The sequence below is a fragment of the Chelonia mydas genome, chromosome 13, assembly GCF_015237465.2.
Source record: "Chelonia mydas isolate rCheMyd1 chromosome 13, rCheMyd1.pri.v2, whole genome shotgun sequence".
NCBI lineage: Eukaryota > Metazoa > Chordata > Testudines > Cheloniidae > Chelonia > Chelonia mydas.
Window position 1 is genome coordinate 13,910,916 of NC_051253.2, and position 72,089 is coordinate 13,983,004.

At 40.7% G+C, this 72,089-nt stretch overlaps 1 protein-coding gene and 1 long non-coding RNA gene across 2 annotated transcripts; both read right to left on the minus strand.

Moving 5' to 3' along the window:
• Positions 1 to 16,419: 16,419 nt before the first annotated feature.
• LOC122462620 lies at positions 16,420 to 18,274 on the minus strand. The gene is made up of 3 exons (XR_006285309.1): positions 18,036 to 18,274; positions 16,605 to 16,767; positions 16,420 to 16,483 (listed from the first exon to the last, which is right to left on the minus strand). It is a non-coding gene; the product is annotated as an uncharacterized LOC122462620 (long non-coding RNA).
• A 35,352-nt stretch (positions 18,275 to 53,626) lies between these two features.
• PFDN4 (prefoldin subunit 4) lies at positions 53,627 to 57,945 on the minus strand. Its single transcript, XM_007059757.4, has 4 exons — positions 57,034 to 57,945; positions 55,942 to 56,049; positions 54,676 to 54,819; positions 53,627 to 54,053 (listed from the first exon to the last, which is right to left on the minus strand). The coding sequence occupies exons 1-4, from the start codon at positions 57,055 to 57,057 to the stop codon at positions 53,922 to 53,924; spliced, it is 408 nt and encodes a 135-aa protein (XP_007059819.1). The 5' UTR covers positions 57,058 to 57,945; the 3' UTR covers positions 53,627 to 53,921.
• Between the last annotated feature and the right edge of the window lie 14,144 nt (positions 57,946 to 72,089).

Here is a 72,089-nt window from a genome sequence, read left to right on the forward strand (position 1 = left end):
GAGCATAAAAGGAGTGAAGTTTTGTCCTTTGTCTCTAGGCATTTGACCTGACAAACTGGGGTCTCCAGTAGTTGTGGAAAAGATATCCAGACACAGAGAGAGAGAGCAGGCACGAGAGTCACTGCCATAGCAGCTGATGTGTAATTAATTAAATATTAGAACATAAAAGTTGATTCTTGCCCCCAGAGGTGGAAGGTCTGATCGGCAGTGTAACAAGAGGATAAAGTTCATAGGGTTAAGAAGCATGATATGACTCTGCTACTCCTCCGTTGCCTAAGATGTAGATCTATACCCTTGGGAGATCTCCCCCAGAACAGGACCTGTTCACTCAAGATGGGTGCCGGTTCTTTAATAGTTATGTCCCCATTGCTGTATGAGATAGGCAAGCAACATTTTAGCACTTTTTATACTTGTTTAGACAGCTATGAATTAGTTGCTCGAGATACTATTGACATCTAACATGTATGTTAATTGATGTCACGCTTTCCATAGCCATCTGCCTACTATAGTCAGTGAGTTGTCTAAACAAGCCTTCAGATTAAGGCTTTTCTTGCCGTTTTGGGTCTAATATGGTTAGATTTTCCATTGAAAAAATACACTACGCAAAACAAATTGTTCCACTCTAAATCATTTACAAAAAATACAAATGACATCAGCTTCCAGCAATGCACCCCCATCTCTCTAGGTAAAAGTCTAGAAGAACTGAGCATGGCTTTAGGATTTATAGTAATCCAAATATTTTAGAGATATTTCTAATTTAGAGCCGATGAACATTTATATTTGCATACTGTATCTGATTCTTTTAAAAACTTCCATTTCTGATTATATTAAATCAATAAATGAAGCTATGAAAATGAATAATGTACCTTCTGTGAGACAAATTTTAATGAACCAGGGTATCTGTAATGTACAGGAATCTTTGAGAATCAGACTTCACATAAAAATCACAAAAAGAAAAGGAGTACTAGTGGCACCTTAGAGACTAACCAATTTATTTGAGCACAAGCTTTCGTGAGCTACAGCTCACTTCATCGGATGTATCCGAAAGCTTGTGCTCAAATAAATTGGTTAGTCTCTAAGGTGCCACTAGTACTCCTTTTCTTTTTGCGAATATAGACTAACACGGCTGCTACTCTGAAACCTGCCATAAAAATCATAGTCACTTTAGGATATCAAATAGCCACATGGAAATCCCCTGAAAGGGAATTCAAGGTGGAAAGTTGCCAGTTTATTTCCAGATAAGATGTATAATGATCCCTTAATTTCTTTTTCCTTTAAGGGAATCAGTTATTTAATTGAGCTTAGTTAGCACATCAATTATTTATGTTTTGTGGCTGTTTCTATTAACTTTGTGAACAAGCTTATATACCGTAGGGCTCAAAAGTCAATTAAAATGTTATCTCAGGACAAAAAATGGCACAACACACCATTGTTCATCAACACCTAAATATCACTGCTTAGTTTATGTTGGCCAATATGTTTTTGCCTGAATAAAGAGAGGTCAAAGTTCCTTCAAGGCCCTCTTAAGGAGTACAGTTTTTCAAGCCTTACAACCATGTAATTATAGGCCTAATTAATTTCTGAAGCCAAGTTTGCCTAGGATGCTATACTACAGTGGTGGGCAACCTGCGGCCCATCAGTGTAATGCGCTGGCAGGACACGCGACGGTTTGTTTACATTGACTGTCCGCAGGCACAGCTGCCCGCAGCTACGGTTCGCCGTTCCCGGCAATGAGAGCTGCAGGAAGCAGTGTGGGCTGCAGGGATGTGCTGGCCCCCGCTTCCTAAAGCTCCCATTAGCCGGAAACAGCGAACCGCGGCCACTGAGAACTGCGGGTGGCCGTGCCTCCGGACTGTCAATGTAAACAAACTGTCTCGCGGCCCACCAGCAAATTACCCTGAGGAGCCGCATGCGGCCCACAGGTTGCCCACCACTACTGTACTACTTCCCAAATAATACATTGGTGCAGAAAAAATTAATTACTTGATCTGTATGATGGGGTCCACAGCTTCCTGTAATCATTTCAAAAGGTAGATTTGATACAGGCAATATTTGACCGGGAGCCAGGCCTACTAGTTAGGACAAAATCCTGTTCTTTAAATCAACTAAATCCCCTCATATTCAACTTTACAGACTGTTAATCTCCAAATCACACACAGAGAGATGTAACATTTCTGAGAGTCAGGCATGGAGCAAAGTTTGAGCATATGTGCTGAATACAGTTTGCCCTGGTCTACACTTGCAGTTAAATCATGTTCCGCTACACCCATCCCATAGTCAGCAGTCAGTAATTCTCCTAGTGTAGACAAGGCTCAAATGAACTTGTTCATCCACTCCAATATTAAATAGCAGGGTTGAGCCATTTTGGAGTAAGGCTGCTCATGTCATCTAATGCTTGGAATGTGCTCTGAGTGCCGGCTGCATACTGTAAGACAAAGGGCTGCAGACTCAACTTTCCTGCATCCTTTTGAATCTGCTCACCACTAACCCAGAGCAGGCAAGCATGCCAAGTTGCATTGAAGTAAGTTAGATGGGGGAACCACATTGCCCCTGTTTTTTCCATTTCACATACATAAAGTTGTCACAATAAATCCATTCGTTTTGTTGGAAATTTGGGCCTTTGCAATAGAGGCATCTGGTATTTTGCAGGAACGGAGCAAACACAACTACAGTAGAGGGCAAGACTTTCAGACTTGAAAATCAATATGCTTTTTTTTTTTTTTTTTGGCTCTCTTCGTAGTGGTACAGAAAGTGAAACGGCAAGGGCCATCTCCTTCATTACAACTCCTAGTTGAAAAGTACAACCAGAAAAAAACAAGACATCTCTCAGCTAGGGATCTACCTTACCTACAATTTGCTCGGAATCTGACTTCTAGAAATTATACATATATGGACACAGCTGCAAAATCTTGTTAAAATTCAGCTAGCAAGCAAGCTCTCACCTTTAAAAAAAGAAGAGAAAAAAATTCAGGGACTCTGGACACTAATGAGAATTTAACTCAAGTTGCTTACTGTAAAATTAGCTTTCTCATTCACTTTATTGCTATGACCACATTTTCAGCTTGCATCAAGTGTGTGTCTGTTTCCTCCTGCTCACTATAAGATGCAAAAATAAATTAAAATACAAAGCCAGAGCTGGAATTTTGTCTCTAGAAATTGACAGAATGCAGCCAAACAAAAGAATATCATGCTGATTAATACAAATTTAGACTGTAATCTCCTCCTTACGCTGTACAACACCAATCATGCTTTCAGTGTTCAAAAAATAATAAATATTAACCCTGATTTATTTGAAATGCAAATCAATCCTCTGACTACCCATCCTGCACCATTCTCCCTGAAGTCTAATTAACAAATGGACATAATTTAAAATAATCTTCTCTCCCTTCAAACCACATAATTCCACCTCATCCTGATTTCTAATGTATATACATTACAGTTTGTTGCTGTGCAGATGAAGAACTGCGGTAGCAACAGAGATGATTTTATAGATAATGTTCTCCTTTGCCATTCTAGTTCTTCATCTGTACAGCAACAAACTGTAACATTACAAAATGAGGATAATGACTTTGAAAGGAGGGATGGGGGAAAAATAAGTAACAAAAGCAGATAAACTTTCAGAGAAAAAGATTATGTTTTCATATACACAATCTTAATGCTAGATTATAATAACAGGGGAAGAGACATAGTGACAGTCAGTGTTGCATAAGCACCTAAACCCAAACAATGTTCCCTGAAGCATCATTGGCACTTTATTAATCCTGGTCAAAATGTTTCTACCTTAACCTTTTTTGCTGATGAAAACTGCCTTTTTAAGAAATGAAATTTTTAGTGAAAAATTTTCATTTTCGTTTAAAAACCACCCATTTTTAATGAAAATCAATATTCAATCAAAAATCAGTATTTTGTTATTCTGTTTGGTTGGTCATTTTTCAATGAAAATTTTTCAAATGAAAATTTGATTTCATTTTGTTGGGGAGAAAAAACACTTTCACTTTTTTCTTGTCCCCACTTTTTTTTAAGTCGGAACAAGTAAAAAGGAGAGAGAGAAATGCTTCCCTCAGTGAATGACACTTATTAAAAAAACAAAAACAGGAGTACTTGTGGCACCTTAGAGACTAACAAATTTATTTGAGCATAAGCTTTCGTGAGCTACAGCTCACTTCATCGGCTGCATTCAGTACAGTCAATGGAAATTTTCATATATTGGCTGAATAATGGACAACACAGTACCAATGCAGAGCCCAGCATAAGGACTGAGCAGGGGCAGCTTTCTCCCCCAAGATCCTGGGATGGCCGGGGCTGCTTTAAAACCTGAGGGCTTTCGTAACTTCTTCCCAGCTACCCAAGACAGCTGTGGTACCCCTGGGAATAGTTATGGCATAGATTGTCCCAGCCACACTCTTACCACCCTGGATGCTGGAACGCACCTTGCACTAGCGTTGCACCTAGCAGGGAAGTTCTCTGGCATCAGGGATGTTCCCCAGAGAAACCCTAAAGATTATAATTATGCTTTGACTGTTTTGCTTTAGGAACAATCTCTAGAGAAATTTAAGTCACATTAGACCTCATTAGTTGGGGATTGCTCCTGCTTTGATCAGGGTGTTGGACTAGATGACCTCTTGAGGTCCCTTCCAATCCTTATATTTTATGATGCTATGATTCTAGTTTTACCTGTTCCCTCAGTTTGTGTTGCACTGAAGACTCCAGATTCCATGAAATATGGCGAAACACCCAAAAGTTCAATATGATATCTAAACCTAACTGGAACGATCTGGGTCAGTGGTGGGCAACCTGTGGCCCATCACGGTAAACCAGTGGCGGGCTGCGAGACAGTTTGTTTACATTGACTGTCCACAGGCACAGCTGCCAGCAGCCCCAGTGGCCGCGGTTCGCCGTTCCTGGCCAATGGAAGCTGCGGGAACGGTGAACCACTGCCACTGGGGCTGCTGGCAGCCGTACCTGTGGATGGTCAATGTAAATAAACTGTCTCGCAGCCCGCCGCTGGATTACTGTGATGGGCCGCGGGCGGCCCGCGGGCCGCAGGTTGCCCACCACTGCTCTGGGTGCATCTTACATCTGCAAAGTTCATCTGGAAATCTCAAAGGAAAGGCTCGCTCATCAGTTTTGTATTATTGATGGCTTCCACTCAGGCTGGCAATACTAGGAGGCCAGCCTCTCACCTGGTTCTTTGATGTGTTCGTAGCTGGATCCAGCTAGAACCCAAAGGTGGAGGCAGGCACAAAAACAAAATATAGGCCCTGACCCAAAGCACATTGAAGTAAATAGAAAGATTCCTGTTGGCTTCAGGGAGCTCTGATCAGAACCAAAAAGAGTAGAACATTACTGATACACAGACTCTTAGTTCAGAACCAAACAAAGTTAAATGAACTAAATCTCAAAATATATTTGCAAAAAGAAAAGGAGTACTTGTGGCACCTTAGAGACTAACCAATTTATTTGAGCATGAGCTTTCGTGAGCTACAGCTCACTTCATCGGATGCATACTGTGGAAAATACAGCAGATGTTTTTATACACACAAATCATGAAAAAATGGGTGTTTAACACCACAAAAGGTTTTCTCTCCCCCCACCCCACTCTCCTGCTGGTAATAGCTTATGTAAAGTGTTCTCTCTCCTTACAACGTGTATGATAATCAAGGTGGGCCATTTCCAGCACAAATCCAGGTTTTCTCCACTCCCCCCCACACCCTCCCCCCCAAAAAACCCGCTCTCCTGTTGGTAATAGCTTATCTAAAGTGATCACTCTCCTTACAATGTGTATGATAATCAAGGTGGGCCATTTCCAGCACAAATCCAGGTTTTCTCCATCCGATGAAGTGAGCTGTAGCTCACGAAAGCTTATGCTCAAATAAATTGGTTAGTCTCTAAGGTGCCACAAGTACTCCTTTTCTTTTTGCGAATGCAGACTAACACGGCTGTTCCTCTGAAACCTGTCACTTTAGATAAGCTATTACCAACAGGAGAGTGGGTTTGTTTGTGGGTGGGGGGGAGGGAGAAAACCTGGATTTGTGCTGGAAATGGCCCACCTTGATTATCATACACATTGTAAGGAGAGTGATCACTATACATAAGCTATTACCAGCAGGAGAGTGGGGTGGGGGGAGAGAAAACCTTTTGTAGTGATAAACACCCATTTTTTCATGATTTGTGTGTATAAAAACATCTTCTGTATTTTCCACAGTATGCATCCGATGAAGTGAGCTGTAGCTCACAAAAGCTTGTGCTCAAATAAATTGGTTAGTCTCTAAGGTGCCACAAGTACTCCTTTTCTTTTTGCGAATACAGACTAACACGGCTATTACTCTGAAACCTAAAATATATTTGGTTCAGATTCACGTTGCATTATGGTAGAATGGTTAGATAACTGGTTGTTTTAGCTGTAATTGTTCACCCACATCTACAATTCCTGGCTCCTATAGATCAGACAAATCTAATAAAAGAGGAAAGGACTAAATCTACCATCTCTCCAGTTCTGTATTAATTTTCATTCATCTTTGGCTTCACAATCACTTAGTTCATTTAAAGTCTAATCCCTGCAATATGTCAGTAGTTAGCATAGGTATTATAAACAGTGTTTCCCTTCCCATTGATGGAAAGGGGGGGAATATCATACAGATACTTTAATCAGTTTGCAAAAGCTTGCTGTTCATCCACAGGCTAATGTGATACCTGCTGCTTGCCAATTTAATTGCAATGACTTATTGCTGGGGAATATTACAGTCTGCGACTTTGGTTCCTGTCACATTCATTTCTGCCAGCATCCAAACCTTTGACAACAAATACATTCTCTTGAAATAATCAGAGGAGTGAGGTGTGGGGGACAGAGAATTAGTGTTAGGAACTGTGCTTCTTTTCTGTATGTCAGCATAGTCTGTCTATTAGTAAGGTTCTCCTGTATGCAATGAGGTTGGATCTGTCTGTCTTCAATTATTATCATTATTTTTCTTTGCCAGTGGGGGAAAATTTTAAGACACCCTCCTTAAGATCTTGATACAGGAAAGTACTTAAGAACGTGTTTAATTCTCATTAAAATCAGTGGAACTTAAGCACATGTTCAATTGTTTTCTTGAATAGAGATGCTTTGCTGAATCAATACTTACATTTGCAGCCACATTTCCGTGCACCCAAGCACACAGACCTGCAGCTCTGCAGCCATTAGGGCACAAATAGGATTTGTACATGCAAAGTGGCAATGTATCTGATCTGTGCACTTAATCAAATGCTGTTTGCATACACATGCAAATGAATAATAGCGCATGCAAAATTGCAGAGATAAATGTACAAGGCAGGTTGTAGTTTCTCCAGAAATCTCAGACTCAGACTTTTAAGGTAAGAAGGGACCATCATGATCATTTAATCTGACCTTCTGCACATTGCAGGCCACAAAACTTCACCCATCCACTCCTATAATAGACCTCTAACCTCTGGCTGAGTTACTGAAGTCCTCAGATCACGATTTAGAAACTTCAAGATGCAGAGAATCTACCATTTATACTAGTTTATTAAACCTGCAAGTGACCCATACCTACTGCAGAAGAATGCAAAAAAACACCAGGACCTCTGCCAATCTGACATGGGAGAAAATTCCTCCCTACCCCAAATATGGCAATCAGTTAGACCCTGAGCATGTGGGCAAGACCCACCAGCCAGACACCTGGGAAATAATTCTCTGTAGTAACTCAGAGCCCTCCCTATCTAGTGTCCCATCACCAGCTATTGTAGATATTTGCTGCTAGCAATTGCAGATCGCAAGTCTCATACTTAATGCTTTTTCTTAAATTGAACTCTTCAGAATCATTAAGCCAAATCCTAACATGTAATACTCTTGCCACACATCCTCTCCAAAATTATCCCAGGGAGGGATTATGGTCTAGTGGTTCACATATGGTACTGGGAGCCAGAACCCCTGTACTCTGTTCTTGGCTCTGCCTCTGACTCCTTGTGTGATTTGGAGAAAGTAACTAAACCGCTTTGTTCCTCCTCTATAGAAACAGGTGTAATAAGAGCTGTCCTCACAGGGTGGATGTGAGGCTTAATTATTTAGTGCCTGTAAAGTGATCTGGGATCCTCAAATGAAAGGCACTAAAAAAAAAAAAGAAAAAAAAGGACAAAGCTATTAAGAGTCTGAATTCAGGCAGGCTCCGGCAACGTTAGCTGGGGGTGTGGGAAAGGCTGAGTCATGCTCAGCCTTCCATTATTACTCATATTGCATTAAATTACAAAACAGAGCTGCTCCTTAAATCATAAGGCTTCCCCTTTGCATCCTTTTCTCCCTGTCCTAAATGGCATCTATAAAACTCTAAGCATGGTGCTCGGAAGCTGATAATATAGTTTACCTCTTTAGGGCTGAATGTAGTACCACACTGAGATGACAAACAGATGTTCTTCCTGTCTCAAGGGTTATTACAGATCCCATAATGATACTTTTTGCAAAAATCAAGTTTACCCCTGATGTCCTTGTTGAAATCCCCTCATGCAGTGCATGTTCCTGGTCCTTGTCTGAACTACAAAAATAATATTAAATTGGACATATAACATTTAATGTCTAACCTGAGGCAGCTTATATTTACTATCTGTACTTCGCTTTCAAGCCATGCTGCCCTATGGTTTCTTTCCAGTCTCTAATCTTGGGACTCATGAATGTACATTTTTTTGCTTCTTTATTAAATCCAAGGTTGATTTGAAAGGCAATATGAGAGATACCAATCATCCTAACAAAAAGCCATATGCTAGAGCATCCACACCTTCTTATATCCCATATGTCTTAAATGTAGGGAATTTATGCACTATACATGATTTAAGCATCCACACAATGCAGTTTCCTTTTTAATGATCATAAAATGAGTTCAAATCAACACAGGGGTCTCAGTGAAAGGCAACTGTGTAGTGAGGGGATGAACAAAAAAAGAAAACTTTCCAGGTCTAGAAAAAGAAGAACCCAGGGAGATCATTTTGAATTGTGCAGCATTGCCAGTGGTTTATGTACGAAGGTACAAACGATGCCCTCAGTAAGAAGTGGAGTGGGGAAGGAATATTCTCTTCCCGGGATGCAGAGTGGTGATAGAGGCACTCTGTGACTGCTTCATTGCAACCCCTGGGGAGAATACCTAGTGAAACTATATAATCTATGTGAGATGATTTGGTCTCAGTCAGGCATCTGATGGATATGTGTCCACAGCAAAAAAAAACAAAAACAAAAACCCACAACCACCACTACCTTTGGCACCGAGGAGTTTGAAACTCAAAGGCTCAAATTATTAAACATGTGTGCACTCAGCAATTAGAGCTGGTCAAAACATGGGAAAGTTGGACATTTCAACCAAAAATATCATCAGCGTTCAAAAAATGTGACCGGCCCTGCTAAATAATGTCCAGTGCAATTGCATAAGAAGGGGAATTGCTCACACACAGTCCTTCATGTGCACAAGCCCAGATGGCACATGAATGTTGGGTGTTTGCCATATAAACTTTTAAGACTTGGTCCAAAAATTATCATTCTGAAATTATGCTAGTAAGGTGTGGCCATGTCTTTGGGTATTTGCCTATACTAGCCCTTTTCTTTGACAGTATGTTTTTTCAAACATATTATTAAGTTACTCCATTTGATCACCAGTATGGAGCTTAGTAAAACTTGTTTCTTAAAATGTATTTACCCCACATATATTACAACCCTTCCACACCGCGTTGGGGAATTATCAGCCACACCGAAATCAGTCTTTAGCTCTTGTCTTTGGGCTCCAGGTATTGTCCAAACAACAAATAAACTCATAAAAAGCAAAACAAAACTTCCAGCATGGGCTTTCTACCCAGCCACAGTTCCCAGGGCTTCCCACCTAGAGTGTCCCTTTTCCAAAGGCTACTGAAGAAGCCTGCCCCCTTCCTTCAACTTCTCTCTGCAGTTTCCCCCTCTCCTGCAGCTTGTTATAAGGAACATCTGTCCCTTTCTCCGCCACTTCCAAGTTGTGAACAGGGCTGGCCAGCCTCAGGTCTTTGGCCCTTAATGGGGCAGGCCTCTCTGTTACACCCCAGATACACAAATGCTGGGAGGATCATGTGGCCCCATTTAAATTCTGCATCTCTTAGACCAGCTCCGCAGCTGGTATAAATTGGTGTAGCTGCACTAATTTAATTGGAATTACACAGCTGAGGATCCTGCTCCACAAACATTTGTGTGTTAGTGTTTCTTATGCTTCACTTGCTGAATCACTGAACAAAAATCCCCATGATAAATTAGTCTTCAGAGACTCTTTGAGATCAGTTTTTATAGGAAAACACTTCTCTGATTTATGTCTAATAATTAACACATTTCACAAAGATACAACAATGTTAAGAAGCCCAAGTAACTAAAATCTTTTGGGGAACTCTCTGGCTACTTTATACCCGATGCGATTTAAGCAAGAAAAATGGGGCAGGTTGTAATTATGCAAGCAGGTGGTGCAACTGGGGATGGCCACAGTGCAGCTGGGGAGCCCAGGTCCAGTTCCCTGTTTGTGCTTCTGTGTGCACTAACTGCCAAAGTGGTCTCAGTGTGACCTTGAAGCCATGGTCTTGCTCTCCATACTGATCAGCTCAGCTAGCCAGAGCAGAATGGAGTGTATGCTGTATCCTCACTCAGGATGGCAAGCTACTTCTCCACAGAGCACTCTCCCCTGGGAGCCTGCATGAATAATACTATCTGAGCCAGAACCTCCAGAAGCCCTGATTGTCCAGAAGTCCCCCAATACGTCTAATCACATATCTTTCCTGCTAACTCCTCCCATACTGTGCACATTACAGAGCTAGCCCCCTCGCTTCCCATGGGGCCTGATTTAAAAATAAATATGTTCATAACTGTACTTGCAAATTATGTAGTAGCATGTACAATTAATAGGAAATACTTCATGTGAAATTGCTCAATTTGTGTGCATAATTTAGGCAAGCAAATGCATTCACATTTTTCACACCTAACTTTTTGAAATTCTAGCCTGCATGCTACTTAGGAGGCTACATTTTTCACAGACTATCTCCCTTCTTTCACAAGGCTTGGGAGACACTCTGTTGCTAATGAAAACAATTTATTTGTGGATATCATTAGTGGAGTGAAATCCCCCAAGTAAGTTTCTGGCCTACAGAAATACATCTGAAAATTGAGTTTAGGAGTATTACTTACAACATTTTTCCCGAGTAATATCATATTACTTCTTTCTACAGCTTCTGGACATGGTCATTAGTATTTTTAAATGTCTAAGTAGGTGAAAAATTACTCATCTAGAAAGATCTTTCATTTTTACATCCAAAATTAACTACTTGCGTAAACAGAAATGCAAAAACAAAAACAAAAAAACCACTCAACTCTGCTGGAGATACAGAACAGAAGTAGACACAGCATATATTTACATGTATATAACAACAATGGATAAGCCAAAAGAGCAAAAATAAATCTTCAAGCAGACCAGTCAAAGTTTCCTGGGAAAAACATTGCTTGAGAAGCCAAGAATAAGAATCATAAGAGGAATAATGAACCACGCCTTCGTATGGGTCTGCAGAACTCCCATGCAAGTCAATGAAAATCAGTGGAGAGCTATAGGTTGGAGTTGTCTTCCCTCTGGAGTACAGTGAAAGCACCCATATCTTTGGAAGAAAAGCATCATGGTAGACTGCATAAGACAGGGGGCTGGGAGTCACAAAATTTGAGACCTCTAATCATGTTTCTATCATTGACACATTTTCAAAAGAGCTCAGCTCCAATTTAAGCATCTAAATAAGGGCCAGATTTTCAACAACAAAAAAAGCCCAGTACCCAACACACTGAGCATTTTTGAAAATCTGGCTCCTATTGAAAGTAATAAATTATGAAGAGTGAATATTAGAAGCAATAATCCCTGTGGATTGTTTGTGAGCTGCCCACCCATAGGCTGAAATATGTTTTTGACAGTAATATTAATCAATTATTTTCATATAAACAAATCTGTAAAAATCAAAGTCTGCCCATGGAACATTTGCAAAGTAAAAAAAGAGACTATGTTCTGGAATACATTTCTCAGAGTATCTGCTCTACTCAATTTACCCAACTCTGTTTCCTATCTTCCCTACCACATTCTTTGTCTGTTTGGGTGGTCTCATGGAATACCAAAAGGAGCTCCACAGAGTGGATTGTGAGAGCTACTTACCTAACCTATCACAATAAAATCTGAATGTGCAAAACCATGGAGACCTGATGGCTGCACCAACTGCATTGTAAAACTGGGTCTATGCTTTGGTTTCCTACACCTCTAATTCCCAGTTAGTCAGCCCAACAGGTTAGCACTGGTGAAGGCTATTTTACAGATCAGGATCAGGCATTTTTACCATCATGTGCCACCTCTCCCTGCTCAAAGCAAGGTTAGATTCTATGATGGGTTTTTAAAAAAAAAAAAAAAAAAAAGCTTAATGTCTTTTGAGTCATGTCTACATTACAGCTTCCACTGATATGACCTTTGGTGGAACTGCAACCGTTGAGAATTATACCTCTGACAAATCTCAGCACAGAAAAGACCTAATAGGGTAGCTGGCTTCTTCTTTTAGCAGGTTCTGGAACCTTGCAGGGAGATGTTAACTGAGCCCTGCTAACTCCCTGGCTTGTTCAACCACTCTGGATATAATAGAGATTAGAATGGTCTTTGGCCAGAGGATTTTAACATGTGGTGCTGAACAATCCTAAAAGTGCACCTAGGAACAGCCAAACCTGGAGAGAAGACTTAGGCAGGAGTCTGTTGTTCATGTTAATATAGATGATCCCCAGGAAGATGGTGAATTTTGAGCCTGCACAGGGTGTTAGGTGTGTAAGAGTTGGCTGGGAACACCACCTGCTCACAAGCAGATATTATTTTGAATAGCTCTAGTGAACTGTAACAATAGAATAATATTAGATGTATATATTATCCCCTTGATACTGTTGTGGTTCTATTAGCTCAAAATAATATTTTACTGGCCATCTAACTGTGTGTCTTTTCAAAAAATAAATAAATAATTCACACGTGGAGTTTGTTTCTAAGTTTATCATCTCTTCCCTTTTCACCATTTTTTTCTTCCCAGTCCTCTCTTACTATCAAATACTCACTGAGACCCAGATCCTCAAAAGTACTGAGGCACCTACCGTCCATTGAAATCAATGGATGTTAAGAACTTACATACCTTTGAGGATCTGGGCCTGAGTCCCTATATTTCTGATCATGACTCTCAGGCATTTTGAATGAATCAACTTGCAATCTTGTCACATTGACAAAATGAGTTAGAAGTAATACCAGGTATTACACCTACTTTGAGTTCTTTCCCTACCACAGTTTGTGTTTTTACAGTCACAGTTTCCTACAGCTTTAAATGTTTCTTCCTCTCTTAATGCTGTATAAATCACACAGACAGGGGGAAATGACTAACTGACCACACAGTGAAAATGACTGTTCACCAACTACAGTCAAATGGACCAATGGAAATAAAAAAGAATATATTTTTCACCAATCAGTTTCTGTTAACATCTAAAATGACTGTACTTGTAATAAGAGGAGGTAAAAATGTTCAGACAGAAGTATGATCTTAAAGTTGACAGTGTCCCTATAATTCCACTCAGTTTGTTTCAGGCTTGATATAAATTTTGAACTTGTGTTTCTTAAAACTGGCATGTAGCTTCAAAAGTTCATTGCATGTGGATTTTTTCAACAACAGTTTATTCTTCCAGGTACAAACTCAGCTAATAACTAAGAAAAACATAGTCAAAGTCAAAAGGAAACAAAGGCCTGGAATATCATGAGTGCCATAAGGGGTGTAACCTCATTTGAGTCTATTTTAATTGATCATAAAGGAAAGTTAAATGGCGTGATGGTACCTAGCAGATTTGTTCCCAATTAACACAAGCTGGTCAGAAAACAGACCTCACTTGACCATTAGCTCTTGATAGCCACATAAAATGCTAAACTAGAACTGAGAAAATCCTAAAAGAATAAAAATGTATCATTTAGTCACTGCAGACTTTTTTATTGTTTCATAAAAGAAATAAGAGCATACATTATCTTGATTGCAAGCATATGGTTTAAATTACAACTTTTTAATGTTATATGCCTTCATTCCTCAAATATGAGATGCTAATTCTATTCAATTCAGTAACCTAGGAGACAATTGCTGGCTCTTCATTTTATTCTTCAATCTAGTGTGTGAATTGCCAAGAAAAAAAATAAAAAAGAGGTGAAATTAGTGTTGAGAGCTCAAATTAGTAATGTAATGGTACAAAATCCTTACAAAAACATTGTAAACAGTCAATTTTGTAATATTTGTGGTTCTTATGAATTGCGTCTACTAACCTTAAATCCATGCTAACAGTTTTGTGCTGGAATTTCCCTTATTTTTGAAAAACACATCTTGATTTCTTATTTGCACTTGTGTCTCATGACTCATCTATTACATATGAGAGAGATAATGATTTCTCGAGGTTGTGGAATTTTTATTATGCAGAACTCAAGTGTAAAAGACTGATATAAAATCAGCAGAACATGTCAAGTGCCACTATAACCTACTTCATGAGTGTAGACCCAACATTATGGTAACAGGAGATCTAATGTGAAACTGATGAATATGTGTAGTCCTGGCTTCATGGTACAGGATTAGCTGATATTAGATTGCAAACTCTTTGAGGTGAGGCCTGTCTGTTATTCTATCATTATACCTTGCCAGCATAATGGGATCCCATTATTGATTGGCCCAGAGGCACTGCCAAAATGCATATAATAAATAATGAAACCAATTGCTCATGTGTATTCATATTATGATAAAGGGACCTTTCTGTATAATCCTTGCATTACATTATATAAATGTATATAATAATAAATGTATATAATCCTTGCATTACATTATATAAATGTCTGTGAATGCATAAGCTTATTGGGGAAGAATACATGTCTTCACTTGTTTATGGGGCACACCCAGTGTTTAATTTGTAATGAAAGAGGTCCTGGAGCTCAAGAAATTAGGTGCCAGGTTTCAAGCAATGTGTTTACTTTCCGAACTGACATGGCAAGCCCAGAGATGCTATGAACTGTCAGTCCTTGAGCTCTGAAACAAACTATGCACTGGAAGTACCTCAAACACTTCTGAATTCTTGAAAATAATAATTGTGCATACACCAAAAATAAAGAGTATAACTAACAATGAATGGCTGTCCCTTTTTATGAACAACCAAGAGTATATTGGCTGAAATTTATCAAGCTGTCTAAGGGGTTTAGATGCCCACATCCTAGAAAAATTAATGGGAAGTCAAAGATCCAATGAGATGGCTTTGCAAATTGAAGCCTTATGTATCATGAGAGGAGTTACACTCGTATGTGTTGACTGCACTCTCTTCCTTTGGTACACACCTGTTGTCAGTGATTTTAATCATTCGTAGAAAGGATGTTAATATTTGTACGCATCCAAACTGAATGATGAAATGATATTTAATATGTAAAGCAAATTCACTGGTATCACGAGAGAGTAATTATCAGTTCATCCACAGGTAGTTATGCAGCTAATGACCTGAAGATGGAAGTATAATTAAAGCCTTCATTCATGGGCTTCACTCCCTTTAATATCCTTTCCTGGCTCTTCCTTTATGTTCTAGTCATTAAAATTGTACAGACCATTAACTCATTAATAACTGCAGAATGCAAATGCACGGAGGTAGAGTGGATTTAATATATTCCCTTGGTTGTGAAATATGTTCCAGAACTGCGATGACAAAATGTTTTACAATCATTACTAGAGTGGTCTTGTCAGTGAAAGTAGTTCAACAAAAGCAAAGCATTTCCAAAAATTATCAAAGGTAGTAGAAATGAATGTCATTTCTTAAACACTGAAACCCAGGAATAAGAAAAGTAATAAAGAAAGGACTACAGCTCCAAAGGATACATTTCAACTAAGCCTTTTTATCATCTATTTGGTTGAGATTAATTTAATAGGTTATTTTCTGAAAGTACCAACCTTAGCGTTTCCTCTATTGTATTTTCACTAACGCAACATAAAGAAAGCCAACATCTGTGTCTCACTACTAGCTTTGCTAAGAAAATGTTCAAACAGAAGTTTGACAAAAAATAGGAAAATATGTAGGGCAAAAACTTTTGAGAATCATATTGCATTTTGTGATCAGCTTCACTATATACAATATGCCAACCGTTGTGCACGCTGAGTCTGATAGTTCTACATTCACTCAGTGGTCTACTTCTCTGGCTCAGAGATCTGTTTCTTTCGCTAGTTGACTAATTTCCTAGGAAAATATATCCCATGATACCTGATTCTGCAAGCCCAACATTGTGCCCCTATTGTCCTCAGTGGAAATTCTGTGAGATCAGGACATATAAAAGAGGTCCCCTTATTTCATTTTTTTATTTCAAAGACACTCAGTTCTGCATCACTTTTTTGTCTTGCTGTTAATGTCAGCTGAGAGATTAGAACACTCCCTGGGATGGAAGATACAGAACTGTAAACAAATACAAATGGAATGTGTAAATCGATCGTGTAGTTGCACATGGAACAGCAGGTTGACATTGGTTACCTGGCTGCTACCCCATGAAGTGTTGCAGTGAATGGAAGTCTCTTACTTGGTCACACTCTGTCTTCTTGGGTGCCCCAGTTTCATCCATTGTATCTGGCTGGTCAGTATACACACAGAGATATGATAAAGTGGCACTTCTCTTTCCCTGCTGATGAAGCATCACTAGCTCTCCCCTTGTTTTGGGTCTAGGAATAAGACACTTTTGAAATCTGAGAACACAGCCAAGGCAAATGACAGCCCAGTTAAACACAAGAACCTCACTGAGATATAAACAATATGCTTTGCAGTATGAGAGGAAGGATGGTCTTGCAGTTAAGTTACTAGTCTGGATTCAAAAAATGTGGCTTCAGTTCCTGACTTTACTATGGACTCCCTATGTGGCCTTGGACAAGTCACTGAGGGCCAGATTTTCAAGAGTGCTCAGCCCCCTGCAGCTCCAATTATGACACTCCCGGTCAGACTTTCAAAAAAGCTCAACTCCCAACATGCTCAGCCCTTTTAAAAATTTGGCCATTTATTCTGATGCCTAAACAGGAACAGAGCTTTTTTGAAAATCTGGCCCTTAACTTTCCAAGCCTCTGTTCCCCATCTGCAAAAAAATGAAATGATAAAAATTCCTCTCTCACCCTTTCTCTCTCTTGTCTATTTAGATTGCAAACTCTTCAGGGCAGGGACAGTCTCTCACTGGGGGTCTGGGCAGTGCCTAACACAATGGAGCTTGATCATATCTGAAGCTTCTGGGCACTACTGTAACAAACAATAGATGACAAAATTGATAGCAGTTACCATAGACAGTGTCTTCCCCACAGAGGTGGAAGCAAAAGTAACAGGCAAAGAGTACGCATTTCCTTAATGCTGTTCTAATGATATTGTAGCTTCAGCACTTGTTTTTATGTGTTATGCCAGTTCTGAGGTGGGCTATATGTTGCTGTTATAAGTAATCATTATCTGGCAGCATTCCTGTCATACCAGTCTACCAGCCTTTCTTAGGCAGCACAGACGGCTTTAAAATATGACTGCAGGTTTACAATCATCATGGCAAAAAAAGTTAATTAACAGGGCACTTAATCACATTTTTGAGCACTAATACATCAAGTTTAGATGTCATCTTCATTAATATGCTCCAGTATAAACAGTTCTCAAGACTCTGTAAAAGTGCAGTTAATAGACTTGTGAAGAAGAGATGATTTTCTTGCTGAACAGCCCGTGTGTGATTAAGTGTTCGGTCTCTGGTAACAAATGAATGCAACAACCTTTAAATCCTTTCCATATAGACAAATTAATGTATTTTTCATAATAATATTGCTAGAACTCTACACGGGCCAGTGGATCTTAGTGACTTTCTCTGTGTCAGTCAGATTTACAATGCTACATTGCACAGGGAGAGATGATGACAAGTTGATAAACAAGCTAAAATAATACAATTTACTCCACATCTTTTGAAAGATCTCAACATACAGATCATTCCAAAACTTACCTTGGGAAAATCCATTATAGGGCTCCTAAGTACCAGTATTGGGTACATCGAGTCATGCTGCCTCATCATGCTTCATACTCATGAGCAATATGCACGGCAGTATTTCATCGTTCTTTACTGAATGATAAAAGTCCTACTTCTTATTCCAGCAGCGCTGACATTTAAATTGGATGTCAGTGTTATCATCTCATCCTAATTTCAAAATCTCTTGTGCTTATAATATTGGTGCCTTAATTGCACATTTAGTCATAAGCATTTCAGAATCTCTCTGGCAAATCAGAAAGAAAAATTGTAATGGATGCAGATATTGGAAATCAAATGGGAAATACAGAGAAAATAGTCATGATCTATCTTACTGAAAATTCATAAACATGTAAAGTTGCAACCAATCATCATAATTTAGTGACTCAATATCCCCAAGCAGTACTCTTATGTCACTGAATATTTTGGATTTACTTTATTATCCATACTATCTAAAAAAAAATGTTATCTAGAATCCTAAAGCCACCTTTGCACGAGTGCTTTTCAATGTACCTGCAATTAAATTAAATTCAAATAAAAGCAATTTAAGCATGTGCCCATTTGGTTCCAAAGTTCTCTGCCAAAGAGCAGATATAGCAACATTTTAAAATCAACCCTGAACATGATGCTTAACAAGATAGGAAAGCAATCCTATCTTCCGTCTTCAGAGCCTAACACTCCTAAATCAGCATTGAGCTTACAGTATGTCTACTGGATTAAATACAGGAATGTTATAGCACCTGTAAAATTTGATTGGAAATTAAGCACATCCTGGAAATACAATGTTAATATTGAAATGTCATGCTCAACTCATTCCCCGGTGGCACAGCAGAACTTTAAATATTAGCATATGCATCTCATGCCCTGCAATAACCTTGTCATGACACACCAAGCCAAAAGGAGCCGTTATGGTCTTGGGACCTGATCCAAAGTCCACTGATGTCAATGGAAGTCTTTCATTTCATAATGAAATAGATTATAGAGTCAAAGACTGTAAGCTTTTGGGGGCAGGGATTCTCTTTTTATTAGATGTGTGCAAAAGGCCTAGCACAATGGGGCCCTGTTTGCTAATTATGGCCTTTAAGTGCTACCACCAAAATAATCAATAATCATAATTGGAATTTATCAAAAATTGTGGATAAAATTTTGTCTTTTTATTGAAAAATTGGTTGACATTTCTAATTTTGATTATTTATTTATTTATTTGCTGAAGAAGGTATAAAATAGTGATTTTAGGGTTGACCAAAGATGGGAGAAAAATGGTTTACATCATTTTAAATTCTTGACACAGGGCAAAAGATTTGCTTTATATGACCATTTACAGTTAAACATTATAGCCCAGTCTTAGCAAATAAACGGTGATCCAACTGTTTTTAGTTTAACCACCATCACCACCAAACCATTATACCTGTAAAAAATTTCAGAAAACTAAAATTAACAGCAGTTCCTCAGTTAATTCAAAACAAGGTTTTGACTCAGAAGTATGTAAATTGTCATTCATGCTTGTGGACTGGCAACGGATACCATTGATCTTCTGACATTTAGTATTTCAGCAAGATTACCAATAATTCCATCTTAGACGGCTGCGTGACACCACACCAGTGAAAAGCTATTGTGGAGCTAAAAGTCCTGAGCAATGTGGCATTGCAGTGCACTTTCTTTTAAATGAGATACTTTTAAAGAGTCTCTACTTGTTCTGTCTCCAAACATACTAGTCAATTGAAAGAAACCTTTTCTTATTTCATAAACATTGCATTGTTTCTCTCTTGTTGCAATTTGTCAGGGCCCAATCAACATGACAAATGGACATACAGAACCATCACACAACGCAATGTGTTTGTAGGTCTGCTTAGGAGACACTCCCACAGCAACTAATCTCTTATCATCCTTCAGGTCCCTACTCCTTCTCCCAGACCAATCTCTTTCCTCTTCAGGCTCCCACTTTCTCTTCTACTCCCACTTGGTTTTGTTGCTTGCCTAAATTACCTCTTAGGCCTGGCCTACACCTAAAAATTAGATTAGGTACGTCGCTCAGGGCTGTGAAAAAAATTTCACGCTGTGCAATGTAGTTAGGTCAACCTAATCCCCACAAAAAGAAAAGGAGGACTTGTGGCACCTTAGAGACTAACCAATTTATTTGAGCATAAGCTTTCGTGAGCTACAGCTCACTACATCGGATGCATCTTATGAGCTTTATTTGAGCTTATGCTCAAATAAATTGGTTAGTCTCTAAGGTGCCACAAGTAATCCTTTTCTTTTTGCGAATACAGACTAACACGGCTGTTACTCTGAAACTAATCCCCACAGTAGACACAGCTGGAAGAATTCTTCTGGTCGACCTAGCTACTACCTCTCAGAGAGGTGGATTAATTACATCAATGGGAAAAACCCTGCCCTCAGTGTAAGGAGCATCTCCACTACAGCTGCAGTGCCATAGCTGTGCTATTGTAGCATAAATATACCTTTAGTTTTTCCAGGGCCACCTGAACATACAACTCCTCTGCATACCGTGATGGTTCTCAGGGTATCCAGGATGGTGAGTTATCTTGTTACCCCCTGCTTCCAGCATGAGGGAGTTTTGATTGTGGTAAATGTGTGTTGGCTCCCTAACACCATCAGCCTTTCAGACACCCACTCTCCTCTGGGCTATACTAGCCTTGCCTTTGCCCGACAACTTAACAAGAGTTAGGAGTTAACTCCCTTGAAGAGTTGCCCTGTGATATCCAGCTCCTGACACTGGCTACTCACAAAAATCCCAGTTCCTCTGCCACCAAAAGAGCAGTGTACCTCAGTTTAAAATCACTGCGCCAGTGTAACACACAGCACTTGTAATGAAACAAAAGAAGGTTTATTTAAGACAATCAAAAAATGCAAACTAGGGCCTACACTTATTAATAGTTACCTTTCCTAGCTAATAAAGTAGGTTTCCCCCACAAAGTTCAGACTGTTGCAGAGCTGGCTGGCTTCACAGGAAATAGGATCCAATATTTCTTGAAAAACACCCTTGTTCAACAAGATGTCTCATCAGTGAATGGATCCAGACCCATTCCATGTTATATTGAAACAGTCATTTGTCTTTATTCACAGACAGGGCAATTCCCCATCTGTGGTAACATTCCTTGTTTATCTCCAAGTGGTTTTGATTGTTTGCAGTTGTCTTTGATGGCTTTCCATTCCCTGTTCTATAATGGGACAATTGAACCTTGCAGTACGCCACTGGCTGACCAGGGAGGGATGGCAATTTCATCCTGCATGAACAGGCCATCACCGAATAGCATCACACCTTGGTGATTCCTTTTAACTTTAAGACCATAAGGGCACAAACTTGAATATAGTTACATTATTTCTTAAATATGACCCACACATCATGATTATGAACATCAATAAGTTGAAAGCTTTCAATAGAGACCTTACATGTGACCCTTTATGGACAAATACCCTGTAAGCAAAACATTTGATGTACTGAGTTCATCAGGTCTGGGATGAGAGTTGCTTGCAAAGAACAAGGGACCCTTTGCCAAGGGCCTATGCGTTACATATACCAGTTCCCGTCACTTAGTTCATCTTTTATCAGTTTTCTTATTCCCATCAGCCAGCCAAACTCTGTATAAGAGTGAAAGGCATTCATAGTCTCTCAGAGGAGAGACATGGTGATTTCTTGCTTAAGAATTCACACTGTTGCTGCCAGTGAACTGGGCCAGTTTGTCTGGAAAATATAAATCTGAGACCACATAATGTCATTTTCACAGTGTCACCACCCTGTTTATGGTTTCTCTTCTACATTGATATCTTCCAGACCATTTTCTCCATACTATTCATTGACATGGTGATTGTGGATGATAGTTTTCATCTTGGCATTTGTCTGATTTACTGTTGCATAAAGAGGGCTGATTCTAGATACATCCTTTATTTCCACTCTTTATTGATGACCCTTCATAAATCACTCTGGGCCCGGCTTTGCTCTGACACTCATGAGTTATGAAGTCATCAATAACTTGTGGAAATAAATCAGGTAGCCAGCGTTGGCCCATTGTACGTTCACTATTTATGCAACAGTGGTTGGAGATAAATACCCAGATAAACTGTGTCATGCACACAAAGACAACCAACTGAGTGTTGAGATACCATGCTCTGGATGTGGATATGTTTTAGATAATATCTATTTTTTCCTGCAAATGTGTCTTTTTTAAGGTCAGTGAAGGGGTGAGTCAATAGATCTATAGATTAATTCAATATCAGTAGTGCTCTTAAAGTAAACCCCGGCACTCGGAGTCTGATTCCCAGAGGCGATTAACACCTGCGGCTCTCATAGACATCAATGGGAGTTGAGGATACTCTGCTTCTCTGAAAATCAGGCCCTAAGGCACAATCTTTTTTCCTCTGTGTTTGTACAGCACCGAGCGCAACGGGGTCCTGGGCCACGACTGAAGCTCCTAGGCGCTACCACAATACAGAAAATAAAATAATAAGTAATAAAGGACATTTGCCAAAATATTTCAGCTAATTTGAACACCAGTTCGTCTGCAGCTGCTGAGATGTGCTTTTCCGACGGTTTAATGAAAATTATGTTTCTGGCCAGAGGTTTGTTTATACTGAATCCTCCACCTCCCCAGTTTTACCTCTGTTTCAGTGGAACCAATATTAGATCTGGTGGGAGATGTTTCTTACATTTCCTCACTGTAGACACAATGAAAGTGGAAAGGGAGGTTTACTCCTTGTTTATTTCTGAAGCACGAGGGGTTTCCCCCTTTTTCCCCCCTTGTACCTTTTAAATCATTTATTAATAAAACCAAGGGAAATTCAATGAAAGGAACTGGGTTGGAATGATGGATGGGCAATGGAATGAGAGATACGGTATTGCTTTCAGGGGACCCTTGCTCAGGCATCCAGAGGAAGTTTGTTGCTCCCTTTTATATCTCTTGCTCCCTCCTCATCACCACCTAAGGCTGGGAGGTTCTCCCTCCTGGCTTGACACTTCAACCAGTGGAGAGCAGGGTACAGTCAACTGCAGGCAAGGTGATTAACCTTTTCCTGCCCTAGCCCACGGTAGGCTTTGCCTACCTCATCACAACCAACCAGCAGGTTTTATTTAGACTCGTTTTAATGGTTTGAAGCTTGCCTATATTTATTCTTTTCAGATCTGATCCCCAGAGGTGCTCTGCATGCATAGCTTGCAAGTGCTCAGCACTTCTCACTCCAGAAAGAAATCTGCAGTGGGCCCCCATTCACTACTGAACTGACTTCAAAGTTCTGGTATTCATTTGTAAAGTTCTAAGTAGGATATGACCATACTACCTGAGAGACTACCTCTCCTGAAACCCACCACAGCAGCTGCAATTATCCAGCATACTGCATTTTAAAAAGCCTATATATAGACCTCTGTAGACAAAGGCAGGGGCTTGTTTTGGAGACTTTGGTATCCAAAATAATCAAGAATAGTTCGATCTACCTCAATTCAGTTTGCACTATCTGGCCTGCCTCTTTGCCCCAGAATTCCCCAAAGAACTACGGAAGGAGGAAACCCTATACATTCAAAGATCAAAACCTATGATTAAGTCAAGAGCAGGATGGAGAGCTGGCTGTCCTTCTGGATAGCTCTATTTGTTTGATCCTTGTAGAAATTCCAATGACAGGCTTACTGTAAATGCCTAAAGAGATTGAACATTAGTTCTCACCTTGAAAATAAATATTTTTCATTTGAAAAATGTAATATAAGCAAACAGGATTACATCCTTGTTTTCAGTATTAACAGGAGTATGCTCTGAAAAATACTTCATGCTCTGTACCCATCTCTCGGTATATCATACAATCAAATTTCCCTTTAAATCTCATCAAATGAACTCCCAAAGTCATTGAAGAGATAATAAAATAGGTTACAACACTCGTCTGGTATACAGCTAAATGTCTTTCATATATCTTTAAGTGGTTATTAATCTCTGAATTAGTTTAGAATACATTAACCTTCAAGGTAAATTAGATCAATCAAGAAAATGACTCACAAGACGAGGTCTATCTTTTTTTGCTCAAATTCAGAGTATGTGCCAAGAATGTAGCACCGGGGGATAGAGGGAGGGGAGAGCAAAAAACACTTCAGATGTAGCATTTGTGTGTGTATGTGACATCATTTATCATGGAAAGGCTCTGGAAATTCATCTTTTCATTCCTGTTTCTCTGCACATAAAATTGTTCCTCAGGACAGGAAGAATGAATGATTGGATGAAACAAAATGTTTACCATTCTGCTAAAGTGGGAATTATACTGTGAATGCAGGATGACATGAAGTCCATGAAAATTAGGTATAATCATATTCTAAGGTCAATTTGTTTTCCACTCTGGGATTATTTTTAGCCTTGTTTACTTAAATTGTGTGGATGGCTGAAAGCCTGTTCTGGGCTATTTCGCAAAAAGCACGTACAATACAGTCATTCCTCCCACGTACTGCTGCAACTTCATTTTCAATTTTCTACTTTTTCCTTTCAAAACAATAAGGAGAAAGGTACTAAAGGGCTCCTGGAAGACAAGCATCACAACAGCTTCTGTTCATTGTGCCATGGCAGGTAGCATTCCAAAAATACCCACTGCATTCAAAGTGTTTCGCTACTGATCATTTTCTAAAAACATTCTAAGAAAATTAATGATGCAATCACAGGAACAGTATAATTTCCACATAGAGCACCTGGTGAGGTCAAGTGTTCATACTAAGAATGACTATGTGTAAACTCTTTTGCACAAGGGCTGTCTCACTATATGCTTGTGCAGCTCCTAGCACAGTGGGGGGTCCTGATCTGGGTACACACAGGTGGGCACACACAGTTATCTTTAGCCATGCAAACTGGATAAGTTTCAACATACAAATGGCCTTTTATATGTCTCTGATGAGCATGGTAAAATTGCAGACCCTTTTAACTATAAGCCATTTGACCAGCAAATTCCAACTGTCTTTATGGCTGCCACTTATTAAGCTACAGCTGATGGCTCCTTTTTCCATGCCTACCAGTTAATACAGGCTTTACAGGCTTTCTTGCCTTCCCTCAGTGAAAAAGACTTAACTTGTTCACTGATCAACTAGATTCCAGATACATACACTCAGTCTAAAGCACTCTCCAAGGGCTTGTCTTCATTAGACATTTCTACCTGGAATTAATTATTGTTAATTAAGTGAAGATATTTAACATGTTTTTAAAAGCTAGCATGGATGTTTCCCACATTTGATTCTGGCTATTAATGTTTGTGCTTAAGTCCTTTCCTGGTCATGAATTAAGGGCCTGATTCTGCCATCCTTAGTCTCAAAGGTACCTTGTGCTGCAAGTAGCCTCATCCAATTCAAAGTCACTTAAACCCTCCAGCATACCGTGAAATGTCTACTATGCCAGGAGGGCTGGGAGCAGTGGGTGTAGAGCTGATAATGCCAGCCCTATGTCAGATGAAGACTCCCCTACGCTTAAGGCAGCTTTAAGTCCCCCTTGTACCACTGAAGCAGCACAAAGGAGAATTCAGAGGAACTGGAGATCTGGCCCAAAGCACTGTTATCCTTTCTCAGTCACTGTGGACAACATCACCAACCTGTCTGTCACTCAGGCTTGTAACCTGGGTGCCATCTTTGATTTGGACCTCTCTCTAGCCCCTCACATCCAGGTTATGTCAAAATCTTACCAATTCTTTCTGCATCACATCACTAAGACGTGGTCTTTCTTATTTATCTGCATAAGGAAAACTCTTCTACAAGCTCTCATCATCTCATCTCGATTACTGCAATTTCCTTCTCTCACCTTGACAAATGCAATCTTGTCCTGCTCACATCCATTCAGAATGCTTCTGCAAAGATCATTTCCTTAGCCCATCTCTTTGACCATATCACCCTGTCTTTTCCATCCCTCCACTGGATCCACCTTCCTGTTTCATCAAATTTAACCTGCCTGTATTCCTTTCAAGGCTCTTCCTGGTCAATCCACCAACCTATTATCTCTCATTAGCTATCAAGCTGTCAATGCTCACCTTCAATCGTCCCAGGATATCAACCTCCATTGCCTACCTGTTACATTTTCAAACAGTTATCTTTGTGCTTTCTCCCATGTTGCTCCACATGCTTGGTAGGCACTTCCTGAAATCTCTGCAACCTATCTCCACCTTCAAATCCCACCTCAAAACTCCCCTTTGCTGTGATGCCTACAAAAAAAACTTGACAAGGCTGCTAGTGTGCAGAAAGCACACCTACCATGATGGCCAATACAGTCTCGTTGCTTACTTGTACTCCAGCTTCTGACTGTATCCATCTAGTGTTTCTTGTCTTATACTTAGATTGTAAGCTCCTTGAGGCCAAGATCATCTTTTTATTCTGCAATTGTACAGCATCTGACACAATGGGGTCCTGGTCCAGGCCTCAGGTTCTAGGCACTACAAATAAATAATAATAGTAATAAGTTAGTGTTAACAGCACCGGATCCCAGTGGTGATATCAGTGAGGAAGTCCATTGACTCATGAAAAGTTTTTGCCATGCAAAAGAGGGATCTCTACATCAGAACTAGTTCATTCTTCTCTTTATCCTGGAACTCTGATACCAAATAGACACTCTGATCATATTCCTATTTTTGTGGCATGAGATACACTCTTTAGCATGGCCATAAAACCCACTCAGCTCCTCCCCTTCTAGCTAAGCTGAAGGTGCTGAGCCAAATAGTCTCATTTACTCCAATTACAGAAAATTAGGAGTAAAAGCTTTACCCTCATTAAAGTGCATGTATGACGAAAAGTAATATTTCAGCAATCTTGTTACAATTAAATAGAACTACTGTCTGTGTATGCTGCAATTAAAAATAAAATGGCATTTAAAGAAAACAAATCAGGTTGTAATTGGCATTTTAATTTAAAGTCCATTAAATATAGTGGTAAAATGTTATTTGGGAGAATACTAACAATCTTTACATCTCCAGGCTCTGTGGAAACATTGACTAATTCATGCTCATAACATCCTAAGAGGTGATTAAATATATTTAATTTCGTACCAATGAGGAAAATGAGTAGAGCTGGGTGTAAACTTTTTGTTGCAATTTTTTTTTTATGAAAAATGTCAGTCTAAATCAACAGTTCGAGAAGCAAGTCAGTTTTGACAAAATTTCATCAAAGAAATAAAAAAAAACCCTCATTTTGTTTAATGTTGAAACATTCCATTTTGACATTTTTTGGAATGGAACATTTAAATTTTCCATTTTGAAGTGACTTTTCAAATTGAAATTTGTTCATTTTTATATTAAAGAAAAATCTAAAAAGGTCAAAATAGAACAAAATGTTTTAAATTTAAACAGATGTTTTTCAGAATTTCATGTAATGGGCAATTTAGAACATTTGGGGGAGGGGATGTTATATTTTGGAATGGATTTTTTTTTCTTTCAGAATTTCCCATGAAACAGGCATCTCTAGCCAAGTATTCCACCTCCATTCGAGGCCAGTACCAGATACTACAGAGGAAGATGCAAGAAACTCTGTAGTAGGCATTAGTGGAATAATCTACCCACAGCGAAAATTTGTTCCTAATCTCACTGCTCCAAACCACCACCATGGTTGACTTCAATGGGGCCAGGATTGCACCCTAAATTTATAGCATTCCCAAACTTTGGTGGGTTTTTAATCCTTACTGTTGTAACTGTGGATGTTCTTATAAACCATGTAAATGTCTTTGTTCATGTCCCTTTTGAGTTTGCTTTCTGTGAACATTCTAGTGAATAAGTTTACTTGCAGAAATATTGATTCTTTTTTAAAAAAGCAAATTGAAAGCAAATATTGCAGAACATGCATAGAAAGCAAGTTTCAAATTAGAAAGCAGAAGTACTTGCACTGAAAACCTGATTCTAATCTCGTCCAAGTCGGACAGGATCAGTATCATCCAAATAGGATCATAACATGGGATCTATGTACCCAAACAAACATCTTCCATTTTAAATATCAAATATTCATAATGAAGTGGATGTGAATGAGCTGAAGACCAAGAATTATTTGGTGAATCATTCTGAATAATTAATAAATCTTTGAAAATCACAGTCTGTTCTTGGCTAATTTGTGAACAGAATGGGAAGCAAAATGTGTTCAATAAACTATTCACTATGAATTATTTATTCAACTTTAATAAAACTCTTTGTATGGGGCTGCTTTTCTTCATCTGTGTCAATCAGAAGGAGATACATTATTAAAACTGCACATACTTCCATAGTTAAGTATGAAGGAGGGAAAGGTTATTTGGGAATAAAGTTTTCATTTTAAACTATGGGAACTTTGATCAAACATACTGAATTATTGCCAGACAGGGTGGGATCATGGGTAAGGGGCTACTTTTGGGCACCCCAGCTCCTCACCAAGAGCAAGTAGAGAGTCTGGGGCTCCCTACAGCGGCCTGGGCTCTCTGGGCAGCTCTTCTCACTGTCCAGCTCAACTGTACTCAAAAACAAAACAATGTAAAACTTTTGCGCCTACAAGTCTACTCAGTCCTACTTCTTGTGCAGTCAATTGCTAGGAGAAACAAGTTTGTTTACATTTGCGAGAGATAATGCTGCCCACTTCTTAATTACAATGTCACCTTAAATTGGGAACAGGCTTTTGCATGGCACTTTTGTAGCTGGCATTGCAAGGTATTTTCATGCCAGATATGCCAAACAGTCATATGATCCTTCATGCTTCGGCCACCATTCCAGAGGACATGCTTCCATGCTGATGATGCTCATTAAAAAAAATAATGTGTTCATTAAATTTGTGACTGAACTCCTTGGGGGAGAATTGTATATCCCCTGCTCTGTTTTACCCACATTCTGCCATAGATTTCAAGTTTAGCAGTCTCAGGTGATGACCCAGCACATGTTTGTTTTAAGATCACTGTCACCGCAAATTTGACAAAATTCAAAGAACATACCAATTTGAAATTTCTAAAGATAGCTACAGCACTCAGCCCAAGATTTAAGAATCTGAAGTGCCTTCCAAAATCTGAGAGGGGGATGAGGAGTGGAGCATGCTTTCAGAAGTCTTAAAAGAGCAACACTCTGATGTGGAAACTACAGAACCCCAACCACCAAAAAAATATTTTAAAAAAATCAACCTTCTGGTGGTGGCATCTGACTCACGTGAAGAACATGAACATTCTCTGGAACGGTGGTTGAACCATCAAGGAACATATGAATATTCAGCGCACCTGGCACATAAATATCTTGCGAACCAGCTACAACAGTGCCATGCAAAAGCCTGTTCTCACTTTCAGGTGACATTGTAAACAAGAAGCAGGCAGCATTATCTTCTGCAAATGTAAACAAACGGATTTGTCTGAACGATTGGCTGCACAAGAAGTAGGACTGATTGGCCTTGTAGGCTCTAAAGTTTTACATTGTTTTGTTTTTGAATGCAGGTTTTTTGTACATAATTCTACATTTGTAAGCTTAACTTTCATGATCAAGAGATTGCACTATAGTATTTGTATTAGCTGAACTGAAAAATACTATTTCTTTTGTTTTTTACAGTGCAAATATTTGTAATAAAAAATAAACATAAAGTGAGCACTGTACACTTTGTATTCTGTTTTGTAACTGAAATCAGTATATTTGAAAATGTAGAAAACATCCAAAATATTTAAATTTTTTTTTTAAATTTCTTGACAGCCCTAATAGATACTCTAACCTGGGCTAAGTCCGAACCTTTCTTTTGAAGGCACACATTTTGTCTGCAAGATTAATTGTGGACTCAAATCCAAGTACCAGTACTGCTGACCATCTGATTATAACTGCACAAGTACTCAGCTTGGCTCCCACAACTCAACTGTGCATGCAAATATGCAAGCACAAATTTCATGGTCATAGCTTGTTCCTGCACCAAGGAAGTGGCTCTTCTGAAAATTTACCCCAACACATGTAGTATAAGTTATTCTCTGCTGCCCTTTGTGGATAATTTTTTTAAAGCATCGAGCCAGCAAACACATAGAATATTTGTAACTTTAAGCATATGAATAGGCCCACTGAAGTCAATGTAACTGTTCACATGCTTAAAGTTATGCACATGCCTTAGACATGCACCAAAATTTCTTTAAAGTAAATTGTCATACTGGCATTAGTTTCATCAGATATTTTTCAAGTGTTTTGTCTCAATGGTTCTTTTAATAATCAGCTGTTTGTTGCATTCAAAGTTGCAGAAGTTACACTTTTTTACTTTCTTTTGCAAGTGTTTTGCTAAATATTATTTCTAAACATATTAAGGCACATGGTATAGGTTTCTTTTTTTTAATTTGTAGAGTGATTTCTTCAGTGATGTGATTTTAATTAAAAATCTCTAAACTACAGATATAAAAGGTTTGTGTCCAAAGGAACCAAATACACAGGAGGATTGTCCATTTATTAATTGGCTGTTAGGTTTGTTGCCCTATAATTAAGTCACCTAGAGAGGAGGAGAAGATCATTCCCTTGAACTTGATGTCTTTATTAGAGCATCAAAGGCAGAAATCAGAATAAAAAAACAAAACATTGCTTAATCCTCACATCCCCATTATCTCAGCGGATGAAGGCAAAGGAGGATAAAGTTGAAGGTGTCTGGATATCAGCTTCTCAACTCTCTATGCCAAACTATTAGATTCTGAGACAATAGCTATGAACTCACATCACATTCATTTAACTTCAGCTGTTACAAAAATGGAAGATGAAGACTGTCAGTTGCTCAGTGCTCTTAAATGCCTCTTCTTCCCCAGTGGAAATCAGACTAGTTTGGATTTTCCAGTTCTGTGTTAGTAACATTTGGCTCACCCCTGGAAGTGCACACGCTTTAAATTTTTGACTAAAAGACATGTTCTTGTCACTATAAATGGCTTCTGAGAGAGACCTCTTATGACTATTGACAGAACAAGCTGAAAACAAGCAAGATTTATGTTAATAAACAATTGTTCTTATACAGTGCCCTTTAGGTTCTTATCTGAAGAACAAACACACTTTTGGAACAGTTTGCATGTCATTTGTTTTAAAGAGCTTGTTAATAGCTGGTCTATTTACACTGTCTATATATAGTGACACAGCTACCTCCTAAGCAACCCCTCATGGGCTAGGTGGCTCTGTAGCCCCCTGCCTCAGCTTTCTCTTCTCAGGGCTTTCATTTAAAAAAACAAAAACAAACAAACAAAAAAAACACACATAGCCTGGCTTGGCTGAGCCAGTGGCTTGGCCCTCTGACTAAGTCATTTACTGAAAGTCTAACCCTGCCCGGGTAAACCAGTCTCAAAAAGATGAGCAAAAACGCACCAAGTCTTCACCCCAGTCTCCAGCTGGGATCAGCCCCTCCTCTCTGAGGCTCATGTTCCCTCTTGAAAATTCTTTTCAAAGTTCAAACTGGCTCTTCTGCTCAGTGCCTAGCTGCGTTCAGTTCCTTCTACCTGAGGACCTTTGTTCCAAAGTCTTTTTCTCCTAAGAGAGGCATCTCACAGTTCCTCAGGGGTCACGGGAAGTGTTTACTCGTATAAGCTGATAGCCACCCTCAGTGGCCATTCCTTGTCAATCTTACTCCTCTCTGAAATGGGAGAGATTGGTTGGTAGGCAGGCTGCCTTTCCCCCTGCTGAATCAGGACTCTGCTAGAGCCATTTCATTTCCCCCTAGCATCTGCAGATATTTGCCAACGCCTAGCTTCCTTTTTAAGGCCGCTTCCTTCACTACCTTAGGCCTGATTCAGCCACCTGATCCACCTGTCACATGACTTCATTTATTATTACTCATCCTCCCCTCTGGGGAGATGAGCTAAATTAGTCACAGGTGAGGCTGCGGCCCAACTCCTCTTAACGGGCCCAGCTAACCTGTGACAGCCAATGATAATGAGCTCTCTGGGGCAGAGACAGTTTTTGTGACATTTGTTTGCGTAGTGCTTAGTACAGTGGTGCCTTTATCCCTGATTTGGGTCCTTAAGCAGAAGAAGAAATTTTTGAGTATTATCTCAGCGTAGATGAAATCTTTTGTCTTTGAATTTTTAGCAAGAGACAATAACATACTTGAGCTCAAACTGAGTGTAGGACAAATGTTACTCTCAGATAAGTGTATACAACTTCTATTGACCGAAATAGAATGTTCACCTGGGTGTCTAAGGGCCGTATTTGACCTTTGTAATGGTTGCATGAATTGGTTCAGATAGGTAAGATAGCACCTGAACCTTCACTGAAATGTAAACACATCTTGAAATCAACTTTTTCTGTAGTTAGTAAAAGGTTGCACTTTGTTGTCTCTAATTACTGATAAATGTCCTGTAAACCTGCTGGCCTCTGGCCAGAAACTAGAAGTACTAGAATGCCATAGGAAAAACATTCCCAGGAGATTTCCAGCTCAGATTTGTAGACTTGACAAGTCCACCTAGCCTTCTGAAATTTAATCTCTTCTAGTCCAGATCCTCAGCTAGTGTAAACTGCCCCAACTCCATTGGCTTCAGCTGGTGTAAATTGGACTTCAATGGAGCTATGCCAATTTATAACAGCTGAGGATCTGGAAAAGCCCTGGACCAAAGGTGAACTTTCAAACCTTTTGTGCTTCACCTACTCCTAGACTTTACTCCACTTTCATATACCATGTACAGCAGTTAGCATTCATAACCCATAATTCTCCTATATACCGCGATAGTGGTACCATGGCATCTTCTGACTTTGAATATCATAGTGACTGCAGGCAGCTGGGGTGAGAAGAGTTAATGGCAATTCACTGTACTTACTGCCTTTGAAAAGCTGTGTGGGTAGCTGAACAGCTACTTTGTACAAGATAAAATTCAAGTGCAGTAAGAGTGAATTAAAAAAAAAAACCTAGTACGAAAGAGCAGCTAAAAACTCTTGTTTCACCTCATAAATAATTTGTGGTTTCCTCTGAATCACCTGTGTTCCTCTAACAGGGTTTTATAACTTTAAATGGCATTTTTATGGCAACCAGATTGGCACAGAATTGTGACTTTAATCCCCTCCAAGCTTTTAAGTGCTCTAATAAAGCTCAATATTAATAATCAGGAAAGGAATAGTTGTGGGCTTGACTGTATTTTTCCATCTCATTATGCTTTATAAAATGACTGTGTCTCTTTTCATTTCACAGCCCATGTAGCCTAGCCTGATAATTGTATTCCTTTCTAAGCCAAGAGGAAGAAAAAAACATATGATGGGTAATACATCTGCTCCTGGAGATCTACCATTCGGATAAAATTTTAAAAAAATCAAGATTAAAAAAATAAAATTAAATTAAATCACAGAGAAAACAATTGTTGTGTATGCCAACTATTATTTTTTCACTTTACATCAGTTCCTATTTGCCATTTCCCTTAACTGATAAGATTAATTAATGCTTTTTGTTCTAAATCAGTATTTCTCACAGAAATAAATGTGGCTTTGGTACTGATTCTGAGGTAATTGTATAAAATGGTCAAGGAAAAATTAAGCTGACTACTTAATCCACGGCACATCCAACTTTTGCAAAATGAGTTGAGGATGGCTTCCTTAAGATGAGATTTTTGAATGTCTTTTGCTTTACTTTTGAGGTTTCTCTGTTAAAATCTATGTCCTTTAGCACCTCGGTCAGATTTTCAGGGTTAAATAGCAACATTTCAATACATATGTCTGAAACTTCTGAATTTTCCCCTGACCAATACTGGTGGGGAATTTGATTATAGTCAAGCTGGTACATGTGAAATGACAGAGGTTATTCTTAATTCTGTAATAAGATTGACGGATTTTTACCTTACTGGACATATTTGAACATGGGGAAAAGTGGCATCTTGAGCAGAGTGTTTTGCTCAACACTTGACTCCCTTCCCTATCAGAATTATATAAGGAAAATGTTATAAAGAAGCCTAATTGCTCTCTAAAACCTTTGCTTTGATAAAGGAACTAAAGTTTGATTTGGCAAAGTGCAGAGCCAAAAAACCTGATGACTCTAGTGAGGTTGATGGTGCTTAGACCACATAAGATCGGCTCCCAGAATGCTATTTTCGAAACTAGAAATTAAAATGATTGTTTCTTATAGTGTCTCAGGTGCTAACATCATACATTCAGAATTCACAGCAGGTAACTCCATGGACTTTAGCACATCTATAACCAGTATGCATGAGATCAGAAGCAGACGAATGCTTTTCTAAGGCATTGTTTCTTCTTCCATTTATGTAAAAAATCTCTAGAAATGGCTAGAATGGCAAACCCACACTGCCCATGTCAATGTTTCTTTTGTCTTCAAAATATGATGTGAAGGTTCCAACAAGGCTGAAACAACAAGGAGTCCGGTGGCACCTTAAAGACTAACAGATTTATTTGGGCATAAGCTTTTGTGGGTTTTTTACCCATGAAAGCTTATGCCCAAATAAATCTGTTAGTCTTTAAGGTGCCACCGAACTCCTAGTTGTTTTTGTGGATACAGACTAACATGACTACCCCTGATACTCAACAAGGCTGAGTTCACCTGGTACTGCATACTGGAAGTCAATACTTAGGTCTTCCATATTCAGTTGCTCCCAAAAGGAACCACACTAATAGTGAACTAGGAAGTCATTCTGGTACATGGAGATTTGCAATATCTCAGTGAACGTTTGCTTTGTGTCTTAAACAAAAACTTTCCCCATGTAATTAGGCAAACTATAATAGCTCCTTAATTCAGTTTCATTACACAAGCAAAAGACCAAGATAGTATTTTTAAATCCAAACCAGGACTTTCTTCTCTTACTACATGGATTAATTAAATATATTGTGCCTCAGTTTGGCACATATTCTTCCTCTGGGAGATCAGCTGTAACTGACGTGTTAATACACAACAAGATCAACTTTTTTGGTATGTGTGACTCCCTGGCACCCCCATATTCACCACTGTCATATAATTTTGATATGTTTTGTACAAAGCATGTCTTGTGAGGTATCATTCTAAAAGTCTTGATCTGCTAGACATTAATATCTCATTGGATTGTAAGTGCTATCATTGTATGTGAAGTTGGGCTATGTATGTGCTACTGAAACATGTTGTAAGGTTGAGAACACACAAAAGCAGCCTTTCAGGTACAATAGAAAAGCCAAACAATCATAGAATATCAGGGTTGGAAGGGACCTCATCTAATCCAACCCCCTACTCAAAACAGGACCAATCCCCAATTTTTGCCCCAGATCCCTAAATGGCCCCCTCAAGGATTGAGCTCACAACCCTGGGTTTAGCAGGCCAATGCTCAAACCACTGAGCTATCCCTCCCCTCAATGTTAATGGCTTATTGAGGAAATGTACACAAGCACAAGGATTACCCCAGGAACTGTGCACAATAGAAACCTCTCAGAGACAGCACTACACAATGGGAACTGTTTGACCCAGCTCACAGCAAAAGAGCCTTCCAGCAAGTTGGAAGAAGATAAGAAAGGAGGAAATGACATCATGACAGGACCTCACTCTCCCTACACCAACACACCTGAAAGTATCAGAGGAAAGACTGAACTGAGGGGGAGGAGTGCTGGTCCCAGGCTAAAGGGATTTCTAGCTTGTGTATGGAAAACTGGTGGACTGCTTATATTACAGGTGGGAGGAATAGCTTAGTAGTTTGAGCACTGGCCTGCTAAACCCAGGGTTGTGAGTTCAATCCTTGAGGGGGCCATTTGGGATCTGGGGCAAAAATTGGGGATGGGTCCTGCTTTGAGCAGGGGGTTGGACTAGATGACCTCCTGAGGTCGCTTCCAACCCTGATATTATATTATTATTATATATACGATCAGCCAAGGTGAGGAACTGCTAGTTCTTATCCAGTCTTTCTAGTACCTTAGGCTTAGTTTGCAGTTTTGTTTATTTACTAGGTAATCTACTTTGATCTGTTTGCTATCACTTATAATCAGTTAAAGGCTATCTGTAGTTAATAAATCTATTTTAGATTTTACCTAAAACACTGTGTGTTTGAAGTGCAAAGAGGATAAATCTCAGCTCATGAACAAGAGTCGGTACACGTCCACTTTCCTGTGTAGAAGTGGCAGGCTGGTCAGGTTTTGACCAGGGAAGGACAGTACAGCTCTGGAGTCTTAGGCTGGGAATCTGGGAGTATTTTGGCTGTAGCCTCTCTATTGAGGGTTCATGAGCAGCTGGACAGAGCATTCATGAACACAGCTAGGTGTCTGGTCCCTGCCTGTGGATGTTGATGTGAGTGCAAGGTTGGAGGGCTTTGCAGCTTGTTACAATGTCACAGTGCAAGAAGGAACCCAGCTTGGTGAGAGAGAGGGCTCAGCTGTACCTTGGTTCCAGGTAGCACCCTGGGGGGACCCGTCATGGTATGTACAGGCATTATGCAGGATCATGGGAAAGCACTCAGATGTGTGTATAACTGCAGCTGTAGACTGTGGAAATATCTGTGATTTCCCATAAAAGTTACAAGCATCTACAACAACAGCTCTTGTGACCCTGATCAAAAGTCCAGTAAAGGCAATGAGAGTGAATCAGGCCATTAGTGATCCCAGGTTACTTCAGTTAAGTTAATTTGTTTCCTTTTATTTACCAATTTGTGAATGGTGGCCATCACCTGGGCACCTTTATTAAAACAGTAATAATTCACAAAATATATATCTAGGAAGATTCTGTGTAAAAATTTACATCTCCTGCCCATCACATACCCCAACGGTCAGGGAAAAGCTTGACCAGACAACATACAGTGTGCCATTCAGTTTGCCAAAGCATGCTCTGGAGGCATGTGGAATTGCCAGCAGTGACACTGTATTATTAGTGCCTGATCTCACATCCATTGACTTCAATGAATTTGAATTAGGCTGTCAGAAAGGGGACCCATCATTGGTGCGATCCCTCGTGGCTGGGCATGGTGTAGCAGTTCATCCCTCATCTAGCACCCTCTGCCAGCAACAACTTTGGTCCTGCTGTGGTCTCTTGTGACTCATCTCTCCCTCCAATGTATCATCATCTCAAGTGGACAGTGTCCCACATGACACTGGTTATCCCCCCATCTAGGGATCCTCTTCCATTCTGCTCTTCTGGAAGAGCAGTGGTCCCAGGGCTTCTTCCTGGAGTCTTTTAACCATAGTCAGGAGCAAAACGCAAACGACAACAAAAGCAACTTCTGTCCCCTCCCTCAGACTTAAGCTTTTAATCCATTCAGTACATTACAATGGGCAGATTGAAATGCCAGTTACAGTGAAAGCTCTGAGAAAAATATGGCCTCATTCTAGGATGAATCCTGCACCATGGAAGTCAATGGGAGCATTACCACTGAATTCAGTGGGAGCATGATTGGGTCCCTAAATGGACTTTTTGTGAGCTATCCCATATTTTTATATTAAACCCTGGAAGTTCTTGAGATAATTCCCATGTTAACTGTTACCATGTGCCATCACAGCAATCAACTAAAACTTGTGACAGTGACATGGAATAAATCTTCAATTTGATGCAAAGTGAAATCCAGTTTTTGTTTGTTGATTAGATGTTTGTCACCTCAAACATAATGGCAATAAAATTACATGTCAGCAAGTTTTAGCCAGTGGTGATGACTAAATGCAAGGCTGATGTGAAATCCTTTCATTGGTGTCAACAATAAAAACCAATATTTTAAATATATATGACTACGTTGCCATCTCTTGTCTGAGAAAGGAAAATATATGAAGCTCAAAATAGCTGTCAGAATACTAAGTGTGATTCAAGTGCCATTTAACAGCACATGATGGGCAAGTGATATATATGGGTGCTAAGCATATAACACGTAACAGATGCATAAACTCAATGCATCATTTGAAATGATGGTGGACACCACACTAGCAAGGACCATGTACACCTTATACAAACCATATACAAACCATATACACCATATACAAACAACAGGCTGTTTTTCTGGACCTTATAAGACAGACACCTTCACCCACTAGCCTCTACAACTGCAATGACTTGTGTTAAAACAAAGAAAACCCCTCTATGCAGTTTGTATCAATGAAATTGTGGCTATACTTGTGCATTGTGTAACCCCTTGCTATTTGCTTTTCAAAGCAAATAAAAAATAGGATTTGGTTTTCCATATAACTGTATATGCCCAATGTATCACAAAACACTTTACATTTACAATGTAATACTTTTATTTTATTTATTTATTTATTTATTTATTTTTTGCAGCAGTAACAGCATTCTGGGATGTCTTCGCAGGAGTCTTGTAAGCAAGTAATTCTTCCATTCAGCTCAGCACTGATAAGGCCTTAACTGGAGTTCCGTGTCCAGTTCTGGGCACCACACAGCAGGAAAGATGTGGACTAATTGGAGAAAGTCCAGAGAAGAGCAACAAAAATGATTATAGATCTAGAAAAGATGACCTATGAAGAAAGATTGAAAAAATTGTGTTTCTTTAGTCTGGAGAAGAGAAGACTGCGGGGGGGGGGGGGGGGCACTTGATAACAGTCTTCAAGTATATAAAAGGTTGTTCTAAAGAGGAGAGTGATATTTTGTTCTCCTTGACCACTGAGGACAGGACAAGAAGTAATGGGCTTAAATTGCAGCAAAGGAGATTTAGGTTAGACATTAGAAAAAAGTTGCTAACTGTAAGCGTGGTTAAGCACTGGAACAAATTACCTAGGGAGGTAGTGGAATTTCTGTCATCAAAGGTTTTTAAGAACAGGTTAGACAAACACCTGTCAGGGATAGTCTAGAGATCATATTGAGTCCTGCCTCAGTGCAGGGAACTGGACTAGATACCATAGCTAGGTTTTTCCAGTCTTACATTTCTATGATTTACAATACTGAGCTGGCAAAGCAGTGGCTCTATAGGCAAATGTGGCAGCAAGCATGTTCAGAAGCCATATACTGGGTGTTAATAAAGGATTTTCACTACTTCATTAGCTCAGTAGATGGCATATGATTGAGTTGTGGGGAAGCAAAACTGGGGAAGTTCTAGTAAGAATCAGTGCAGCAGAAAAAATCTGTAATAGCAATGTTACAATAAAAATTACTACTCTACTTTTGTTATCTGCCTTTATTTTGCTAATGCACACAGTCAAACCCACAGCTGGAAATGGGTGGATAGTAGGAGGAAGAAGATCACTGACTTTAGCTACAGTCAACCTTAGTGAATATATAAACCATCTAATTCTTGATACGGGCAGTTTTGCTACCACCTTTCCTGAAGTCGAAGCCCATTACTGTCATAAAATGTTCTATCCAGGTCAAAACTTAAGACTTCTACTGGTAATTTTAGTTCACTCCCACTACGTCTATTGTTTTCTTTTCTAATATGATAGGTCTTGAAGTTCGACCACCCCACACTCTGACCTGCCCCATACACCTCCAAAGGTAGTCTGTAATACATAGGGAGTGGTTGGGGGGAAGAGTGTTGTGTTGGAGGAGCATGTGTGTGTCCATGGAAAGACCCCAGACACAGTTGCGCAATGACCATTTTGTTAACAAATAGGCACGTCCATATATTTTCAGAAGTAATTATAGGTACAGGACAAGGCAGCTGGTAGTGAACAGGGTGTTGCTCCATCTTGCCACTTGATCATGTGTGTATAACCTGTGTCTCCATTTTTCAGTCAGTGAGAGACCTGGACCTCTATTTGTATTTCATAAATGACTGTTCCTTTCTTGTTTATTGTTTGGAAAATGATGGCCATTGCATTGCCAGACTAGACATGGTTCTGACTTAAAGTACAAAGAAGGTTTGAAACACATTCTGCTCAGTGCTAAAAACCTTGAGATGGCTTCTACAGGGAATTTCAACATAACTGTTTACAGGAAGAGCACAGGAAATGCTGAGCTTTTCAGTCAGTGACTGAAATCACCAAAGCTTTCACCAAAAGTATTTAGTATAAAAACTACCCTGAACATCACAAATATACTTACTGCTCTTCCTTCCATCATAAAGTACAATAACTACTCTTTGTCCTGGTTAGCAGTGCCATGCTTGCTCATTCATGAACACTTTAGAAGGACTACAATGGTGTGGATTCCTAAACTGCTGTTTGCTTCACAACATATATGATAAAGAGCAACTTTTTAATCTCCCACTGGATGTTTTTTTCTCTGTAATCTGTTTAAGAGCACAGAAGTGTTTAATATTTGTGCTGGGAGACATTTGCAAAAGATAAATCCAAAGCCTTTGTAGACAAACTTTTAATAATGTTATTAAGCAATACAGAGTAAGGAAACATGGACTCACAACTGAAATGAAACCAAATATTTTATTAGTTTCCCTGAAGTGCTAATAAAGCAGTCTCGTGTATTATCTCCCACTAGCCCACACCAGCACCTTTGCATGCTGAGGTTAATAATCTTTATTCTGGGGTTGACTTATTGGTCCAGTGTTTCCAGAGGCAATCAGCTTTTACAGTTGGATGTGATAAAAAGATCACAGTCAATTATTGGCTTTTACTCCCAAACAACATCTTCATTCATACATCTACCTGTCAATATGTCTAAGAGACAATAGCCATTTCAGATGTAAATGTAATCAATAAAAAAATTAAAAATAGCATTAAAAATAGTCCCTTTATTTATTTATTCTTTATTTGTAAAGCAGCACAGATCCCATATGCACTGTTCTATTAGCTGCAGTTCAGGCCAAGACAATGATCAAACACTAAAGGTGCTGATGGATTTCTGTATTGCACGTAAATGTACTTGGAGGAAAACTACCAAAAACAGAAACATAAAGATCCTTGGAACAGCAGTCAGCTCTTTGGCCCCCTACCCCATGTGCTTCTTTGCACCAATGGTGACCCCGGGGAGGGGGGGCGCAAAGAGTCACATGACCCTCCCCAAAATGCCAGCGGGAAGAAGACAAGGCCGGCAGCTGGGGAGATGAAGGGGTAGGGCCAGAACTCTTGGTGAATACTATCTGGTCCTGGTGACTTATTACTGTTTAGTTTATCAATTTGTCCCAAAACCTCCTCTAATGACACCTCCACTCTGGGACAGTTCCTCAGATCGGTCACCTAAAAAGAATGGCTCAGGTTTGGGAATCTCCCTCACATCCGCAACCGTGAAGACCGATGCAAGGAATTCATTTAGTTTCTCTGCAATGGCCTTATCGTCCTTGAGTGTTCCTTTAGCATCTCAAAGGCCCCCCTGGTTGTTTAGCAGGCTTCCTACTTCTGATGTACTTTAAAAAAATTGCTATTACTTTTTGAGTCTTTGGCTAGCTGTTCTTCAAATTCTTTTTTGGCCTTCCTAATTATATTTTTCACTTCATTTGCCAAAGTTTATGCTCTTTCTATTTTCCTCATTAGGATTTAACTTTCACTTTTTAAGGATGCCTTTTTGCCTCTCACTGCTTCTTTTACTTTGTTGTTCTCTTACTATGTTTTTTAATTTGGGGTATTCATTCAAGTTGAGCCTCTATTATGGTGTCTTTAAAAAGTTTCCATACCGCTTGCAGGGATTTCACTTTTGGCGCTGTGCCTGTTAATTTGTTTAACTAACCTCCTCATTTTTGTGTAGTTCCCCTTTCTGAAATTAAATGCTACAGTGTTGGGCTGCTATGGTGTTTTCCCAGCCAGAGGGATGTTAAATTTAATTATATTGTGGTCACTATTACCAAGCAGTCCAGCTATATTCACCTCTTGGATCACATACTGTGCTCCACTTAGAACTAAATCGAGAATTGCCTCTCCTCTTGTGGGTTCCAAGTCTAGCTGCTTCAAGAAGCAGTAATTTAAGGAGTCAAGAAACTTTATCTCTGCATCCCTACCTGAAGTGATATGTACCCAGTCAGTATGGGGATAGTTGAAATCCCCCATTATTATTGAGTTTTTTTATTTTAATAGCCTCTCTAATCTCCTTGAGCATTTAACAGTCACTATCACCATCCTGGTCAGGTGGTCAGTAATACATCCCTACTGCTATATTCTTATTATTCAAGCATGGAATTACTATCCATAGAGATTCTAATGTACAGTTTGGTTCATTTAAGATTTTTACTTCATTTGATTCTATGCTTTCTTTCATGTATAGTGCCACTCCCCCACCAGCACGACCTGTTCTGTCCTTCTGATATATTTTGTACCCTGGTATTACTGTGTCCCATTGATTATCCTCATTCCACCAAGTTTCATCCACGCATTGAGACCCGGCAGTTCTGCCTGTCTAACTACCTGTGCATGGAACTGGAAGCATTTCAGAGAATTCTACCATGGAGGTCCTAGACTTCAATCTCTTACCTAGCAGCCTAAATTTGTCCTCCAGGACCACTCTCCTATCCTTCCTATGTCATTGGTACCTACATGTACCACGACCATCGGCTCCTCCCCAGCACTACACATAAGTCTATCTAGATGTCTTGACCAATCCGCAACCTTCGCACCAGGCAGGCAAGTCACCATGTGGTTCTCCCAGTCCTTGCAAACCCAGCTATCTATGTTTCTAATGATCAAATCACCCATTACTAATACCTGTCTCTTCCTAATAACTGGAGTTCCCTCCCCCAGAGAGGCATCCTCAGTGTGAGAGGATATCACAACATCATCTGGCAGGAGGGTCCCAACTATGGGTTTGTTTCCCTCTGCTCCAGTTGGATGTTCTCCTTCCCTGAGGCTTTCATCTTCCACAACAACACAGAGGCTGTCAGACAAGGGGTGGGACCATTCTACTGTGTCCCGGAAAGTCTCATCTATGTAGCTCGCTCTCTCCCTTTGCTCCTCCAGCTCAGCCACCCTGGCCTCCAAAGCCCGTACATGGTCTCTGAGGGCCAGGAGCTCCTTGCACTGAATGCACATATACACCACCTGCCCATAGGGCAGGTAATCATACATGCTGCATTGGGTGCAATAAACTGGGTAGCCTCCATTCTGTTGCTGGACTTCTGCCTGCATTCTCTTTTTACTACTGCAGCTAGTTCCTTTGTTGTTGTGTTGTTTTTATCAGGGGGTGTTTTTTAGCTTAAGTTTAAAGAAGTTTAAGGAATGTTAAGTGTATGTAGCCCCCCCTCTGCCACACATACACACACACACCCCTGAAAACTCCCTCGCAAAACTCCCATTAAGCTGCTCCTGTTTGCTAGCTCCTGAAGAGCGCATTCCTGGGGCACTGGAGCAGAGCCGCCCCCCCCCCCGCCCCCGCCCCACCAGGTAACATGGGATGGGATGGGGATAGGGAGAGCATGGGGCCCCCGGGCTGGGGGTAGGGACAAGTCACTTGGGGGGGTCATGTGGGGAGCTGGGCGGGAAGGAGTCACATGAGGGGGTCACGTGGGGAGATCACATGCCCCCCTTTAGCTGGTGCACCCTTTGTGTCTTTCCCACAAGTCGCCTCTGCTTGTGAAGGTATTAGGAAGGAGACAGAAAGTTGACTGCCTAATGGGACAACTGGGGACTCCTTACAGATAAGAAAATCCCAAGACAGTGCAAAACTGGTTTAGCCAATTCTATGCCACCTAATCCCACCACTTCTCCAGGTTGGGGGATTACCAGGGATAGTAAAGGACATCACCAGCGTGATCAGAACACTAGTTATCCCTAGATGGTGGTATGGTTCCTACAGTTTCTTGGGGAGGAAGGATGCAACAGTGACTAGGGCAGTAATTTAGGAGTTGAAGACCTGGCTTCAGTTCCCTCTTCTCCCACAGACTTCCTTCAGTGAGCCTGGGAAAGTTATAGTCTCTCTCTACTTCAGTTCCTCATTTGTAAAATGGGGTAATTAATAGTATTGCCATACCTCACAGGGGAGTTGTGAGGATAAATACATTAAAACAAAAATTGTAAGGGGGTCAGATATCATGGTGAGGGGCATCATATAAATACTTAATTTAGACAGATACGGAACTGTTACTGCAGACATTATTTAGAGTGGCCCTTAAATTGCTCTAAAATATACCAGAGACCAAATCTGCCAGGATTAGGGAAGCAGAAAGAATGGCTTAGAGACGTTTCACCGAGGTCCAAACAAAGGACATCTTGGGCAAACCTAGGAATCAGTCCTATTTTTTCTAATATTTTCAGTATATTAATTTGGCCACTCAGTAAATTTACCAGGGGCTGTAAAGAGGACAGTAGGTAATTTCTGTCTATGTTTTCTGTTGTTCATGAGAGACAAATATATGTAATAGTAAATACCTTAGTTCACTACTCTAATTGCCCACACAAATCTCAAAGGAACCCATAGTGAGTGGGCAATTTTAGTACATGCAAGAATTTCCCTGTGTAAAAGGAATTAGTCCTCAGACCGTCTGAGGTGCAGCATGGGCCACCAGTGAGCTGCTCCTGCCCTACTCAGGAATAATGTCTTTAGTCAGTGCTCCTTATGGGGTGCATCTCCTCCCCAAAACAGTATGACCTTAACTGAGCCTTTAGCTTCTTCATTTGTTGCTGACACTTCCCAATCATTCATGCCTGTATTTTATTTTTGCAGTGCACTGTGTGCAGCCTGAGCAGGTACTAACATTTAATTGCAAAAATCTTGAATTTTTCATTATGACTCATGCAATCAATACAGACTCAGACCTCCCTGTAAAAAAATTCACCCAGGCCCTATGATGTCTATGTAAATCCAAGTGTTTTCTTTCATGAATCCGAATCACATTATCAGAATAACCTCTGAGTCATGCAAACTAAACTACTAAAAAAATCTGTCGATCTTCTAGAAAATGATTCAGTCCTCTTCGTGCTCTTTGAAGAGACAGTTAATACAGCAAAACCATTTACACATTACTTGTGCAGTTTTTACCAATTATCATTAACCATATTTGATGATAGAATATAACAAGTACTTTATTTTGTCATCCAAAAGTTACGGAATGGATGTGCAGCTAGACCTGATGGCATCCCACCCAAGGGGTTCAAAGGTGCCTTAGAACCAGCAAGAATCAGCCTGTATCAACTATTCTTATAAGTTTGGGCATTAGGCAAAGTACCAGCAGAAACAAAAGACAGCATCAGTGTCTCTGAACAAGGTGAAAGGATCTCACATCAAGTGTGGCAAATACAGGATAATCTCATTGTTATAGGTCTCTGGAAATATATCTTTTCTCATGTTAGACTTGGAAGGCTGCAGCAACTCCTTAACAGACATTGTCAACCACAGCAATCATGTTTCACTGTCAGGCAGTCAATAATGGACGCTATCCTTACAATTCTGGCTTCTGTTCTGAGCTGCATCGAGAATTTAACTGCCTGCTTCACGTAGCATATATTGACATCAAAGCAGCTTTTGATTTGGTCAAGAGGTCAATACTCTGGCTCACACTGAAAGCAGTTGGTGTTTCAGATGTACTGCTAAATCTGATGCACAATCTTCATACTGGTACCAGTCCAAGAGTGCGCATTGTTTCACAGCTTTCACCATGTTTCTACACAACCTCAGTCATGCAGCAGGGATGCATTCTCACCCCAGCACCATTCTGTCAAGCTATCAGCTGGATATTAAGACTTGCCGCTTCAGGTTGGTCAAAAAGTGTTTACTGACCAAGACTATGCTGATGCCTTGCTTTTGAAGACGTCAGAAGATTTCAGCCCCTCCAAGGTCTAAGACTCCACTCACACGATGGGGTTGAATGTCTCATAGAAGACCAATGTCCAGAATCTTGGACAAAAACCCCTGGTCAGATGGGATGGAGTACTGTGGAGAGCACTGAAAAGTTCATCTACCTAGGCTGCAAGCAGAGTTCAAATGATCGTATCAGATCAAAAACTTTCTTCAATTAATAGATTCTGCTGCCTCCTGCATGAAGTCCATGTTGGGTTTATGGACCATCCTTGTACTGAGACAAAGTTCAGGATCTATCAAACCTGTGCACTACCTGTATTCCTATACGGGTCAGAAACCTGGACCCTCTTACAGGCTGACTTGGAGCAGTTAGAGGCATTCCATGTGCACTGTCAACACCAAATCTTGAGCATAAAATGGTTTGACTTCATGCAAAATGTCAGCATCTCACAAAGATCTGGCCTTCCTTCAACTGTTAACCAAATTCAAAGGCAGGATTGCAAGCACACCATACTTTCAAACTCTCCAACGACACATGAAGGGAAACATGCACTGACACTGCCTGGTGACACTCACAGGGCTGTCTAAGAGCTTCATGGATTCACAGGATTGAGCCAGATCTGGGAACTTCACTACACGATGCCTGGTGCAATGCCATCAACCATGGTCACTCTGGCTGATGCAAAGGTCCTTAATAGACTATGCATGTTTGAGGATGATTTTTTCCATCAACAAACAGTTGCTCAATTAAGATTAAGAGAATATTCCACCCTAACCCATTTATGATATTCATTTTCTTCTAAAACTTGTAATTATATTTTATTATTACTGGCTATTTTTATGGCCCATATGTTCAAATACACACAAGTGTTATTACATTTCTAAAGTGCATGTTCAATTATCAATTTTCACATACAAATTAAACATGCAATTGCCTCTACGCTATAAAGAGTTATATGGGTGAATGTCTCATAACAAAAGCTGTTAAACTGAAACATGTTCCCATAAAACCCTACAGTGATACCGGGATACAATTGTATACTGTTGCCCATTACCATAGTATTTAAGCTTCTTCCATGTAAAACATATGAACAATAGCAAAGTCTCTTTTGGACTGGGTATTCTGGAGATGATTCAGTGAAAGATCTGAACAGGTTCAACATCTGGCACTATAGCTATGCTAGAAGGTTTACACAGAAGCACAGATCAAGAATTCCAGCTCCTTGCAAATAAAGGATTGCAACCTAGTATATATTTTAGAGATTTATCCAGGTTAGTTTGAAAAGCTGACAAATTATTATCTTTAGAGCCAAAACTTGACAGATGATAGGAGTCTATACTGACCACAAGGAGTTTGGAAATGCTGAGCTAAAGTACTTGAGATACAGTGAAAATGTCAATGGTTACAAGATATCATGAGATTTTTAACCCCCCTTTGCATCATTCATTGAATTGAATTGACCTTTCATTGTCTGCTGCTCAGCTACCTTCCCTAGGGCAACTGCAGAAACAAAAAGAAAAGCAACCTCCATTGACATCATGACTAACACTAAGATTTTGTCATGGATATTTTTGGTAAAAGTCACAGACAGGACACGGGGAATAAAGAAAAATTCACAAAAGCCTGTGACCTGTCCCTGACTTTTACTAAAAATATCCATGACAAAATGAGGAGCTGGGCAGCTGAGGGGTGGGTGGGCGCTCTGGGGGCCCTCACCACCTGTGGGGGTTTGGTGCTCCTGGGTCCCCCTCCACCCACGGCTTGGAGCTGCAGGGGTCTCCCTGCCTCCCCGCAACCGCTACCTCACAGCTCCCTGTTACTGTGGGAAGCAGCAGGGCTGAAGTTATGGGGGTCTTTCGAAGTCATGGATTCCATGACAAAAATCGTAGCCTTAATCATGACATGCAGAACTACACGAATATGGTAAGTACAGGGAAATAGTATTAATACTGAGCCAGAGCTGGACAGCTAGTTCAATCACCCAAGAACTAGAAGTCTACCCCACTAAACATAACATGCACAGAAAGCCCTTAGATTAAAATACTCCTTAGCATTTATACAGTACTTTTTATTGGCAAAACGTTTACAAATGTGATTCACTTGACCACCCAGAGAATGACAGTAAACAATTTGCATTCTGACAAGGATACTGAATAATGAATATTGTCAAGTGTAGCTAAATGATTCATGACATGAGCAAAAGTACACTGAGGAGCTGGGCTTTCTAAGGGAGCATGGTGGTGGTTTATATTCATATTATCTGAACAAGATAACTCTGAGGCAAACATTATTACAGATAAGAGAAATTTCACATCTACATAAAACTTACAAGATGAGGAGTTAGTTAGAATATATGCCAGCTGAAAGCCAATTACATATATACACACGAGAGGAAGAAAGATATTAAACAGACAAATAAGCGTCTAGCAAATGTTTTCAAGAACTCATTAAAACTCTGCCAATATAGAAATGAATACAATTTAAAAAAAAAAAGATCTCCCACATATTTTATTTTATACAAACTTAAATCAAGCTGTAGGCAGGGGAAGTATAAAAAACTCAGCCTGATTTGAAAAAAAAGTTAGATGCATAATTGCCTGACTGATTTGCAAGCACGATTACCCAAACTGCATGAGCAAATTGGGCAATTGTGCGTGCAGATAGATAGTTAGATTTATGGCAGCTCATTTTCAGATTCACAGTGATGCAGAGCATACACTTTACATACAAAATAACATCATACCCAGATTTTCACGCTACATGGAAATCAACTGAACTTCACAAGGCTTGAAGCAGGTTTGCTTTCCCTTTAATTGGCCTCAAATATTCCAACATCATGCTAAACTGGCAAGTAAGTCATCGGTAAAAAATGATGCAGTACACAACATTAATTAAAGCACCACCTAGCACAGAAGTTGAGCTCAATAATCCCTAAAGCATGCAGAAAATAACTTCTGCGCCCACAAGCATGCTGTGATTTTTTTATTCTAAGGGCTCGAGAAACAACACAGCTACAAAGAGAAACTAATTGGGCTACTGCCATTCTGTTAGGACCTTGCAGAATATTAGGAAAATTGTGGCAACACTCATGGGTATACAAAGATGTTTGGGGGCTTCATCTGTTAGAGATGTGGAAGGTTATCACCACCTCCAGACAGTTACTGCATTAGGGTCTCTACAGTTCTTCAAAACTTTCATTGGTATTAAATATTTGACCCTTATTAGTTGCAGTTCTCATTTTTGAATGAGCCATCCCCATAGAAAGGCTACTAACCTGGAAACCACACCATCATAATGACAGGTTTCAGAGTAGCAGCCGTGTTAGTCTGTATTCGCAAAAAGAAAAGGAGTACTTGTGGCACCTTCCAGACTAACAAATTTATTTGAGCATAAAAAGCTTGAAAGCTTATGCTCAAATAAATTTGTTAGTCTGGAAGGTGCCACAAGTACTCCTTTTCTTTTTACTATCATAATGGTTATTGCTTAAATACCCAAAGCCTTCAGGCTTTAGTATGATGAGTACAGTTCTGACTGCAGAGGCTGCACATAGGTCAGGGCTGTGCAAAGGAAAGATCTTCACGCTGGCAAATAGAGCTCATGACAGTGTCAACACCACAGCTAAAGTTTTATTTTAATAAAATTAACCTAAAGGCATTGTTCTGTGTCTTACTGTGAAGAAGGATTTTTGGCACTTCAATGCCATCTGCTGGATAGTTATCATTATGGTCCAAACTCAATGACTAATTAAATCTAGCTCTCATTCTTTCCAGTGGGGAATACCATGTAAATCTTACTTAGCTTTAGAGATGTAAAGACAAATTTATTTGAAACACCTGCTTAAAAAGTCCAGTTGCTTTGTGTCTCTGTTCATAAAAGGAACTCCGTACACCAGCATTTCCTTTATCCGCAATCTTGCTCTGTTCAGCTCAAACTGCAGTATGTGTTGGATAGTAGCTTTGTTTGTATACTGCAGATGCATCTATCTGTCAAATCCTTATTGTGATATACTGCCTTGCTTTACAATTATAAGAACCTTAAACACTACATTACAATCAACTTGAACAAAATTCCAGATTTTAAAGATTAACAACTTAACTCTTTACCGTTTGGATATAATACTCCAATTCTCAGTTAACACTACGCTAGCGAGATACTGCTGAAGTACATTGAACAAGGAGTCCAATATTTATGTTTATGAGTAGTACTTAAGTCTAGGGAAACAGAAGCAATTTTTTTTTTTCACATTCGGGTAGCTAGGAACAGAGCTGTACTATGCAACTGGGATACTCATTTTATAAAAATACACCCATCCAATGCTCCAGCCAACTGAAATCTCTCTGCTTCCCCCGGAAACCTCAGAAACCAGAGCTCTCTTACACTTCCTGCCTGGAATACACAAAGGTTATGCGATGTAACCTGGAGTTCAGTAAATCTAGGACTTTAAAGACTCCTGACTGTAGAGTTCATCCTCTCATTAAAATGCTCATCTTGTAGTACCATCATGGTTTAAACAGTCCACCGGCTTACTTAAGTGCCTTAGAAGAGGCACTGTCAAAGCATTATAGCAAGAAAGAGGTGAGCTGAAATAACAAGGGCCCAACTAACACTTGTGATTTTATTGTAAGTTTTGCATATTTTGGCATGTTTGGCAAGCCCAGCTCCAGGAAGTATGGCCCCAACCCTCAAAAGATATGCAGTCACATTGTATGCCTCTTTAAGTCCCTACGTCTGCCATTTAGGCCTCACTGACACTTTCAAAACCATTGCTCAGCTGTTGCCTATCCCCATAGGTGCCTAGGGATGTAGGCACTTACATTTCCAGTGGCCAGAATTTGTAAAGCCACCCCACAGCTAATGAGCTGCTTTGATCCCTAGCTCAAGCTGAAGCCCCTAAAGTCCTGAAGATTCTCAAACTAGGTGGGAGAACATCTATCTCACAGCAGAACACAATCCTGAAGGTGCATTCTGAGCATGCCGAAGACATGATACCTGTCAGATGCTGCAGGAAGAGGGCTGGATGCAGGCCACCAACAGGTGGGGGAGCAGCACAGCACCACACGAGAGACCGAGGAGTGGAAGGAAACATAGGCTGAGTGTTAGAGATGTCAATTGTGATCAAGAGACAAGCTGTTTCAGTTGCTAGAAAATGGGTTACTGAAGCTGCCTAGGTGCCTACGCCCCTTGACTTGCCATTTCATTTCTGATTAGTTTAGGAGGGTCCGTGCTGAGTTTGCCAGCTTCTAACGATCTCTCAGGAGGCTGGGCTTAAATCAGGGCTGAGGATTCCCCTAGGATGCAGGCCACCAGCTTTGGGGCTGTGGACGGATATGATTAGGTGAGACTCTCAGCTTTCTCTTTGTTTTTTAAAACAAAGTAAGCTTCTAGTCCTCCAGGCTATAGAGAAAAGCTTGAAAACATAGAATCATAGAATATCAGGGTTGGAAGGGACCTCAGGAGGTCATCTAGTCCAACCCCCTGCTCAAAGCAGGACCAATCCCCAATCAAATCATCCCAGCCAGGGCTTTGTCAAGCCTGACCTTAAAAACTTCCAAGGAAGGAGATTCTACCACCTCCCTAGGTAACGCATTCCAGTGTTTCACCATCCTCCTAGTGAAAAAGTTTTTCCTAATATCCAACCTAAACCTTCCCCACTGCAACTTGAGACCATTACTCCTTGTCCTGTCCTCTTCTACCACTGAGAATAGTCTAGAACCATCCTCTCTGGAACCACCTCTCAGGTAGTTGAAAGCAGCTATCAAATCCCACCTCATTCTTCTCTTCTGCAGACTAAACAATCCCAGTTCCCTCAGCCTCTCCTCATAAGTCATGTGTTCCAGACCCCTAATCATTTTTGTTGCCCTTCGCTGGACTCTCTCCAATTTATCCACATCCATCTTGTACTGTGGGGCCCAAAACTGGACACAGTACTCCAGATGAGGCCTCACCAATGTCGAATAGAGGGGAACGATCACGACCCTCGATCTGCTCACTATGCCCCTACTTATACATCCCAAAATGCCATTGGCCTTCTTGGCAACAAGGGCACACTGCTGACTCATATCCAGCTTCTCGTCCACTGTAACCCCTAGGTCCTTTTCCGCAGAACTGCTGCCTAGCCATTCGGTCCCTAGTCTGTAGCTGTGCATTGGATTCTTCCGTCCTAAGTGCAGGACCCTGCACTTATCCTTACTGAACCTCATCAGATTTCTTTTGGCCCAATCCTCCAATTTGTCTAGGTCCCTCTGTATCCTATCCCTGCCCTTCAGCGTATCCACCACTCCTCCCAGTTTAGTATCATCCGCAAATTTGCTGAGAGTGCAATCCACACCATCCTCCAGATCATTTATGAAGATATTGAACAAAACCGGCCCCAGGACCGACCCCTGGGGCACTCCACTTGACACCGGCTGCCAACTAGACATGGAGCCATTGATCACTACCCGTTGAGCCCGACAATCTAGCCAACTTTCTACCCACCTTATAGTGCATTCATCCAGCCCATACTTCTTTAACTTGCTGACAAGAATACTGTGGGAGACCGTGTCAAAAGCTTTGCTAAAGTCAAGAAACAATACATCCACTGCTTTCCCTTCATCCACAGAACCAGTAATCTCATCATAGAAGGCGATTAGATTAGTCAGGCATGACCTACCCTTGGTGAATCCATGCTGACTGTTCCTGATCACTTTCCTCTCATGTAAGTGCTTCAGGATTGATTCTTTGAGGACCTGCTCCATGATTTTTCCGGGGACTGAGGTGAGGCTGACTGGCCTGTAGTTCCCAGGATCCTCCTCCTTCCCTTTTTTAAAGATTGGCACTATATTAGCCTTTTTCCAGTCATCTGAGACTTCCCCCGTTCGCCACGAGTTTTCAAAGATAATGGCCAATTCCTTTAGCACTCTCGGATGCAACTCGTCCGGCCCCATGGACTTGTGCACGTCCAGCTTTTCTAAATAGTCCCTAACCACCTCTTTCTCCACAGAGGGCTGGCCATCTACTCCCCATATTGTGATGCCCAGCGCAGCAGTCTGGGAGCTGTCCTTGTTAGTGAAGACAGAGGCAAAAAAAGCATTGAGCACATTAGCTTTTTCCACATCCTCTGTCACTAGGTTGCCTCCCTCATTCAGTAAGGGGCCCACACTTTCCTTGGCTTCCTTCTTGTTGCCAACATACCTGAAGAAACCCTTCTTGTTACTCTTGACATCTCTTGCTAGCTGCAGCTCCAGGTGCGATTTGGCCCTCCTGATTTCATTCCTACATGCCCGAGCAATATTTTTATACTCTTCCCTGGTCATATATCCAACCTTCCACTTCTTGTAAGCTTCTTTTTTATGTTTAAGATCCGTTAGGATTTCACCATTAAGCCAAGCTGGTCACCTGCCATATTTACTATTCTTTCGACTCATCGGGATGGTTTGTCCCTGTAACCTCAACAGGGATTCCTTGAAATACAGCCAGCTCTCCTGGTCTCCTTTCCCCTTCATGTTAGTCCCCCAGGGGATCCTACCCATCCGTTCCCTGAGGGAGTCGAAGTTTGCTTTCCTGAAGTCCAGGGTCCGTATCCTGCTGCTTACCTTTCTTCCCTGTGTCAGGATCCTGAACTCAACCAACTCATGGTCACTGCCTCCCAGATTCCCGTCCACTTTTGCTTCCCCCACTAATTCTTCCCTGTTTGTGAGCAGCAGGTCAAGAAAAGCTCATGACTCAATGTACCTTAAGGGCTCAAACACCAGAATAAAGTTTTTAAGGTAAACCATTATAATAAAAAACTAAATATTTAGTCTAAACAAAATGAAAATTAGTTTCGAGATAGCGTAAGTCTGAAAGCGTTGGATGGGCTACAGTGATTTTGGCAACTAAAAACTTTCCTTAACCTCAGTTGCCTCATCTGTGAGATGGGAATGATGATGCTTAATTTTTTATGAAGTGCTTTGTGATCCTTGGATGAAAAGCAGCATGTCATGGATTAATAATGATCGTATATTGTGCTTTTCATTAATAGACATCAAAGCAATTTACAAAGCAGGTAAGAGCATCATTAAACATAATCACACTAAAGTATTATAGTACAATTGTTAACTATTATTGTCAGTGAGGACAGATTAATTCAATATATTTGACTGCAGAAATTTCAGATTTTTAGCATTTCACACACTCTGGATAGTAATTTCCAAAACAAAAACAAGGGAAAAGTATGATATTTGCTTGACTTTATTATTATTTTAATAAAGAGAATGTAAAGATCTCAGTCTTGATGTGCATCAGCAATACATGGAAGGCTATTGCTTTTCCTGAAACAAATAAATAATTGTAGGTAAGCAAAATAAGAAAGCTTTCATTATATAGGTAGAACTCATGACTGGAAAGCTATAAAACAATAAAGGAGTAGGATTTTTTAAAAAAACATTATTGGAAAGAAGGGAAATGTCAAGAGTCACATTTAATAAACCAATACAAAAAACTACATCCTGTGTATTTCGAAAAAAAATTAACTGTCATCAGCCTCAAGGTTTATATTGTTTCCAAATTTTGCATAAAGCTGAACCTTCAGGTCAGATAATACCCTCTGAATTGATTCCACTCGAGATTCTAACGCTTCAATTTCTCCTTGTAAGTTTTTCTGGAAGACAAAATATTGGCTAATTAATACCAAAGCACACTGAGCAAAGTTTCTCATTCGTTTACCTATAGATTACATATGTCAAGCAAACTATATTCCAATTATTTAAGAGGATTCCTGGACTGGGAACAGGACAGAATTCAGAGCTTTCAGTTGCAAGTTCAAATCCACGTCAGTAGTGACCAGAAACAATTACTCTCCACTAGCTGTTCTGGGCCACACATTAAGTTTGTTGGTGGCATCTCTTCAGTTACTAATAGAGAGGTAGATCTACATCAGAAAATACGAGTGCATGCTCAGCAAAAGCCAAAGACTGAATCATGGCCCAGCACCCTTGTATATATTCCCATCACTCCTCCAGATCAGCATAATACACACTGATGAGGCAGCAGGGGGAACAATTGCGCTGTTATTGCCCATGCAGCACTTCTTCTGTAGCTAACTTGGAGATTTCAGACTAGAGTCATTATTAATATTTAACCTGGTACTATGTCAAAGATATTCAGAAAGAGAAAGGTTCTAAGTGACAGATGAACAGCTCATGACCATCAGAACACCCATCCTAATGTAGAGCTCTCTGTAGCACTGAATATATCAAAGGGACTCTCCCACCCTCACAAACCTTTGCCTCCTCCAGCATCTCTTGTGTCTCATCTTGGGAATGACTGATAAAGACATCACCAATCTGATAGGGTATCAGTATGGAATCATCATCATCAAGCATCATCATGTCATCACATGCATCCTCCAAATTCTGAAGTTGTTTCTGTGAAGTGAAAACACAGTCAAAAAACTGGTCACCTTATCCAACGTGATTTATGCATTAACATCTACTTTATAGTCAAAGCTATTCTGAGCTGTAGAGGCATAATCTGGAGGAGGATCAGCAGAACTGTCAGGTATACTTGGGAGAGACAAGGTAGGTGAGGTAATATATTTTATTGAACCAACTTCTGTTGGTGGAAGGGACAAGCTCTTGAGAGTCACAGAGCTCTTCTTCAGATCTGGGGCAGGTAAGGAAATATTTCTTTACAAACTGCACAATCAACTTGTGGAACTTGTTGCCATGGGATGTTGTGAAGGCCAAAAGTATAACTGTTCAGAAAAAGAATTAGATGAGTTTATGCAGGACTGGTCAATCAATGGCTATTAGCCAGATAGTCAAGGACATAACCCCATGCTCTGGGTGCCCCTAATCCTCTGACTGTGAGAAGCTGGAACTAGATGACAGGGAGTAGATCACTCATTCTGTTCTGTTCATTCCCTCTGAAGCATTGGGCATTGGCCACTGTCAGAAGACAGGATACTGGGCTACACAGACCTTTGGTCTGACCCAGTTATGGCCCTTCTTATGCCTGAGCTAAATACAAGCTGGGACAGATTGTTAAACATAAGGGGTTCACATATGCTCAGTAAGGCCACTTCAAATGAACTCAGCAATTGAGGATTAGGATTTCAACAGAGTTGCACCATCATAACTCTAGAATAATGCTGTGGGGAGTCTGGCCCAGAAAGTTTAGCAAAAGGTCTGAATAATCCTTGATTAATCCCCACACGCACACCTACAACCACCTTTTTCCCCATAAATGACAATTAAGGGGTTCTAAGCATTGCACAAGTAGAAGATATATTTATCTTGAATGTGTTAGTCATTTGTGCTTCTCGCAGCATTACTTCCTATACCTAATCACTTTTTCCATCTTCATTTACTTTAGCTATTTTCAAACTGACTTTATAGACAGACTAGACTCCAAAAGCAAAGCCAGAACCAAAGTTCTTCTACTTATAGTGCCCTCCAGCCCCTACTACAGATTTGAACCCCAATTCTGAGCTGCATCAAAGATAAGCTCAGTGCCCCTAATGACATGTCAGTAGATAGCAAAGGTACCTTTTTAACTTCTATTTCTTCTTTCAGCTCTGTGATCCTACTGGTATTTCTTGCAAATTTGTTAATTTTCTGTTGATCTTCAAAAGTAACATTGACATCTTCAGCAGCCTGCACAGGGGAAGAGATTACAGAGAAGATTGAATTGTTATATAATGTTTTTAGGGAGAATGAAGATGAAGTAATACCGCCAAGATTGTTAACTTTTAGGTAAAAAATGAGAAACTTTATATTTCTCATAGTTTCTTGCCTAAGGACAGGTCTATACTAGAAAAGATTTGCCAGTACAGTTATACCAGCAGATGCTCTTCCTGTGCATACAGCTTATATCGGCAAAAGAGTGATTCTACCCGTATAGCTTATACTCATTCCCCCAGTAGGATACTGACAAAAGCACTTTTATGCTGATTTAAGTGCATCTACACTGGGGCTTTTGCCTCTTGAGAAACATCATTAAACTAAATTGCTCCCTCCCAATCATTATTAGGCCAAGAGATCTCAGTGCAGACCTGACAGTTAAATAGTCAGTTACCTTTTAAACTGATCAGCACTGTGGAGAAGACATGAACGGGCACACACAGGGACTAGGCCAAGGGACCCCCACCAAGCTGAAAAGCATTGGGAGGGGGAGGGGCCATTCCTGCCTCTCCTGGGGCGGGGAAGCCAACAGGGAGCCCCAGCGCATACCAAGGGGTACCAGGGAGGCGCCCGTGGGAGCACACAACACACAGAGCAGCAGGAGGGGAGCGGGGGGAGGGATCAGTGCCCCCCCCCAATGCCGGGGAGAGGATTGAGGCTCCCCTACAGACCCAGCACTCCCCTAGGACAGGGAGCGCCCAGCCTGAGGACAGGGGGGGGGGCCACAGGGCGAGCCAGTGGTGCCTCCCGGGGCCGCTCAGGCAGCGCCAACCCCGCGGAGGGGGGGAGGGGGAAGCCTGGAGGAAGGAGGCGCAGAGCAGGCCCGGGCCCGTCAGGCGAGGGGGGAGCAGAGCGGCGCCAGGGGGCCCCTCGGACGGGGGCGGGGAGGCGGCGCAGAGCCGGCCCCGCAGCCGGAGGGGGACGCAGAGCGGGAAGATGGGTCCCCCCCCCACTCACCGCTTTCTTCATGGTGGCAGCCATGTTGGACTGAACTACTGGCCCATCTGCGGAGGGGGAGATCCCAGTTACCAGCTCCCTCGCCCCGGCCTAGGTCGGCCCCGGCTCAGCCACGGTGGCGCTCCTCGCTCACTCGGCCGCGCTCGCAGACCCCATCCCGACCGAGTTGGGAAGACCTCGACTCAAATAACGTATGAACAAGAACCCCCGCACTTGGTACTTTCCGCTTAAAGGCGCTGTCAGCGGGATATTTATCCGCCGACAGAATGGGGGCCTTAGATGCCGGCCGTGGAAGTTGCCGCTAGGTGGCGCAACGAGCCAGCACATGGAAAGAGGGAGCCCAGGGTAGCGCAGGAGAGCTTTACAGTAGTGTTCCCCCTCCCCCGCAATGCGCCCATCCACACCTGGGGGAACCAGCCACAATGACTCCCCCATTATTGGGGGGGGGGGGGAGCAGTCACCCAATGCACTCCCTAGGCTTGGGGGAACCAGTGCTTCACCCTTCTCCATGTCCCCACTCAGCAGTCCATTTATTATAATGAATATGGATCAATTACATTAATTACAGTCCCATACATAAAATATTAATAAAGGCTGCTGGTGCCAACTTTGCTGACTGCGGTAGGTGAGCGCCACCTGAATCTTAAGGACATCTACCCTCACATACTCCTCCGGGATCAGGAAGTGTTATCCCCACGTACAGATGGGGGTATGGAGGCACAGAGGAATGAAGCATCTCGGCCGAAATCACACAGGAAGGCTGTGCCCAAGCCAGGAATTGGTCCCCGGTTTCTCTAGTCCTAGGCCGGTGCCTTAACCACAAGACTAGTCCTCTCCCAGGGGCATCTGTCTTGATGTGGAAATAACTGGAGGTGCGGGGAAGAGTTCTTCAACTGCATATTCCTTTCTGGAGGGACCTTGTGAACAAACAATAACCTTTTTGTTAAAACAGAGGGATGTTTTTTCCTAAATAGAAATAAGGGAAGTTGGCATTTGCACTGCATAATTGCCTCCACATGCTTTGCTTTATTTATTTAGCTTATATCACAGCTATGAAAAAAATCAGGTCACCATAACATTTCATAACCACAGCTGCGGGGGTGTGTTTTGGCTGCAGTGGACTCCTGACAACCAGTTGCTGTTAGTGCAATGCCCAACATTCAAGAGCCTGGAGCCTTGGTAGAACAGGGTGTATAGCTGATGCCGTGTTTGGCGAGCTGACAACTAGCCAAGGTTTTGAGAGTAATTTGATTGATGGAAAGTAGCTTTGGTGGGCTACCTCCCTAATATTTGCAAGAGATCTTGTGGATACAGCTGTGAGGTTTCCCTCAAGCCTCAGTTACCTTGACTTCAGAAAAGCATTTTTTTTTAATTGCTACTGACTGACATAAAGTAGCCAGAGCAAGGTTTGAGATCTGGCCCTTGAAATTCTGCTACTGGTTAGTAGTCCCTAAGTGCCTAATCCTGCAGTCTACTGAGCACTGCCTGAGGGTGATGTTGTGTGTCTTCAGTTCCCACTGATGTCAGAAGAGCAAGATAAATACTGTAGCGCTAAAGATAAAAAATGGGGATTTCCAAGAAAAATGTTGCTCATAACAAAAACCTTTGCAAATGTGTCTTTCCTGCAGCTGTTATACATGCTAGCCAAAAAACTTTCAATGTAAGCTATGGCAAGGAGGAAAATACTTATATATTTTGCTATAACATTCTTGTCTTTGACATGCACCTATATCAAAAGGAGTTGAAGGCAGTGGGATTCATGAAGAGATTTGACCTTGCAATGCCTAACACTTTTAGGTGCCTAGAAATTCACAGGAACAACACTGTAATCCACAAAGCTGAGTTAGGCACTTAAGCTCCCTATATAACGAATGGGGAGAAATAAGCATATAAGACTGTGATCCACAAAATCCAGCATGCTGGGTAGGGAGCTGCCTAAGCTAGTCAATGGGAGACACTAACTAGAAGGTGGGTGCTAAGCTTCACTGCTCTCTTGGAGATTGGCAACTAAATACAGGCTGCAGGGAGGAGACACCTGTATCAACTTAGTGATTAATGAACAGGAACCTGCCACCTGGTATCAGATGACTTAACACCTATGGCTCTTCTTGAGCCAATGAGTTAGGCACTTGTCTCAGTCCACACAAAACAGGTGGGGTGCCTCTGCCCACCTTACAACTTTTAGTCCAGTTATTAGATAATGGGATGTGGGAGATCCAGGTTCAGTTCCCCCAGGAGGGTAAGGCTTTAAACAGGTCTCCCACCTCTCAGCAGAACATGCTACCCACTGAGCAATGGAACATTCTGATGGGGGTGGGCGTTTCCTCAGTTTCTCCTGTTGAAGTTGTTGTACTCAGGATAAATAATGGTGTGTTGGAGCAGGGAGACTGGATCAAGGATCATCCCCCTCCCAGGTGGACACCCTAACCCTAAATGGGACTACAGAGTCATGCCCATTTGCTTGCTCTCTTTGGCCCAATGACTATTTTAGTATTTATATACAGTGGATTAGAACATATACAGCACTTTATTTACTGTAAGTAGTCTCAGTGAACTCAACTGGAAAGGACTTCCTATGTACAAAAAGTTAAACATTTGAAAAGGCTTGCAGGATCTGGGTCTCAGATTTCAGGGTGTATTAACTGGCATATGTAACAATTGCAGGAGACTCGGATATGCAAAGGTTATTGGAAGCAACCCTATTTACTGTTTAGTGATGCATTTTCCTGAGCCATCTTTCCTGTACATGTGTCCTCTCTTGGTTATTTTTAATAAAATAAATTAGGAAACCTTCAAAATCAAAAGAAGAAAATAATTATACAGGCACACAAAAAAGTAACAAATAGAAAAGTATCAACGTGCATATGGTTATGTGCCAACCCCAAAATTAGTGTTTTACAGTTCCCTAATACCTGTCATGCAGGGATTTCAAAACTCTCTACAAACATTAATTAATACTCACATCAACACTGTGAGGTATCCAAGTAGGTATTAACTCCATTTCAGAGATGTGGAAACTGAGGCACAGATAATTTAAGACCAACACTGTAGGTGCCCAGATTGAAGCATCTAAGGTATCTCGTGTTGGGCACCCAATAATTGAGTATTTTGGAGCATTTGTGCTTAAGTAATGTGTGTTAGAACAAGCAATAGAATCTAAAGCTACTGACTCCCCGCCCTGTGCTGTTGGATCATATTAAAGAAGTTCTGTATTAAAATCACAAATGAGTTTGATTTCCCATAGTTTAAATTCCAGGGTATTACTAATTAAGAGGTCTCTTGGTTTTTGGAACTGTTTCTCTCCCTTTATGTGTGAAACTTGCAAGCTGCTAATTGTGTTAGTACATTCTAAGACAGCGTCTGTTCTCAAAGCAATTCACAGAGAGAGAGACTCAAAGCAATACTCTAACAACAGAAACAGCACCCAGAGGCTCCCCACCCTTTTGTTGTATTAACAATTGTGATTAAAATAGAGATAGAGGATGTATGTGGATGGATGCTTGGTGTGGATAATAACTGAATGATCAGGGAGGTGCCAGCCTAAGAATCCAGTGTCCATCGGCTGAAGAAGACGTCAAGTGGAAATAACCAGAGGACCCCCGGAGGGCAGACTGGAATCCACCCAACAGCCTCAAGAATGGGAGAACCAAAGAACAAGATAACATCTTGGAGCCGTCAGGAATGTGCTATCTGCTGATTGATTCAGCAACAGCATGATGAAGCAATTCCCATAGACTGTCATAGGAAGAAATTCCTATAAAAATAGACTCTAAAAAGTGAGAACTTTGGGGTCTGATTCTGCAAACCAACTTCCAGGAGCATCAGATGAGCATCTGACAAGGCCCTGCTCCCTCCTCATGTCCAGGCCACCTGGCCAGTGGCTTGGCATGAGCAACTCTAAGGCTGGTAACTATGATAACAACCTTGCAGAACCTCTGTGTGTGTGTTTGTATGAATGAATGTGTGAATAAATATGAGATTGAATGGAATGTTATAGCCATAACTAACTGCTTACTGTGATTCTTTCTGTATTCACAATAAATGTGGTATTTTGCCTTTTTCCCTTTAATAAGATCCTGCTGGATTTTATTTTATTGGTATAACACCAATGGCCACCAGGCCATCCTTCCTCCACAAAAGGTTCATAAAAATGAATCCAGTTAACAAGTGATGCTATCTGTGGAAAGCAACAGATGGGAGTAAAAGTGGATGAAAGTGCCCCAAGAGCTATAGACACAAGGAGCAATGGCTTACAGAAACTGCTCCCTGCTAACACCAAACAGTTGGGGCTCATTAGTTTTGGAAGAGACTTCCTAGCAGCAATGGAGAAGAGTTAATGCTTCTTCCCTCATTAGACAGGGAGATACACAATAGCAATTCAGATGCCAAGTAAAGACAAGGAAGAAGTCTGATTCCTGTCCTGTTATCTGTGGGCTCGGAGCTTACTCCTCACAAATCCTGTGATTTTGAGAAGTTGGGATACTGTCTGCACTGGAGCTGGCCAGGAATTTTTCAACAAAGCTTTTTGTGGAAAATACAGATTCGTCAAAAGAGAAATTGTCCATTTCGATGAATTACCTGTTTCTAAAAATTTTTGAAAAAAGAAAAGTTTCAAAATTGTTCTAAATTAAAAATATTCCATTTGTGGTTCAAAATGACAAAATTGAAGCTAGTTTGTAGTAAAAAGAATGTAAAATATATAAAATAAAATCTTCAAAATGTTTTGGCATTATCAAAATGAAACATTTCAATTGGCCTGATTCTCTCTCCTCAAAAAAAGAAGGGGAATAAAAAAGCACTGTTTGCAAACATTGGTGAGATTTTTAACTTTTTGCCCCAATTAGTAAGAGAAAAGTCTTCAAAATATTGAAGATTTGGGAAAGCAAAACCACTTCCGGCCACCTGTATTCCAGAACCCCTCCGTTCATTGCACTAGTAGTCAGAAACCTACATCTCTGAATTCTCTGCAATGTGAACTTCCCAGAGGTGCCAGAGTTCTCTTTTCCCTTCTTAAGGGTTCCACCATGAAAGGGTATGATTTAGGTCAAAGCTATTCCTGTAGCTGCATTAGATGAATAACACAGGTTATATCTGAGCCAATTTAATTTCCATCAACATAAAAGGACTGGAGTTAATAGCAACTGGATGTTTCCAAAGCTTTGAAACTGTCTCTTCTCCTACATGCTTAGGCAGGATTTGTGGTGAGTTTGTGTTGCCAAGATGAACTCACTGTGGTTCTTTCTTCTTTAAGGAAAGGAAAAATTGTGCACAGATACAAGTTTCTAGGGGGTGGCATAAGATAAACTTACTGAACTCAGTGACCTAATTTCTCTTTCAGTGGCACGAAATGGCTCACTCTTTCTTGCTCGAGTTTTGTTTTTACATGAACTTACTCTCAGTTTGCAGTTTGGTGTGACTCAGTCCATTGATCTGTCCTTTTAGTACTTGTAACCCAACCACCCTTCAACTCATGCCTCTTCCTAGGTTCTTTGGGCATTTTCCCAGCCATTACTTGCCCTAGCTTTTGGGGTACAACTCAGTGGGAAAGGAAAAAAGGGCACAGACAGAGTTGATGGAAGCTGGCTAGGGCCAGGTCTACACTACAGACCAAGATCAGTATAACCATGTCGCTCAGAGGTGTGAAAAATCCACATCCCTGAGCAAAGTCATTATACCAACCTAACCCCCAGTGTAGACAGTGCTATATTGATGGGAAGAAATTCTCCTATCAGCCTAACTACTCAGAGAGGTGGATTAACTATGCAGATAGAAGAAGCTCTCCCATCAGTATAGTAGCATCTTCACCAGAGTACCACAGAGGTACAGCTGCACTAGAGTAGCACTGAATGTGAAGACAAGCCCAAGGTCCCTGTTATAGGTTCCTGCCCCAAAGTGAGCCCCATGTGCACAGAAGTGACTCACCAGCCAAAACGCTCTTGTGGCTGGGTGTTGAGCCTTCCCCTTAGTCTCCCTCCTATTGGTCACTAAGTCTGGGTCTTCCATGACCAGGTCACTTCAAAATTCAACCCTCAAGTCCAGCTGTAATTGATCACTACCCAAGCTGGCTTCTCCAAGCTAACCTCCCTTTATACAGTTTTCACCTGGGCCACCAACACATTCCTTCTACAGCCAACAGCATCACACTCATCTTTAACAGAGCAGTAGGTCCCAGGGCTTCTCAATAGAATACCAAAACTACAAACAAAACTAAACACTACCAACATCTTTCACCCATCTCTGCACTCCCCTTTCCTCTTGTAAAGCTCTGACCCCCAGACTGACTGCCTGCAGCCTAGCCCCTTGTTCCAGGGAATCCACCAGAGGAATTAGCTCTACTCCTATAGTTCCACCCTCCAGCCACACCCCCAGCTCAACTGCTTTACTCCACAGCCACCCCCTAAACTGCTGGGCTTCCTCCTTTTTAAAGTCCTGCATCCAGCACAGGTATGGCAGGACAGGGCTAATTAAACAGTGCTGGTTAACCCCAGGCCACCTGCCCCTTAAAGATGCAGGCCACCGTGTTATAGTCTCATAAACTCTTTATCCTGTCCTTTGAGATTGCAGGATGTTTTTTCTCCTTAGGGATGGACTGCTCGAAACACCCCACAACAGCAGGATTTCTTCAGAAAAAGATTTATTAAAAACATGGAGAAAATGGAATTAAAAGAAATCCTTTGCTTAGCATATCTAGACTTACACCTCTCATAAAATAAACTAGATATAGCATTGTTAGCTTAGGCCTTGTGTGAGGGATTAAGGTTTTATTTCAAGGAGATGGCCAAGAGATTCTCAAGTAACATGGTTAATTGACCTTATTCCTCATAGTCCTGGACCCATGATTCAATTGGAAAGAATAAACCAGTTCTGTGTACTTTTCATGAGTTCTATTAAATAGAATAAGTGAGCAGATATTAAGCAAAAATGTCACTAGGACTAAAACTATTATGACTTCAATAAAACTAATTAAGAATGAAACGATACAATGATCAAATCAAGGGCACAGTTAAGAGTGAATCAATAGATCAATCAGTTAACAATGATGTTGGCTTAGATAATCATCATACCCTGGGAAAGAGCACTATTAATTCCCTAAAATTAACCCTTAAATCCGCCACCTAATCAGTATAATGTCTCCTTGGTTAGAGTGTAATCTGTGAGCTTTGTAACACTACCTCTGTTCTGAAATCACTTGGTAAAACTCACAGATGCCCTGGGGAGTAAGAAGAGAAGAAGAATAGCCACAACGCTTCCTTAGATCTCGTCCCCTAACACCTCTACTCTACTTGTGCTACACTGATGACATCTGCATCATCTGGATCCATGGAAAAGAAGCCCTTGAGCAATTCCACCATGATTTCAACAATTTCCATCCCACCATCAACCTCAGCCTAGACCAATCCACACAAGCGGTCCATTTCCTGGACACTACTGTGTTAATAAGCGATGGTCACATAAACACCACCCTATACTGGAAACCTACTGACCGCTATAATTACCTACATGCCTCCAGCTTCCATCCAGGACACCCCACACGATCCATTGTCTACAGCCAAGCTCTAAATTACAACCGCAATTGCTCCAATCCCTCAGACAGAGACAAAAACCTACAAGATCTCTATCAAGCATTCTAAAAACTACAATACCCACCTGCTGAGGTGAAAAAAGCAGATTGACAGAGCCAGAAGAGTACCCAGAAGTCACCAACTACAGGACAGGCCCAACAAAGAAAATAACAGAACACCACTAGCTGTCACCTTCAGCCCCCAACCAAAACCTCTCCAGCGTGTCATCAAAGATTTACAACCTATCCTGAAAAAAGATCCCTCACTCTCACAGATCTTGGGAGACAGACCAGTCCTCGCTTACAGACAGCCTCCAACCTGAAGCAAATACTGTCCAGCAACCACACACCACGCAACAAAACACCAACCCAGGAACCTATCCTTGCAACAAAGCCTGATGCCAACTCTGTCCACATATTTATTCAAGTGATACCATCACAGGACCTAATCACATTAGCCACGCCATCAGGGGCTTGTTCACCTGCACATCTACCAATGTGATATATGCCATCATGTACCAGCAATGCCCCTCTGCCATGTACATTGGCCAAACCGGACAGTCTCTACGCAAAAGAATAAATGGACACAAATCTGATATCAGGAATCATAACATTCAAAAACCGGTAGGAGAACACTTCAACCTCTCTGGCCACTCAGTAAAAGATTTAAGGGTGGCAATTTTGCAACAGAAAAGCTTCAAAAACAGACTCCAATGAGAAACTGCTGAGCTTGAATTAATATGCAAACTAGATACCATTAACTTGGGTTTGAATAGAGACTGGGAGTGGCTCTGTCATTACACATATTGAATCTATTTCCCTAAGTTAAGTATCCTCAACCTTCTTGTCAACTGTCTAAATGGGCCATCTTGATTATCACTACAAAAGTTTTTTCTCCTGCTGATAATAGCTCATCTTAACTAATTAGCCTCTCAGAGTTTGTATGGCAACTTCCACCTTCTCTGTATGTGTGTGTGTGTATATATATATATATATATCTTCTTACTATATGTTCCATTCTATGCATCCGATGAAGTGGGCTGAAGCCCACGAAAGCTTATGCTCTAATAAATTTGTTAGTCTCTAAGGAGCCACAAGTTCTCCTGTTCTTTTTGTTGTACCAATAAATTAAAAACCAGCAGGATCTTATTAAAGAGAAAAAGGCAAAATACCACATTTATTGTGAATACAGAAAGAATCATAGTAAGCAGTTAGTTATAGTTATAACATTCCATTCAATCTCATATTTATTCACACATTCATTCATACAAACACACACACAGAGGTTCTGCAAGGTTGTTATCATAGTTACCAGCCTTAGAGTTGCTCATGCCAAGCCACTGGCCAGGTGGCCTGGACATGAGGAGGGAGCAGGGCCTTGTCAGATGCTCATCTGATGCTCCTGGAAGTTGGTTTGCAGAATCAGACCCCCGCCCCTCCCCCCATATTCTCACTTTCTAGAGTCCATTTTTATAGGAATTTCTTCCTATGCCAGTCTATGGGAATTGTTTCATCATGCTGTTGCTGAATCAATCAGCAGATGGCACATTCCTGACGGCTCCGTGCTGCTAGATGTTATCTTGTTCTTTGGTTCTCCCATTCTTGAGGCTGTTGGGTGGATTCCAGTCTGCCTTCCGGGGGTCCTCTGGTTATTTCCACTTGACGTCTTACTGTTTACTGTTCCAGGGGATCCCTCTTGGTCAGGATCTAAAACCAAAGTGGACAGTCACATTCTACACCAGATTTCACTGTCAAGACAGGATCTCTTGGTTGAGGGGTTTTAAATTAAAGCAAAACAGCAACTTCCTTCAGGTATGGCCAATGTCATTTCTAAAAAATAGCTAATGGCTTAATCAGCAACATATACTCACTCATACATTAGCCCATTACAGTCTTACATGTTTACAGGACAAGCCCTGTCTCTGACCTTTCTAATGTGAGCTCACAGATTTCCAGAGCATGCTCTGTCCAGAGAAATAATGTTTCTGTCCTCCCACAAAGAATCTAGCCCAATCCTGTTCAGACACAACAATCTGCTCTTGATGTGAAGGCAATGTGTTTTTCAAGCTTCTCTCTCTTCAGTGCTAGAATTCATTGCCATATTATGTGAAGTCCCTTTTCTTCCCCAAATCAGTTTTTTTTTCTAACCACTCTTGAGCCAGATCATCCCCACCGCAATGGGAGGTTCCTTTTTTTCCAAGCATTAAGTGTAGGGCTTCAGGTCATTCTGCAAGTATCAGCCTGACCACTGAGCTCAGGCAACCCAAAGCAGGCAGAAAGCTCCCCTAGGGAAGCAGCTAGAGATTCCCCTTGTGCAGAGGAATTCTTTGGTGGAATAAATCTGTTTTGATGTCTCTACTCGACTCACATAGAAAACATGTTGGGGCAGGAAGTGGTGTGACCAAAGAGCTCTATGCTCCAGTGATTCCGGTCCAGTGGAGTGGCCCTCGTTATAACTTAGTGCAGCCCTGGAGCTGTTCTTCCTCACTCCACTGTGGCAGACAGCACCAGAATGAAAGACGTGCACAGCTGGCAGACAAGCATGTCTGTCTCTCCACTGCCCCATCATCTCAGGACATGCACCAGCCACTATTCAGCCAGACACAAGGCTCTGGGCCTATAACATTAGCTCTGTATCGCTATCTTTTTACCATCAATTTAATAAAGTATCAGCTTACTCTGACAAGTGACTATAAAAACTGCATATCGTCTCTTAGTGACTCCATATCAAATGTGCTCAGTTTACCATTAAAAAATGTTTGTTTTTTTCTTATCTGCAGCCCCACAAGCTCAGCCCAGAGCCTGGGGTCTAAGAGTCAATCTGGCTTCTTGGTTTGCCCATCATCACCAATAATAAAGGCTCAGCAGCTCAAATTAGCCCTCAGTTATATCTGTGCAATCCAACTGATGGTCTCAGTGATACCTACGGAACTCTTTTGTTCCCACTGGGTTGTGCAGGTGTCCCTTAGTAAACAATTCTGGTGCAGGTGTCCCTTCGTAAACAATTCATATAAGAAGGGATAGAATCCATCTCCCTCTCCCTCAGCTATGCTGTCTTTGCAGGGCCAAAAAGAACAAAAAGCATTAAAAACTTATTCATCTCTGGATTTAAATATAGACAGGATCAGAAGGTCTGGTGAGTAAGCTGTCATTTTTGCACAGGCATTTTCAGAGTAAAACCTCACTCTAAAGCCATAATCTCCATTCAATTTGGAAGCGTTCTAAACAATGCTCACTTAAATGATACCCTTTGCAAGCACTGTGTTTGCCTGCCTCCAAGCCACTATGTATCTCAGGTTCTCTAAGACTGGTTCTCAGTACAGTGGATGAGAATTTGTTACTAAAAGCATGAATGGGATGGAAGAGAATACTACCAATATACTTTGGTCCCTTTAGCTAGTTATTACAAATCCACCTCTAAAGCCTCATCTACAGTGAGCTTTCCCAAAAAAACTCCTATCTTTGTTACAGCACCAGAGCAGCTCCTCTGTAATAGCAATGGTGGGAGCTGGTGTTGACTAGGTACAAATGTATTTACCATCTTGTAGTCTAGACTTGCTCTGAGCACTATAGATGACAGAGTAATAAAAATGCCCCATCATGGGTTCTAGCACTACTTCCGCTGTTATAACTGGTCAAATTGTGCCAATGACAGTACAATGACTGGAGAGTTCCCCCAAAATACTAGTGTAATACGTATGGAATCGGCAAAATGAGTTTGACTCACTTTCTAATGCTGGTCCTATCCATTTTCTCCCTTTTTTTCTTATCTTTCTAGTAATTACTAATATACCCTCCCCATATATCCCAAGACATATCATTGGATGAATTATATCTATTAGAGATGGGCTCTAGCTGCAAAAACCAAAACGAGATCCAGATTCCAAACACCCCATACATTTCAATTGTGCTTATTAGGGATGGGAAAATTAATTTTACCAAATTGGACCCTACCATGAGTTCTAGATTTACGTCAAAACTCTCACTCTGCAAGGTGGAGCTCTATATGGCTCGAACAAAATATGAGCTGTGGGTTGCTGTGAGTTCCTTCCCCTAATAGCCATAGAAGCAGGACAAGAATGGTTATTAAAAAAATCTTTAGTTTGTATACCACAGGCTGCTCTTTAATTAGAAATTCATGTCTAGCTAGCTAGTTATCATCAGAATTTCCAATGCGCCTACCCCTGCAGAATCTACATGCTACCTAAGTTTTCAAGCTGTTGTTTTATTTTAAACCCTCCTCCCTCCATTCTAAATTGTAGTGGGAAATGTTTCAAGAAAATGAAAATGTTTGTGGAAACCCATTTTTTTCAAAAAAAGGTATAGAGGTTTCACGCATGCTCTGTTTTCCCCAACCTTAGTGTAAACAATATTCAGCATCTTTTAATCTGCAGAAGTTCTTTCTTACTTTTTTTCCACAGAATCCAGAATCCGGGAGAAAGTCTGTGACTCTTAGTGAGTATCTGACATATGCACTAATTTGATGCTTGACCAAATAAAGAGATAAATATGATAAGTGTTTTCTCCATGGTGATATTTGTATTCAATAGTCATCTGGGTAGGAAACTAAAATCCCATCTAGAGAAATCCATTCATAAGCATTAAATTGAAAGAAACAGCAGGATCCCAGGAGGGTTTATCTGATGAGCTGTTTAGGCATTTGCTCTAATCCCTGATGTACATACACATGAATAGAAATAATCAGGATGTGGCCTGAGGGTATTGAGTTCAGTGTGGCCTCAGTGCCTTTTGGCTGACTAATGGTAAAGGCAGAGATAATTTTTATGTCTTTTTGTAGTTTTAATGGAAAGAATGATGCCAAAATACACTGTGCTCCATACAATTAGCAAATCAAAATTTTAACTCATTTATATGTGATCATGGAGATGTACTGCTGCAATAATAGTATCTTTTACATGTTTATAGAACCTTTAATCTCAAAATCGTTTACAGACTAAACACGAGGAGGATTGCTTCATCTACCCCTCAGATGAAATACAATGCCACATAATAGTGTAGTACAGAAAGTGAAATGTCCCTGATTCTTTTGACACCGCAGGAGGAAGTTACAGAGGCCAAATGTAATTACCGATTTGGAATTTGAACGGGGGTGTTAACTGTCCTCCTCTTTGAAGAGTCATAAATGATCACAACTATGATTTGCATGTCATTCAAAAGATGACAACTACAGCAGCACAGTGGCTCCTAACAATACATTAGGGCTCTGAGTCAGTATTGAACTCAGAAGGAAGAGTGTTACCTCTTATTACCAGCATAACTTCTTGAAGAATCTTACTTGCCCAAGTCTCAGGGGGGCTAAGCTTGTGAGAGCTACTAAGTCTGCATATTTCATGGAAATAAGCTATAAAAGTATCCTTCACAAATACATTATAAACCATCCTTACAGGAGGAGTTGTTCAGAACACAGATGAAGGGCATTTGATTGTATTAATGCAAATAAGTTTCAGAAAAGCATTCTCTTACAGTGTATTTTATTTTTTGATATCTCAACCCAGCCTCCTAAGAACAATATACTCATTGTCCTTGCTTTGCACATTAGCTAGTACCGTCCTGTAAAAATGTATCCTTGAATAACTTCAGATTAGTAACAGCATGAGTTTGCTTCCAAAAGATTCTATGTGGTGTCAGGCTTGCCTGAATCAATATCATCCCTCAGACTGAAAGTAAAATATCTGCACAAACATTTCAGGCTCAATCAACAAATCCTGTAAGTCAGCTGGTTCAAGTTTTTGCATAACTCTAGTACATTTATTCAACAGAGCTAGGCAGTGGCTACATTTGTTGTGCCGGGTTACAGATAGGACATTAATGCAACGAGTAAAGGCCACTCAGTTCATTAAGATAAACAGTTCATCTCATAGACTTGTAGGATGATACATATATATTGTTCAAATTTCAGGGACACTTTTTCCACATAAAAATTATACATATTTTGCCTTTGCCTTTTATAAACACTTATGTCACTGCTACCATCTTAGATTATGAATGACCAAGATTTTTTTAAAAATCAGAGAATAATTTTCATAAATGTGCAGTACAAATACGCACCCTTTAATTAGCAATTTGCTAATTTCGTACAATACAGCTCCTAAGGTTACAGGAAATGCACATGTAAAATGGCCAAATAGATAGCTAAATGGTCCTGCGCATGAAACTGCATGCATAATTGCACATGGAAATTAGGCACAGAAACACAATCATTTTTAAAAAACAGGAGTACTTGTGGCACTTTAGAGACTAACAAATTTTTTACTCCTGTTCTTTTTGCGGATACAGACTAACACGGCTGCTACTCTGAAACCAATCATTTTTAAGTTCAGTGTTCTGAAAATCTGAGTCCAATCTTGCTTTTCACTATTCAGGGTTTTTACTTTTGGCATTTGACACATCATGGACAGTAAAACTAGTTTGTCAGTTACAGACCATAGTTCGTTTTCTGTTGATAAGAAGTTGGGTTTGTTTGGGGGGAAGAGGGGACAGTTAGAGCACCCTCCCTTGAATGACACTTTTGTTTGAAAGGGCTGGGAAGATCCAGTGGAACTGCATGCCCCTTCCTCATTGGAATGAAAACAAATGATTTAGAATGGTTTTCTGAAAACAGAATTGTGTCAAAATGTCTGTTTTTGCATCAAAAAATAAGCGGGTGGCCTAGTGGATAGAGCTGTGGTGTGGGAGACTTAGGTTCGAGTTCCTGTTCTGAGTCTCTCTCCTTCGTGACAAAGACTATGTTGAAACCAGTACACCTCCACAAAACCTTTCAAAATTTTCCAGTCACCACTAGAGCCATCTTTCACCCCCTCACCACCACCAGGCCTCACTGTAGTTTGCTTGCATGCCAAGGGACTGTCTGAAAGTTTTACAAAGTGTGAATTATGCTGTTTTGCACAGGAAGGATTTCTGTAAGACCTGGTCTACAGTAGAAGTTTTGCCACCATAGCTTTGTCAGGAGTGTGAAGAAAATTACGCTCCGAACCAACATAGCTATGCTGGTAAAAGCCCCTAGGATAGATGCAGTTATACCCACAAAAAAGCCCTTTTGCCACTTCAGTTTATTTCATTCAGGAAACTGGTATAAGTTCTACTGGTATAGCAAAAGAACTCGTTACAAGCTACATCTACACTAGGGGAATTTGCCCCTATAGCTATACCTAAAACCTTTCTCATGTAGACAAAGCCGAAGTTACTCCTTTTGGCAAAGAACCTTTGTTCTTTTCCTTCTACACTCTGTCCTTTTGAGCCACAGCTCATAAATTACACCAATTTAAATTTCTTTAAACCCACTTACTAATGTGTATTTTACACCATTTTTCCTGTAAGGTCAGAATGTGGCCCACTGTGTCCTCTGGAAAACTATCAGAATGGATCGTAATATTAAGAAAAAGAGCAATCTTAATTTTCCATTCAAGGGCTCCAATCTGTCATGTTAACATCTGCAGTCAAGGGTTGCGGTTATTATTTACACAGCAACATAAAC

Excerpts from the sequence above, each read along its gene's own strand:
- PFDN4 (XM_007059757.4), bottom strand. The coding sequence starts at position 57,057 with ATGGCTGCCACCATGAAGAAAGCG. Across the intron at positions 56,050-57,033 it reads CTGCCACCATGAAGAAAGCG|GCTGCTGAAGATGTCAATGT; the intron begins GTGAGTGGGGGG and ends TCCCCTGTGCAG. Across the intron at positions 54,054-54,675 it reads AGATGCTGGAGGAGGCAAAG|AAAAACTTACAAGGAGAAAT; the intron begins GTTTGTGAGGGT and ends TTTGTCTTCCAG.